This window comes from Astatotilapia calliptera, chromosome 13 (assembly GCF_900246225.1).
Source record: "Astatotilapia calliptera chromosome 13, fAstCal1.2, whole genome shotgun sequence".
Lineage (NCBI taxonomy): Eukaryota > Metazoa > Chordata > Actinopteri > Cichliformes > Cichlidae > Astatotilapia > Astatotilapia calliptera.
The window spans coordinates 18,395,574-18,467,662 of record NC_039314.1 but is presented as its reverse complement, the minus strand read 5'-3'; the positions used below and the strand labels follow the sequence as shown (position 1 = coordinate 18,467,662).

General features: G+C 38.8%; 3 protein-coding genes across 3 annotated transcripts; 1 reads left to right on the top strand and 2 right to left on the bottom strand.

Annotated features, from left to right (window-relative positions):
- The first annotated feature begins 12,722 nt into the window (after positions 1-12,722).
- On the top strand, positions 12,723-18,178 carry LOC113035306 (G-protein coupled receptor 26-like). Its single transcript, XM_026190792.1, has 4 exons — positions 12,723-12,775; positions 14,679-16,256; positions 16,791-16,904; positions 17,570-18,178. Exons 2-4 carry the CDS (start codon positions 15,583-15,585, stop codon positions 17,844-17,846), a joined length of 1,065 nt encoding a protein of 354 aa, XP_026046577.1. The 5' UTR covers positions 12,723-12,775; positions 14,679-15,582; the 3' UTR covers positions 17,847-18,178.
- Positions 18,179-36,039: 17,861 nt separating this feature from the next.
- Positions 36,040-53,084, bottom strand: LOC113035226 (carbohydrate sulfotransferase 15-like). The gene is made up of 8 exons (XM_026190634.1): positions 52,824-53,084; positions 42,075-42,697; positions 41,094-41,433; positions 39,257-39,400; positions 38,377-38,530; positions 38,005-38,161; positions 36,448-36,595; positions 36,040-36,337 (listed from the first exon to the last, which is right to left on the bottom strand). The coding sequence occupies exons 2-8, from the start codon at positions 42,537-42,539 to the stop codon at positions 36,147-36,149; spliced, it is 1,599 nt and encodes a 532-aa protein (XP_026046419.1). The 5' UTR covers positions 42,540-42,697; positions 52,824-53,084; the 3' UTR covers positions 36,040-36,146.
- Positions 53,085-67,886: 14,802 nt separating this feature from the next.
- Positions 67,887-70,474, bottom strand: nkx1.2la (NK1 transcription factor related 2-like,a). The gene is made up of 2 exons (XM_026190578.1): positions 70,098-70,474; positions 67,887-68,840 (listed from the first exon to the last, which is right to left on the bottom strand). The coding sequence occupies exons 1-2, from the start codon at positions 70,285-70,287 to the stop codon at positions 68,230-68,232; spliced, it is 801 nt and encodes a 266-aa protein (XP_026046363.1). The 5' UTR covers positions 70,288-70,474; the 3' UTR covers positions 67,887-68,229.
- Between the last annotated feature and the right edge of the window lie 1,615 nt (positions 70,475-72,089).

The window sequence follows — 72,089 nt, the reverse complement described above, 5'->3', positions numbered from 1 at the left end:
TAACTGTCTGCTGAAAAAAAAAAACTCACAACGTCTCATTTCCTTTAATAAGACGGCCTCTAAGGCATCCGGATGGCCCGACTAAATGCAGATTAACCCCTCAGAATCATCAGCAACCACTCAATCAACGTGACTAACTCAGTCATGGGTGTGTGCAAGCATACCGAAAACCATAACGCACACTTCAAAAGTCTTTATAGTTATCAGCAGTAATAAATAAGGATCATTTAAGGATTAGACTGGGCTAAGACAAAGAAAACACATGCCTTTGTTCATTCCAAAGCAACAACGAACTCCAGCTGGAAGCTGAAACAAACTTTATGCAAAAAATAATTTAAAAGGAACATAATTCTTTCATTTTAAATTTAAATTTCATATTTCACACTAACGTAAAATAAATCCAAACTGCATTTACTCAGTTTGTTTTTTTCTTACATCCAGAACAATAAAATTGCATCTTTATACAATCCCCACACATACAAAAAAATGAATATTACGGTTAATAAAATCATCAATGTCTGTCCAGATCTCCCACACAAACGCCAGACACATTGCATACTCATCCAGTCCACATGATTACCTTTTGCCTATAAAGAAAACACAACTTCATCTTGCTCTAAACATAATATTGCCAAATACAGATAAAATTGAGGATATTATTTAGCTGCAATAAAACTTAGAATTGTCAGCACCTTGATATCTGGATAAATACTACTGTGAAAAACTCTTGACCCAACTTTATTTATTTTTCTAGGAAAATGTTAAATGGATGCAGTGATTCATTGAAACATGTGCAAGCATAAATAGAAAAGCAAAAACAAAATTTGTAAGATTCAAACAAGTTTTAAATTCAACATTAGTCTTCATCATCACCTGATCTCTCTTAAGTAGGTCCTCTTGTAATTTCTTTAAGTCGTCTTCAGAAACAGCTGAAGGTCATTCCAAAGCTGTTCTATGATTACTATTTAATCAATATGGTCAGGTGCAAGGATTGGACTGAAAAGGAATGAAAAGCAGCCAATGTCAAAAGGAAAACCTTAAAATCCTGGAAAACTATTGCTCAAGAAAAAAATGACAAGAAAATTCCTCTCAAAATATAAAGAAATGAGGGGTAGCTCGAGACTTTTGCACATTAATGTTTCAAATTTCAGATTTCTCTAAGTCAAGTTTCTTGTTTTTGACCTTATTAGAAGATATCTGAGTTGTACATTGAGTGAGAAAAGTAACTGCATGCTCCCACAGCTTTGGGCTATAATAAGCTTCAATGCAGCTTGGCTACAACCTTTAAACCAATCTGTAGTTCCTGGCCAACTGTTCTGGCATGTGAGTTTGCTGTGTGCTTCGTCTAGTTTTACAAAGAGGGTTTTAAGTGCAATTCAATTCACAATTTCCTCTCTAACATAAGATATACTCTCCGAAATGTAGCCCCTCTAACCAACACCAACTTCCTGCTCAAAGACACAAGTGTACACTAAGGAAGCAGTCAAGAATACAGTTAAGTGCAGCATTAAACCCAATTTCAGATTGACTCCCTTTCCATTTGCTTAATCTGCTTTAATCGGTGAAAGGATATTCAGAGAAAGGATAGACATGTCCATCGGCAGGTTGGAGAAGGTACACAGAGCAGTAAGTAAACTTGGGAGAGAAAGGAAAGCTGTAAGATCAAAATAAAGTAAAAATATGACAGGAATCAAAAGGAAAGTAAAGAAAAAAAATGGGAACAGGCAGTGAGAGAGACAGGAAACGAGAGCTTTATCAAAGCGCTGAGGAAAAGATACACTGTCAGAAATACTAGGATAATCCTCTTGGTTTAATGGTTTTGAAATGCTATGAAAGATTAGGTAAACAGTCCATTTAATTAACGGGGAAAGAAGTCAATTGGGCATGGAGCGTGAAGCAGCTCACAATGCTTCTTTCATATCCTGGTGCTACTGAGAGCAGAGATGGTCACAGGGATGTGTTGGCACAGAATATATTTTGCGCATACCTCCCCTGGAGAGGGTGCAATCTCACACTTTCTGAAGATTTGGAAACTTGAGTTGACATGACAAAGTACTCTGTGACACCATGTACAAGGAAGATAAATTAAGTAATACTGTAAGTAAAGTAAATCAGAAACTGGATGGAGAGTTTTGATGACAGGATTTCATGCCAAGCTAAATACTTCACTTACTCATCCCTGTAATTTTGAAATGCACGATCTGACAAACCAGATCTCTGCAGGCTCTCCCTTCTGATCCCTCTCCATATCCTTTCTCCCAGATAAAGGTCAGCTAGCCCAGGTGCTTGCCCTCCACTTGACTCCTTTCCAACGGACTTTGACTAAAGCAGATTCTGCAGTGACCCAATTTAACTCATCTATGCATGATCAAATACCCCAAATACAGCTTAGCTGGGCCAAGTCAAGGTCTAGGACATTAGTCATATTGCAGTGAAAATGTTGGAGGTGGGGGTGGCCTGAGTAGACTTGCTCATTTAGCAATCGCCCAGCCCCACCCACATCCCACATGTAAGGTCCTAAGGAGCAACTTGAAATGGTTTCTTGAAAATTGGTGTACTTTTACATAATATTCTCGATATACAGCCATAGAGCACCTTAACAGATACACCTGTGCAGTTCAATACAACAACACTTTATAAAGGATTCTTTTACCAAACCTCTACATTCTCAAAAATTGTTGGTAAAAGAGTTAGAAAACTCTCCAGCTTAAGTTTGTTTTGTTTTTTTGTTTTTAAATCAGGTCATATTGCATATAATATAATCCAGAACATTACATTTTACTCCCTCATTTATGTCAGTGTGGCAAAAAAGACGACAAACACTGTCATTTCACTGTCATTTCTCCTCAATCTTCCTTTAAATAAGAAAAGAAAAATGCCAGGATAAGGTTAGCAACAGTTTCAACCACTTGATGCATAAAAACCTTGAAGTGTGAAAGAACAGAAAACTTGTCTTCCATACGAAAATCAGACACACACACACACACACACACACACAAACACATCTATGACTCCCATCTATCCTTGTTATACACGAAGGACACTGAAATTGAACATTGACGTGTAACAAGCTGCAAAATGGCCAGATATCGTCATTATTCTGAAAATATCACCAGCCACACAGAAATAGAAATAGAATAAAGGATATGCATCAAGGAGCACTACCATTTTAGAATCAGTGTCTCCTTTCAAGCCCAGTCGCATAAACAAATATGTTCTGCTACATTCGATGGACAGTATGAATACTTTTAATTGCTCCCTCACTCGCACATTTGTCAACTTCATAATTCACCTCCTTAACGTCGCCATTAAACGTCGCTCTGCCTGTTTAAGAATGCATTTAAGTAGAAATGAGGTTGAACACAGTAAATGGGTGATTTGTTTGGTTTACTGGGACTCTTGACCTTTGATCTAGGGCACATTCTTTACTGACTCCACTGGATTGGAAAGAACAGATAACCACAAATGCAGAATTAACCACTTACTGACCATGGCGACTAATACCTTGCATTTCCCCAAAGTGCTATACAATGAGGTTTAACAAGATGATAAAAAAAACATATTCTTCAATGCATATGTGGAAAAGGAAGATTTATTTTCCAACAGATACTCTTTGTATGCAAAGAAATAAAAAATTAAGCAGGTCTGATTTAACATGCTTAAAGATACCAGAGAATCCAGAATGGCAGCTAATCCCCCCATCTATAGCCAGAGGCTGCACAAGGCAGCATAAGCTCTCCTGTCCTCCCTGCTATCACCTGCCTATTTACTGCCATGCCATCCCTACGGCACTTTCAGCCACTCTCCCTCCCTTTCTCTTTTCCTCTCTCTCCATCCGCTAATCCTCTTTAAGGACATTACCTGCTAATATATCCAGTCAGAAGGTATAAAAGCCCAGCTATCTCTTTACTGCCATAGGCAGTACGCTAAATAGGCCATTAATGGAGGAAGGCAAATGGGGGAAATCGTGGTTTTGACCCCAAATACCATTCAGATCTTGGTCTATCCGAGTGGCTGTTTGAGGTGTAGCATGTGTTGGGTAACAAGGAGCCAATGGAGAGGAAGGGGATTGTGTTAAAAGAGCTAAAGTGTGGCTGGCCTTTATTAAGGCATTTCAAAAGATCAAATGTCTTTGCTGTAATTTGCTAGCAGATCGTTAAAAGCACACACATTGCCAAGTTTCAAAGTCGGGAAATTAGGATCAGATGAACATTTTTAAGTTATTTTACATCATATTTTAAAAAATATGTGTATATATATATATATATATATATATATATATATATATATATATATACACACACACACACTTTTCAAATATGATGTAAAATAACTTAAAAATGTTCATCTGATCCTGGTTTTTATATTTATTTATATATATATATATATATATATATATATATGTGTTTATATATATATATATATATATATAAACACATATATATATATATATAAACAACACCCAGCACGCCCCTGCGGGCGGTTTATCCTTCAAGCTCGGGTCCTCTACCAGAGGCCTGGGAGCTTGAGGGTCCTGCGCAGTATCTTAGCTGTTCCCAGGACTGCGCTCTTCTGGACAGAGATCTCCGATGTTGTTCCCGGGATCTGCTGGAGCCACTCGCCTAGCTTGGGAGTCACCGCACCTAGTGCTCCGATTACCACGGGGACCACCGTTACCTTCACCCTCCACATCCTCTCGAGCTCTTCTCTGAGCCCTTGGTATTTCTCCAGCTTCTCGTGTTCCTTCTTCCTGATATTGCTGTCATTCGGAACCGCTACATCGATCACTACGGCCATCTTCTTCTGTTTGTCTACCACCACTATGTCCGGTTGGTTAGCCACCACCATTTTGTCCGTCTGTATCTGAAAGTCCCACAGGATCTTAGCTCGGTCATTCTCCACCACCCTTGGGGGCATCTCCCATTTTGACCTCGGGACTTCCAGGTTATACTCGGCACAGATGTTCCTGTACACTATGCCGGCCACTTGGTTATGGCGTTCCATGTATGCCTTGCCTGCTAGCATCTTGCACCCTGCTGTTATGTGCTGGATTGTCTCTGGGGCATCTTTACACAGCCTGCACCTGGGGTCTTGCCTGGTGTGATAGACCCCAGCCTCTATGGATCTTGTGCTCAGAGCTTGTTCTTGTGCTGCCATGATTAGTGCCTCTGTGCTGTCTTTCAGTCCAGCTTTGTCCAGCCACTGGTAGGATTTCTGGATATCAGCCACCTCCTCTATCTGCCGGTGGTACATACCGTGCAGGGGCCTGTCCTTCCATGATGGTTCCTCGTCTCCCTCCTCTTTCTTGGGTTTCTGCTGCCTGAGGTATTCACTGAGCACTCGGTCAGTTGGGGCCATCTTCCTAATGTATTCTTGGATGTTCGTTGTCTCATCCTGGACTGTGGTGCTTACACTCACCAGTCCCCGGCCCCCTTCCTTCCGCTTAGCGTACAGCCTCAGGGTGCTGGATTTGGGGTGAAACCCTCCATGCATGGTAAGGAGCTTTCTTGTCTTTATGTCAGTGGCTTCTATCTCCTCCTTTGGCCAGCCTATTACCCCAGCAGGGTACCTGATCACGGGCAGGGCGTACGTGTTGATGGCCCGGATCTTGTTCTTACCATTCAGCTGACTCCTCAGGACTTGCCTGACCCTCTGCAGGTACTTGGTGGTTGCAGCTTTTCTAGCGGCCTCTTCATGGTTCCCATTCGCCTGTGGGATCCCCAAGTACTTGTAACTGTCCTCTATGTCTGCAATGTTGCCTTCTGGTAGTTCAATCCCCTCAGTTCTGACTACCTTCCCTCTCTTTGTTACCATCCGACTACACTTCTCCAGTCCGAATGACATTCCAATGTCATTGCTGTATAGCCTGGTAGTGTGGATCAGTGAATCGATGTCTCGTTCACTCTTGGCATACAGCTTGATGTCATCCATGTACAGGAGGTGGCTGACAACTGCTCCGTTCTGTAGTCGGTATCCGTAGCCAGTCTTGTTAATGATCTCACTGAGGGGGTTCAGGCCTATGCAGAACAGCAGTGGGGACAGAGCATCTCCTTGGTAGATCCCGCACTTGATGGTGACTTGTGCTATGGGCTTGGAGTTGGCTTCTAGTGTTGTCTGCCACATCCCCATTGAGTTCCTGATGAAGGCTCTTAGGGTCCCATTGATCTTGTACAATTCTAGGCATTCCAGTATCCAGCTGTGGGGCATTGAGTCATAGGCCTTCTTGTAATCAATCCAGGCAGTGCACAGGTTGGTCAGTCTGGTCTTGCAGTCTCGGCTGATTGTTCTGTCTACCAGTAGCTGGTGTTTTGCGCCTCTGGTATTCTTGCCAATTCCTTTCTGTGTCCCGCTCATGTATTGATCCATGTGCCTGTTCATCTTAGCCGATATGATGCCTGACAGGAGCTTCCATGTAGTACTGAGGCAGGTTATTGGTCGGTAGTCGGAGGGGACCGGTCCCTTCTTGGGGTCCTTGGGGATCAGGACCGTCCGGCCTTCAGTTAGCCAATCCGGGTGTCTCTCGTTAACTAGCAGCTGGTTCATTTGTGCTGCCAGACGCTCGTGGAGTGCAGTCAGCTTCTTCAGCCAGTAGGCGTGAACCATGTCGGGCCCTGGTGCTGTCCAACTCTTCATACTGGAGACCCTTTCTTGGATATCTGCCACTGTGATGGTTACTGGACCCTGTTCAGGGAGGTCGCTGTGGTCAGCCCTCAGATCCTCTAGCCACTGAGCATTGCCGTTATGGGTTGCGTCCTTCTCCCATATGCTCTTCCAGTATTGCTCCGTCTCCAGCCTTGGTGGTGCTGTTCTCTTATTGTTCCCTTGCCACTGAGAGTACACCTTTGCTGGTTCTGTGGAGAACAGCTGATTTATTCTCCTGCCTTCTATCTCTCTGGTGTACCTCCTCAAGCGGCTGGCCAAGGCTGTGAGTCTTTGCTTGGCAGTTTCCAAGGCCTCAGGTATGGACAGCTTGCTGTATTTCTTAGGCACCTTATTTGTCGCACCTTTCTGCAACTCCGTTAGTTGGCTAACCTCCCTCCGTGCTACTTTGATCTTGCCCTCTAGCCTCCTTCTCCATGGAGGGTACTGCCCCTTGTCGATGTGTATATATATATATATATATATATATATATATATATATATACTGAAAGGCTGCAGGGGCCTGGCTTTAACTACCGTGGGTCATACCCCCCTCACTCTCTCCCTTTCTGTTTATGCTCTACTCTCCTATCAATTAGAAAGGGTAAAAATGCACCCACCCCCAAAAAATGCTCTCCACTGTTCTCTGTTTCACTATTATGGATGTAGTCTCCACTGTGGTAGAGGACATTAAACATTAAATGTGTAAAAATGTGTTTAAAAAAAAAATGTGGGCTAAGTAAAACGAAGAACATTGAAACTTGAATTACAAACCTACTGTCATTACTAGGAAGACATAAAAACATGGCAAAATCTCTGAGCTGCTGCAACTCCATGAATGGGCTACAACAGTAATGAGACAAGTATCATCATTTTAATAAACATTTTTAACTGACAACTGACAGAAAACAAATCACACATATATTGATGTCTCATGAATAAATAGTATATTAATGCCCCAAAATCTAATGTTTACACAGTCATTACATCAAAGTGAAGGGGTAACTTCACCCTCTGGTGTCACAACATGAAATTTTTAAACACATTGATGTATAAAAAGTTCTGAGTCAGTTGCCTGTGGTCTTCTATGATCGACACAATTATTAAATCATAAAATTAACAAAATACTCAAGAGATAATTAATCTCTGGACCCCATTTCCCCATTCAATTGTTTATTTTATCAATTCAAAATGATGAAGACGGTGTGTTCAAAACCAAACAAGGCTGTACAAAGCAGAAAAACAGAGTATTAAAAACACCAATTTAAAAAAAAAGGATATTAAGCGACGAGAGCAATACGAATTAAACAGCAACAAAAACAAAAGCTATATTCACACAGTGTTAAAACTGTATAAATAAAGATGTATCTTAAAAGTGGAATACCTTTTTTTAAAAAGGGCAGTGGAGAAGTGAGTCTAATATGCAGAGGAAAGCTTACTGGAGAGCTTTTAGGGCCACAACAGCAAAGGTACAATTTCCCGTGTCTCTCAGTCTTGATCCTATGGCCAGATTCCCCATGTCTTACTGAGATCTCTAAATTTTATATCATCATGTTTTGTTATTGACCTGTCTGCAGAAAAACAGACACCTACAATGTTTCTGTGTTAAACAAGCCATGACTGCAAATGCATCTCCAAAATCTGCATACATCCTGCAAAATTTCAAATATCAGTGACTACCTAAATTTTGAGCTATCCCTGATCCTATTCTGAAACCATATTCTACAATTTGACCTAAAAACAGCTTTGCAGACTCATTTAAAAACCAAAACAAATAACAGTTTGTTCTCTCCTCCTACTTAAAAGGAGGTTGACCTGCAGGCTGCACGGACTCACAAAGTTCACTTGTTGACTTGGCCTGAAGGCAGGGCAGCTGTTCATTTTACTGCTAATGGAGTGCCACTGACATTACTTTAATGAGACAGCACTAATGAGTGTTGACAGCTCAGACAGCACCCACTGCATTAGCTCACCTCCACCAGGTTCAGCCTTTAGAGCGTCAACAGAGCCGAGAGCGCCCTCCTCTGGACAAAAAAGGACATCACCAGAAGACTCAAAGGTGCTCCAGGGAAACGATTCCCCCTCTCCCTTCCTGTATCTGCCCCCATTAATATAAAAAGGTAAAACTGAGTAATCTTCTCATAATTGTATGCAATGTAATTTAATAACTAAAACTATTAAGAAAATGTACCAATAGTCACATTAATATAATTTTAAAAAAGTTTTAATGAATTATTCAGAATTGACAATGTAAATTTTATTTGTAGCAAGAATATTGTCACACGGTTACTCTTGTATTTGAATAACAGTCATTCCCTTCTTACCATTTCTTAATCAGTAGAGGGAAGCACTGCACCAGAAAGCAGATTAACAGAATCTCTACCATGCTTTAGGTGAAAAGATGTCCAGTGTTAATGTTACAATGAATTCCTAGCAAATATTCCAGCAACATAAGCTTGAGCCTGTGCAAGTGTTGCTTTTGTAACTACAGCAATCTTAACTGTCAGGGAGGAGCAGGTGACTGACAGATCAGCACATCCATCCACCCACATCAGGTTGGGCGTGATGCTACTGCTGTATGACAACAGTAGCTTCTTATCACATGGAGGAGATGGCAACAATCCTACTTTCCTCTTTTACCACAAGGGGACGCATCCTCCACATACAATGCTGTAGGTTTAAACAAAGGTGAAGTACAGCCTCTGACAAAACAAATATGAAATCAACACACCTGGAGGACGTTCATTCAGCTGATATGACACAAATGTATTTTTGTTTATTTTGGTTGAAAATTCAGATTTATGTCATTAATGCTACATTTTTTCCAGATCAAGTAGAGGATGAAATTATGAAATCATTTGATGTTGATGAAAAACAACACTAAAAAGCCTGCATTTCTAAGACAAATACCTGCACAAATCTAAATATCCAAACAGTCTGCAGCTAAAAACAGAGCAGTTTGCAGTCCTTATTAAACAGGACCTGGCTGATTGAAGGGAACTGTGGTCTCAACAAGAGATATACGAGTTGACACAATGGAAAGGATTTTACATCTTGTTTAAAAGTGAAATCCATCACAGGTGGGACAAAAGATATTGATTAGTTAAACAGGAAATACAAAAAAAGAAAGGTTATAAAAGGAAAATGTATGGAAAGAAAGCAAAGCATAAGGACAGAAAAAATTAAACATGATTCCCTGAAAATAGGAAATGAGCAAAAAAGGAAAACAAAAGAGAAGAAACAGAGACAGCACTCAATTTCTGTCAAAGCATTGTCGGAAATCTTGTAGAGCTAAAGAGAAGCAATTGTGTACTGTGGATGATCTGGAATGGGCGCAGAGATGACAATGGAACAAATCCAACACTTTTGTCTGATGCCGTCCCAATGAAACAAAGATGAGCATCTAATGAAAGCAAACAAATGTATCCACAGTCATTTATCATACTGTGGTGCTTACGATATGAAAGGACCAGTAGAGCAGCCTTAATGGTAAATGAAAAGGTGTGCACTCCTATCATGGACACTTCTCTCGCTCTACCCATAGAAGTAGATATAGTGACATCGCAATGACAAACAATCAATCCAAATGAAAATTTAGGTTGAAAACTGAAAAATGTTTTCCTCCGACATATTGCGGTGGAAGAAGTTTTTGCTGAACATGCTCCTGTTGTTGTTCAGCACAAAATGGAGAGGATGTGAAGGATTGTCCAATTCTGACCATAACTTCGACAGTATCCTCCTTTCTGAAACCTCTGTCAGAAAGCCAGGCTCCACACCCACAGCATTACTGACCTTGTGAATCCGTTTATTGAGTCTGTTGTAATCCGCTGCGCTCAGTCTGCTGCCGTAGCACATCACTACATAGAGGATGGCGCTGGCAACCACAACCTCATAAAACATCCCGAGCAAACAGATGTTAAAGCACCTCAGTCGTCTCAGAAAACAGAGGTGGCTTTTGTTTTAAACAAACCCCACTTTACTGTTAATGTGAACGCCGACATTTCCAATCCTCCACATCATTATTTAAAATAATTGAGTTTAATATGTTTCAGGAACCACATTGTTCAGCTATTAAACAAAAATAGCTTTTATGGTCAGAGAGGCAAACAAAGAAAATGAGTTTACATTAACTGTCTGAGCATCCTGAACTGAAACATTCTCAAGGTTATATTCATTTTTATATGTTTTCTGTTGCAGCTTTCTGCAGCTAAAAAAAGAGAAAAACATATCCCCACTTTAACACTTTACTTCTATTGCTATGTGAATTATCAAGTCAGAATATTGAACTTATAGTATTGAACTTAAGACATCACCTATAGATATTAAAATGCAGAAATGTAATTGTGCACTTCTCTGTCAAAAGGATGAACCATGACATTGTCTAGCAGTTTGGCAATTTATGTGGAAATGAAACTGTGCTTAAAAAATGTGATATGGCTCCAAACAGAGAAGAAGAACAAAAGACAGCCTGAAAATACAAAAGAGCCAGTTCGGGCTGCAGTCAGGCATTTTTTTCTGGCAATTTTTAATTGCCATAAGAACTGAAGGTTAGGTTAGGAGCAAACACACACACACACACACACACACACACACACACACACACAGTTGTAGGTGCTAGGAGAGACCAGAAGGATAAAGCAAAGCCTCATATGTCCAGATTATGAAGGTCCTGACATGTACCATCGTGACATCTCATTAAAACTTACCCAGCACTCCATTTAAAAAGGCTAGTGGAAGCTGCTTACTGTCGCGGCTGTGTACAGCGATGTTACACTCATTACCAGAGAAAGGACATCAAAGCAGATGGGCGATGGGTATGATTAACGGAGCCTGGAATGGCTGCAACAATTTATGTACAGCCAAGAAACAACCAGCCATTTGAGGTTTAGCCAATATTAAAACCAGAGCTTTGCATGAAGTGTAAATTCAACATGAAAGCAATCCAACATCTGAAGAAGGCAGCACACTGAGAGGGAGCACAGGTGTACTGAGTAACTGACCTAAAAATATACAGAGATGGGAAATGTTATGATTCTCCTTTAAAGGTCATCAAGTTTTTTTTTCCTTTAGCCAGTAGCATGTTCGGTGTGACGAAGCAGTAACTGTGCAGATGGACACAGGAGATGTCCAGCTAAGCAGACAAACCAATGGCACAGTCAGTTTTAATTAGTCGATTCATATAACTACACGAAAACAAACAAGGCCGCCTGCAGAGAACGTAAATTGATGAGAACAGGCTTAAATCACGGTGTCCCATGTGGCATTAAGCTTGCTGTCGCTGGATACTGACCTTATTCAAATTCAAAATTAATATTCTACACTGTGATGCATCCAACCTATGTGGATGAACTCCAGACTGTGATTTGAATGCCAGCAAGCCCCTCTCATCCGAGATGGAACTCAATAATACTGGGTGAGAAGGCATACATGTCCAAAATACTAATGTAAGTTCATGAGAGCGACACATTCAGAACCAAACACGGTATTTGCAACCAGGCCTCATCCTTATATTAATCTCTAAAAACAGTAATATTATATAAATCTAGCGATCAAGCAGGATGCAAAAGCCAATATTTAAAAGAAGATAACAATTGAGAATTGACCACTGTGGATAGCAACAATCACACAGTTTGAATGCGCACACAACAACTGAACAGGCACCACATCGCCTGAAAACATAGCAAAGCCATTAACCAATCACAAACTGCATCTAAACAGCAACAGACACTTAAACGACTCATTTCAAAAGACCTTAGAGACAGATATCGGCAGCAAACACGAGAAAACTTCTGGTGTGCGTTAGCATATTACTCAATGATTAACCAAGCCTTCCGAAACCAGGGGCATTATTATTATCAGGTCAAATGCGACCTTAGCATGAATGAAGACACCTGCATTAATGCGGCTGAACACGCCAGCAAGGAAGAGCCAAACATTGTGAAGCACTTTGTCAACACAAGAGCGACTTTTGTTTCAGTTGTGCTGCTTTAATGTTTGTTTGTGTATTACAGCAGATTTAAAATGATTTAACACACACAGCCATCTACCTGTTGCTTGAAGCACGCTCATCTTGTGTTCACGCTGTCTGGTCGTGGTGTCTTTTTCTATTCCTACCATTGGATGGCGCCAGAGAAAGGTATTTTCAAACAGAAACAAAATGAAAGCATGGATTTAATCCTTTGTGTTTTTTTGGTCAGTCTGAACACAAATGAAGAAAATTGAACTAAATCAAAGGTTTTAGAAATTACTTCTGACTTCTAGTGTCTGCAGAGACCATTGGGTGATTCTTTGTGTGGCCATTTGGAGCTGTAACCTCTCACCTCATTAACTCAGTCTGTGTAAGAAAATGAAGTTGGACTTTATCTTGGCTTTGGGAGCACCAGGGAGAATTGATGTTCTTTGTGGACTTACCATCTGCTCCTGTATGAAAAAGTTAAAAATTTCTCTCTCTGTGGTATTAATTAAAAAATCAGTGCCCTGCTAGATATTTGTCATTACCTTTAATTTATAAGATGGCTAGACAGCTGCACATGTGACCACTGTTCTAGCAAATAGACTGGCTTCTCACCTTGTAGCTGGACAGTGGGGAAATCTTTTTCAATTAAACACCATACATCAAATCCAAGCTTTTAATTTTGGCCCTGAAGCTAATCTGAGTTAAATGATTTTTGTGGAAATTAGTAATTTTAATTTGCACCTTTACTGTGCCGGTCTCACTGAACAGGTTAATTGAAATGTTCAAAGAGCTCACATGTGTGGTGGATGGCGACAGTGGTTAATGACTCTATACTGTGTATTTAAAGGATATGTGAAAATAGAAACTGCTATATGACTAATATTGATGCGATGGTCACAAATTACATTTGTCACATGAACAGTCTACAGGTTTGTAGTGTGAGATTGGGTTTTTTTTTTTTCAGATTGTAACAGCAATTTAATACAACACAGTAACTGCAGCATGACAAAGATGTTAATGTTCTCGTTGTCTGACCTCCCTGATTCACCCTTGACATAAGATTTAGCATGTATCAAAACACATACAACATATAATCACTGCAACTCATTATTCACCACTTTCATTAGTCTGATCTAGTTACACTTAGTGATTTGTAAAGAATACACCATATTTTCCCTTTCAGTGCTCTGCACAGTTGTCAGCCTTGTACCATATTATTCAGTGTGAACATTTTCACATAATAGGGTAAATCTGTAGAGCCATTAACTTTGTGCTTCACTGCAAAGACTGCTGTAGCCTAAACGTGTCATTATCTTTTCTTTTTTTTTCGTTTGGCTGTTAACTGAAATGAAAAGAGGACACTGCATGAATATTTAATTCTTTGTTGTATGTCTGAAGCTGAACTTTCTGCATTCAAAAGTAGGCATCATGTTGCATTTGAACTACTTTGGATAGATAGAAAAGAACTATCACACATATATTAGTGATAGTGAGGGACAGCGATAAAGTAAAATAATATTTCAAATGTATGGGTAGTGAAGGATATCTGTACAGACCTATAGTGCACTGTTATCAGCATAATATAGGTACTAAGCGGAACTCTACTGTGCACTTTTTCACATTTCCTTTGTATTTTTTTGAAACCTCTAAATCTTCACTGAAATCAATTTGATCTACCTTTATGTAAAAATGTTGCCATTATTTACAACCATTGATAAACAAGAAAGCATTTATGTGGGTCATCTTTTCTATATTTTAATACCTATGTGCTTTTCTGAACTCAAACAAGACTATTTTTTAATTCACAAAGATGGCAAATGATGTATACAGTACATCATAAATTCACTATTCCCTTACTTCCAAATCACCATTTTAAATGCTGAACTTCAGATATAATCTAAACGCATTTCTAATTGTAAAGCTTAAATATACCTTGAACAATCTTGTAAAGAAGACAGGAAGGAACCGAAATGTCTTCTAATTCAAGATCTTTAACCACACACTACACACACACACACACACACACACACACTGCTGATCTATTGAAAACACAGTATCTCTAACAGTGTGCCTTCCTTTGCAGGGCTGGGGGATGCACGCGGTTCTGTTTTGTGCCAGAGGCGGTGGTACTGCTGCACTATGGACTAATACCCTGGATGTAATCCAGCTGCACTGCGTCCAATTAAAGCACCACGTAAAGCTTTGAACACTGGGCTGTTACTGCTCCGGTAACTCAGTTCTCGCAACGATTTCTGAGCTCTGGGCAAAAGTGTATCTGCTGTGAAATGTTAATAAAGTGATGATAGTGTTGCCATTTAATCTCGTCACACTGACTTGCAAAACATTCAATTAGCTATTTAAATATTTTAAAGCTTCTATTTTTTCCCCAAACCCCACAAAAACATTTCATTACCAAACTCCAGATTTCAACGTGACGCTTATGACATCAGCATTACCACCAGCCACGTAATCGTGCGTCGCACTTCTATTTTTACACTAAAAAGCTATTTTTGAACGAGTGCACCAGCGTGCTTCAGACGCTGGCAGTAAAAGACAATAGACTGTAAGTGCTCAAACACAGCGACTGCTTTAAGCACTTTTTGTCCTTAAAAAAAGCCGTCCATCATGTCAGTGCGCAATTGCGCAGCAGGAACCCCCGATGTGTGAGACCAGTGACATGACCACTGAAAAAACTACCGCAGCGCCGCAAGAGAACCAGCCTCCTACTGTGACCCCATTCCAGTAAAGAAGACTTCTAAATTCCCCCACAGTAACAAGGTGAGCGGTCTCTGTGCGAATTTCCCACAACCCCATCTTCGACGCTGCTGGAAGAGTAGCTTCGTGTAATGAAGACGTTCGTATACCGGTGAGGGTAAGCAGCATGTTCATCTGTTGGACTCATATACGTTGTGTCCACAACTCACGATGACAGCTCGCATCAGGACTATGGATGCACTTTTCAAAAGTCTGGGTTTCTGAGAGGAAGCATGATGGACGCAGCGGACATAGTTGCCTCTGTGCTGGTTTTGGGGATTATTGTCGTGTCGCTGCTGTCCAACGTTGTGGTGCTGATCTGCTTTATGTACAATCCGGAGATCCGCAAACAGGTACCCGGCCTTTTTATTCTCAATTTGACGTTTTGCAACCTGTTGCTGAGCGTGTCCAACATGCCACTAACTCTGATCGGGCTCATCACCACGGGCCACCCCGGGGGCAGCGGTTTCTGTCAAATTGTGGGTTTCCTCGACACTTTTCTCACCACAAACTCCATGTTGACCATGGCAGCTCTTAGCATCGATAGATGGGTGGCGGTGGTTTTCCCGCTGAGCTACCACTCAAGAATACGGCACCGGGATGCAGTGATAGTTCTAGGATACACGTGGATACATTCACTTTGCTTCTCCACGGTGGCTACCTGCCGTTCCTGGGTCGGCTACAACCACCTTTACGCATCGTGCACGCTGTGCAGTGTGAGAGCGAAGGGAGCCGGGACGCAGTTCATCATTTTCACCGTGGTTTTGCACTCTCTCACTTTCCTTCTCACGCTGATCGTGCTGTGTGTAACGTATCTCAAAGTTCTCAAAGTTGCGAGGTTTCACTGTAAACGCATCGACGTCATCACTATGCAGACACTGGTGCTGCTTGTGGATATCCACCCCAGGTAAACAAGCATTAGAGATGCATTCGCTCTAATCCACCTGTCCTTTTAATACATGTGTCTTTTAATAAAACATTTCCACCCATTGTTATTTATGTTATCCAGTGTGTCAAACAATCATTTGGATACTTTGGAGGTTAAATCATTTTGTCAGCAAATTGTGATTATATAAGAAAACCTTTATTTAGTGCATTTATTTAAATCAAACAGAATCTTTACAGATTCACTAGCTGTTATAAAGCTGTCCATCATATTGATAATGTCTATCAAAATTTGTAATCAAATGTTGGACATTTGATTGAATAAAATAACCACATTTGATTCCTAGTAACAGAATTGAAATGCTCTCTCTTTGTATATTTTCTTTTTATCTCTGTAGTGTGAGAATCTCTGATGTAATTGTCTTAGATAACAGTGCACAGTGTACTGTTCTCTTCAAGTCTGCCTCATATGTCTTCTCTTTTGACTGCTTAATTATGTTTGCATGTCTCTGGTAATGCATACAAGGGAGATAATCTTACCTGTGTGCTTTGACAGTGTACGCCAGAAATGCTTGGATGAACAGAAGCGGAGGAGGCAGAGGGCCACCAAAAAAATCAGTACATTCATCGGCACATTTATGGTGTGCTTCACGCCTTATGTCATTACAAGGTGACGAGCGATGTATAATGCTGCATGGTTTGTGGATGTGTATGTGTGTGTGGGTGGGTGGGAGCAGAATCCATGTTTGTGAGAGATATTTACCACCATACTGTCACCAGAAGATGTGAAGGTTTCGTACATTTTTCTTCATTTTGAATCAAAAGATTAAAAATACATTTTTAACAACTGGCATCAAGGAGATATTGGACTACAGCTAATGATCAAAAGCTTATCAAGTACAGCAATACAGATGGTGGTAACTACTGTATGTGTACGATAATATTTTAAATATTTAAGCTACTACATCTTTACTTAATTCTTTACAGTATAACGTGCACTCACTGTTTGCACTTGCTGTTAATAACAAGTGCAAAAAAAAATGCTCTTGCTGGTTTGTCCAGCCTTTATTTTGATGTAATAGGAATTTAAAAAGAAATCATCATTTGCAAGAACTTGAGAATCCACAAAAGCCACAGCCATCTGTTCAGATTCCCGAACATAGTGATGACATTTCAGTGAAGTGAAATGAAGTGATGACATTTTCACAGTACTGAGGCACTGGTGGAGATTCATTAAGTGTTGTAGATTTCTTCCATTTCACTCATGTAAGAAGCTGCACTTTGTCCATCAATTGTATGTGACTTTTCTTCCCATGTTTTCTCTGTTTGAGGTAGAATTGTAGAGCTTTTCATCCCAGGACCCATAAACTCTCACTGGGGTGTGCTGTCCAAATGCTTGGCCTACACCAAGGCAGCAAGCGACCCATTTGTCTACTCACTGTTGCGTCACCAGTACAGGAAGACCTGCAGCCTTCTGGCAAACAAAGTCCTCAAGAGGAGCACGTTCAACTCCTCCTCACTCAGGATAGAGAACAATGCAAGGAGAAGTGACAACTCCTCCAATGCAACCAACAATGTCCAACCACCGACCGAAAAACCCCTCGGCCAGTGAACGTCAACACAGTGACAGGTGAAGTGTTGATCTTGGATGCTGACATTTTCTTCTGAGTTTGAGATAACATAAAAAGTGATATTATAATATCAAACGTTTCTCATGTAATTACTTGTTAAGGGACAAGATATTTTGTACTTTTTATTGTGAACAAATTCAATGAAAAGACCAAAACCAGCAATGTGTTACTCCGCATCTCCATACTTTATTAATTTGCCACCGTTTCTGACTTAGATAGCTAAATGCTCAGATTGTGCTGCTTTTTTCGCATCTGTATTCCTGAATGCAAAAATGCATTGACCGTTATTGACAGTGACATCTCTTTATTTACAGCAGATACCCATGTTCGTGATTACAAGAAGCATGTCACACAGTGCTACTTACTGTAGATGTGTTTTTCAATTATTATTTGTTAACTCTCAATAGAGTAGGTTTATTGTGGGGAGGGGGGGGGGGGGGGGGATGTAGGCCAGCTACGTTTGTAGACTTTAATGGCATTGAGGATTTAATACAAGTGTACATCTTTTTCTGCAAAGGTCTTGGACCTGTTTTTCGTGATATAGCTTTGTAGCATTCTGGTAAATTTGTGTGAAATACCTAGACTGCTGTGGCATGGTAATCTAGTGACTGTTTCAAAGGCACAAACTGCAGCGCACGTGAACAGCGCCCCATCTCCAAAATGCAGAACGAAGGAACAGAAGTATCTGATTACCTCAAATCGATGTATTTATAAGTTATATTGTTTGGAAAAAGATGCTCAAAGTGTTGTGTTCCACCTAAAGCGAATGGCTGCATGTCTTGACTGAAATTCAAGCATAACCTCTGACCTCACTCATGATGAAGAAAGCTGGATTAAATACTTCATGTGTTCATGGAATCATTTAAAGCAGATGATATTTTAAAGTTGTGTTGCACCACACTGATAGTTTTATTGAAAATACTGTACAGTATAACTGTGAGGCCTGACTTCTAAAGTGCCTATGAAGTCTCTGATTGAATCACAACTCAACAGAGGGAACACTTTTCTCAATGGTTGTGTTATGGTAAAGTGTGTGATTTTAATCCTGTTAAGTAGTCCGTTTTGTAAGTAACGTTTATTTTGTAATACAACCTCGTTATTTGGTTGCGTAAGGCAGCACAAGGTGAAATGTTATTGAATGTGGTAGCAGCTATTCAGTAATGTGTAATTAACATTTGAGCTCATGTCATATGAGTGGCTGTGCGATATCTGTGTTGTAAGACAACACTGACTAATCAGGATGTTGTGTTTTTACTTTACTGTGACAATATGAAGCCTTTAAAAGGCAAAAAAAAAAACTATTTATTTTTGTCAAAACTGTGTCTGAATTTTGCTAATACGTTTGTGATGATATTACAATAAATGCTGTGCATTTTGACATTTGAAACTGTGCCAAGCTGTCTTCTTAAACATTTATCATCTGTATTTTTATTGAGATGATGCATAGAGAATTCAGCAAATCTGATCTTGAACAATGCTTTACTATAGCACCAATCTTCCAACACCTTTATTCTCCCACGATGATTAAGTCATGGAGAAATAATAATTAACCCGAAAAATCATTTAAGGGTCCCTCCCACTACTGCTGCTGTTGATGTGGCAGCAGAACAAAGACTTTATACAAAAGCATCAGGATTGAAAGTTAAAGGCTTTCTTAATTGCAGAGCTTCTAGAAGGAGTGGGAAAAGAATAAAAGAAGCCACGAAAAAGGATGGAGGTAGGCATTATCTCGCCAAATGCTGTGGCAGTTTTCAAAGGTCCCTTCCATCTGTGTCATCTATCCTACTTAAATCCAATGCAAAACAAATTGAATCAAAAAATTTGAAACAATCATGTCTTGTCATAAGACAAAACTGCCCCCAGTAAATTGAATTATTCACCAAAAGGGCAAAAGATGAGCTGACCATATCACTGTGAAGCACACCAAGCGAGGGCAATTAGCTGAAAGTATTCAGTGAGTTTGGAAGGAGCCCCAGTCTGGAGGTGTGTGCATACCACATCTCCCTGGGAGATTTAGTGAGTGGGTAGTGTAGTGGTAGACACAAACCTGCCATACACGAAATGCTGTGTACAGACCTAGCGATTAAGTCACTGTGCGTGGGAAGGACAAGAAAGCAGAGGAGGAAGAAGAAGAACATGAGTTTGCTGGATGACTTCATGCGACCCGAGTGTCAGGGCACGACGAAGGAGTGGCGCTCGCTACAGTTCTCCCACTCCGACAAAGTAAAAGTTGTTTGTGTAAAAAAAAACATTTACGACCATGTGAGGTAAAAATTCAGTTCAGTATCAAAGGATTTATGGTTTTATGTGAGCTTTAAACGCTGTACAAATTTGACTTCCTGATCAGATTATGTCAGGTCTCTTAAACTGATCAAGCTCAATTTAAAATGTCAGTGCAGTCACCGTCTTTACAGTGTTGTCTGAGTTTATTGAACAAGCTATAACAGGTCATCATACCACAATAGTAAAGTAGAAGTAGATTGCAGGAGATTACACAGAATACAGTATGTGTGTGCAAATTTATCATAAAGGACAAAGCTCATAAACAAAATATTAATAACTCATAAAAGCATGCAAACATGCCAGACCTCTAAATTCCTGAAAATATGCAGTGATGAAGTTTTAGAGCTAAAGAGCCACTACAATCTAAATGTGGCATTTCACACGGGTGTTTTAAAAGACTGTAGCAAAATAAATTGGCTGTCAAATTTGTGCAAGACTGCCACAGTAGCTGGAGTCACCCGTGTGCTGCAACCTCTTTTAATCAGCAGCAGCTACAGCGAGCTGAATAAGAAAAGAATCACCGTGCACACACTGAGAAAATGTAACTGACTCATCTTTTTAATTTCTGTTAGACAATCTTTCACCGTGAGCTCCCTCTGATCTGCTCATTAATTGCAGAAGCACATAGAAGGGTTTACATACAGTATCCGTAGATGTTTAAACATGACATATCCGAGGAAAACAGCAGATAATGATGATAATGAAGGCATGACTTTCTATTATGTCCCCTTGTCTCACTAGGCCTCTATTCTCTAGTTTTCTTTGTCTTTAATCTCCAAGTATTCCTTATATAGCAGTTTATCCTAATCTCTTCCAGTAAATCTACCAGACAAACCACATAATGTGAATCATGGGAATGTTGGTCTTAAATGTCAAAGTTTTCCCCATGCCCTTAAGCAAACAGCCTGCCCTGCTCATAGATGTAATAAAAAGACCATCTATTTTTGTCCAGGAATGCCGCATTTGTTTTGTTTTTTTCCCCTGGGTTTTTTTATTTATTTATTTATTTATATTTTTTGTCCCCCAAACCACTACAGAAACGTTTAAAGAGTATCACTGCCTTCAAGCGAAAACCTCATGCTACTGTTTTCAGTATCTTCAAGGACTTCATGGTTAATTTTAACATTCCACAAATTTATAAAGGCAATAATTCAAAATTTAAAAATAAAAAAAAAATCTGATTTGAAAGCTTTTCACATGATAAAATTAATGAGCAGCAAGAGTTATTTGTTTTGATACCATGGATAACTCACCATAAGGACAAAGTCCACACTGCGTGTTCACGTCTGCAGCAAAAATGTCAAGCAAATATTAAATTAATAGCATTACAAGTCTGTTATGCTCCAGCCATCTGTTCAGCATGTAAACATTGATTCTACTGCTTATGGACATGCCAATATCTGTTTATGTATCTGCATATTTTGAGCATTAACTGAATACTGATGCCCACTTGCTTTTCCAAAGTGAGACAAATTTAAACTATAAAAAAATGATTTAAGATGAGTGATCAAGGAGCTCACTTTCACAAACTGGCTCAAGCTGCAATCATGTGAAAAAGAAAGTTTTATTCGTAGTCCCATGAAAAATAAAGAGCATCATTACTGAGCAGTAACTGAGGGTCAGTAGCAGCTAGGTCCTGCTAATTAAATGCACTTAATTAACTGATTATCAGTAAGTGTGACCACTAGTTTTGGCATTTTGTTAGTGTGGAGCATCTTGGTGTGTGTTAACACAGTACTACAATTTTCCCAGGAGTGGACATCCCAGCAGACTAGCCCAAAGGTCAGACAATACTCAGAGAAACTACAAAAAACCCACGTCTACATTTGGGTCAGATCTTAGTTTGCAGGTTAAATTTAATGACAGTATAACAGAAAAAGGCTGAACTAGCAAGGCTTGTTTGGAAGGGCTGGAGAAAATCTCATCTCTCCTAAAAGAACATGCCAGCGTTGCTTAGCTTTTCAAAGTTGCATCTGAACAAAAGACATAATTTCTGGGACAATGTTGCTTAATGCACAGCACTGTGTCAGCAAATCAGCACAAACACTTCCTACCAACTGTCAGGCAGTGGTGGAGGGGTGATGTTTGGGGTATGACCTGACAACCCAGTATCACAGCAAAACGTGTTATAGACATGCCCGTTCCTCGTGTCTATTTCACACTTTGCCTCTCCAAAACATGAAATGGAGACGCATCTAGAAGAGACCAGCAGACAGAGGTAATATATTTAAAGCCAAGACGTCGGTAGTGAGCAAAAAACATAAAAAGTGCATCCCAGAGTCCTTAAAAAGCAGAAACGATTAAGCTAGTAAAGGGTGAATTGAATGAGGTGGACCAGCGTGTCTATGACATGTTTTGCCATGAGTAGCAAAATATGCTGGAGTCAAATGTGAGGCCATCTGTCCAACACCTAAAGCTTAGCTGAAACTGTGTCATGTAATGGGACAATGATCCCAAACACACAGAATAGCTGAAGGAGAAAAGACTCAATGTGCTGCAGTGGCACAATCAAAGTGAAGACTTCAGCTGATTGAAATGCCAGGACTTTCAGAAAGCTGTTCATAAACAAATGCCTGCAAACCTCCATGAACTGAAGTAATGTTGTAAAGAAAAAACTCCTCTACGACAATACGACAGACTGATAAAGTAACGCAGTGGCTTCAAGTTATTGCTACAAGTGGTTCTACATGTTATTGTATTATGTGGAGTACTTAGTTTTTCACAGGATTCCAAAGTCCTGTGAACTCTTGTGTGAAAAGAAACAAATCCACACAAGATGTTATTTTTCATTAAAAGATAATTTATCAAACATAAACCACCACAAACACCAAAAAGGTTGAGTGAACTAGACAGACAGCAATTCATCTAGGCCAGCTTTTACAACCTGGAAGCCCCAGGATAACTGCAGTGGCTTATAACCCTCCCTTGTCAACCAGTCATCATCAAGAGTAGGCCAGGACCACCTCGGAGACAGTGGGAGGGGTGACATAGTCACCAAATCCAACAGAGACCATATCTGTCCACCTTAAATTGAATTGTAATCCATCCAATAGAGACCAAAATAGACATTTCATTCTGAAGCACAAATGTCAACTCAGACTAGTGATTGTGCTGTATAACCACAGGAGTCAGTGGCATTCATCCTCTCGAGACCAGTCACCCTGTGTAATACATTGGCAAGCCATCAAATAGTTCAATTTTCAATGATCATAAACACAAAAGGATCAAGTTTTATTTATTTATTTGTTTAAATAAAAGTCATCATGATGATATCGGAAAATTGGTCAATTAATTTTACTGGAAAAACACATTAATTTAGGGTAATTTTATTCACTCAGATTTCCCGTTGTTCTGGAATGGTTCTACATCACTAAATCATATCACTCCATCTATCCATCCATCCATCTCCTCTCTTAGTCACTTATCCAGTTTTAGGCTTATGGTCTCCTGAGAAACAGTGTTCATAAAAACATGCAATATTTTAAATGTTTTTGTTTAGAAAAAAGTTTAAATAAAAAAGTTTTTTGTTTGTTTTGTTGCGTTTGTTGAAAAGAATGATATCAAAAAACAAATTTTCCATGACTTCAGACAAAAACATCTGCTAATGCAATCCCCACAAAAGTGTTATTGTAGCTATAAGATATTGTTATTAAGACTTCTTTCAAAGGGCATTTGTGGTATGATTTTCATGTGCTACACACAAGCTCTAATTAAGAAGTACAGACATTATCTTGCTAGCACATGGTACAACGTGAGAACCACATTGTTCCAGAGTCAAAGCAATAAAAGCACTAATGAACCTACTGTAACCCCATTTGGTCTTTATGCAAACCTTGACTGTTGTCCAGCTTTGAGAAGTACACTACCGGCACCGTCCTCAGAATAATCAAAGAGTTTCACGGTGCATTCACTGTGCAATCAATTAAACATGCATGTTTTGAAGAGATATATGCTTCTTTCAGATCTGTGCATTTCTAAATTTTGACAGGAAAAGACAGGAGGGAACAAAAGACTCATGCACATGTATGATAAAGGAAACATGAGACCTCACTTCAAGTACTTCCTCTTTCTCCTGCAGCTTCTTCTTGTCTGAGTCACACACACAGCTGAGTAATGTTGCCCTGAATCAAACAGAAAGCTCCAGAGGTGGGAATTCTTCTACACTTCTTAAAAATAGATCAGAGGGTAAAAGATGCTCCACATTTTTTATTCCTCATCAAAATTCAAGACAAGGCAGCAGAAAGGTTAAGGTGTAACCACAAAGCTTTTATTTGCAAGTGAATAATAAAGCTAATCTATTTAAATACAAATGCTTGCTCCAGGTGTTTATCACTGCTTCTTAAAGAGTACTCCACAGTACTCTGTGATTTCCTGCTTGGCCACTTTTAAGGCATCATGTGGATATGGTAATGTTTTGGTGACTTTAACTGTGCCAGCTGCTCTGAGAGCATCAATGCTGACAGTTAATGAGAGGATGATGTATGTGGCTTCAGTGTTCAGACTGAGTCATTTCTAACCATCTGCTTCATGATCACGAGATACAATAACGGGAGAAAGTTGGGGTGAATTTGCGATTTTTGTGCATAACAGCTTTTTGTCAAATGATTGATTTCATTTTGATTTATTAGGATATTTTACATTAACAACAAAATATAACTCAGTATGAAATAATAGATTTCGTTATGAGGTGTAGCTTTGAAGCTCCGTGTTTGCGAGTCGGCTTTTGAAGGTATGAGTTGATAGCTGAAAGGTAAATACTGTAGCTTGCAGCATACAGATGGATGAATACATGAAATATAGACTGCCATTCGATGAGGAGGGTTATATCAGATGGTACTCTGCAGTAAAACAAATTCAGGTTGTCCTATTAACAATGTGTGCATGTAATATAAATTGATCGAGGTGTTACCTCAGCTATAACCCAACTGCACCTGCATCTGGAAACTTTGTGTCAGACAAGTTAAGTCTGGTTTTAACAAACTGCCGACAAGCTTACAGCAACAAATGCTGTCTGTGCTCCCCGAGTCTTTTTCTGACCTTCATGTTTCGAGTTAGCATGCAGCCCATGTTTACCCATCCTGCCAAGTATAAAAGGCACATATTCAGACAGCTGCCTCCTACTTCACTGATAGAACACTGCATCCAGACTCCCATCTTACTCAAATCCATTAATTTCACTCAATAGTGTCTCAATTTTAATTAAATCCATTTTTTTAATTTGTCACACGCTGTTATCAAGCTACAGTGGCACTCTACTGATGTAATTATGCAAGAAAAACTGTTGTTTTCAGTCACATACCCATTCAAAGCAGCGTACTTCTATAATATCTAATAAGCACACCAGTGCATCACTAGCTTCTGTCATTTTGATATAAATCCTTCAGATAAACTTTAGGCTATGAGCCAATGCCGTGAAATGCGCCTGACAGGTATTTCCACCTTTTTCATTACCTTGCTGTCAGCTGCAGTGAGGGTTGTGTGTGATAAAAATGTGCCAAAGACCCAGTGTGACATGTGGTACCATTAAAAATCCCATCAGACAATAATTGAGACCAAAGAGGGGCACATCTAAACTGACACAGGGAGGACGTTTATCCTTTATGAGGTGAGTGAAAGCTCGCAGAAGGTTAAAGCAAAAGCAGAAGTGAAGAAAACAACAATGGTTATATTATAACATACTGCATTGATAGATTCATGGTCCGAGAGGGAAAAATATGTCCACTAATGCTGAGTGGAGCAATATGAAGAATAGAAATAGAAGGGCATTTAAACGTAACAGGATGTGACTGTCGCTCACTGACCATATATGTCTTTTTCCAGCCTTGTTCCAGTCAGTCAATACCCTCAAATGCTGAGGAAATTTCCGGCAGAAATGTAAGGAGGCTGCCATTATAAGAGGCAGAAAAAACCCAAAGAGAGGGATTGTGAATCTATCAGTAGAACTGCGAACAAAAGTGATCCATGTAATTATTCTTTCAGACACCTAAGAGCCCACGGCTTAGGGAAAATCCATCAAGTCATTTCATTATCGGAGAGACGTCAGCATTGAAAAGAACTGGAGACAATGGAGCCACTTTCTGGAGAACTGTGGTTACACATGAATAAGCCTCTCTCACAGAGGTCAAATGAACATACAAGCTGCGAAAAGGAGAATCACTATCGAGTGAAAATACTTGAGAACAATGGTTGAGAGGCACCTACAATTGCTGATGACCTTCTTGTATATTTCCCATTGTGAAAACATAAGTGCATCCAGGAACAAAAATGTAGTGATCTGAGAAGAATTTGAAAAGCATTCCAGTTCCGTGCTCAGTACTTAACCACATCTTGAAAGGACACTCCTTTAGATCCTTTTCATTGCACGGTGTTATCAGTAAAGGACACAAATCAGTTATGTCTATTTACATCAGCTTGAGTACAAGTGCAAAGAACAAGTTCAAAGCTTTGTTGAACCAAGTGAAACTATGCTCACAGCACAGTTAAAAAATTTTTTAAAAACTCCTGGTTTCTTCCACTGGACAGCGTCTGCATGGGTTTTGTCTCAATACTCAATTTTCCTCAAATTTTGAACACTACACTCATCAAATGAAGTGGAAAACTATAGGTGTGAATTTGTGAAAACCTTTTGAAGGACTCTAAACGTGCCAGCACGTGGAGTATATGCAGTGTATGTTAAATTTCCTTGCAAACACAGAACGTGCAACATGTTCCACAGCAGAAGCACCATCAACACCATCCGCCATCCATTAGCTGATATGTGTGATTGTATGAGCGAGTTTGGATGCACATGTAAAGAGAGGGATCTAAAAGGGAAAGCAAATAAAAGCTGGCATGACATTAACCTGAGAGAGAAAGGGAATCATCATGCAATCATCGCCTGCTGTGAACTATGAAAGCTTCTTATACATTTACCCTGGTCCAGTGGTCACACTTCTCACTAAAAGGCAAAAGAAAAATTTCCAGGCTGCTGATAGATTACCGGCAAGAAATGCTACCATAACGTGTGTTATGGTAGTATTGCAGGGGCCTTGCACTGAGTGCCGCCAGAAAAGCTTTAAATCTGCATATATTTGGCAATCTACTGAAAGGCTATAATATCTTTCTGTGAAAGGATTTTCTTTAATTTGGTACTTTGATGATGATGGTAAAAATCATTTCCACATGATTAAGGAACATGATAAAGAGATATTCATATTCCTCCTTTATTATCTAATAACTCACTTTTAATAACTGTGTTTATTAATAGCACCAACAACAAAGATTCTTGTTTCTCACAAATCTGAATCATCATTCAGCACATCATCACATTACAAAAGCAATTATCAATGCATTTTAAGTTTGGCATACTGTAATTATTTGTGACGAATGAGGAGGATGAGTCAGAGATAAAGCAGTGCAGCAGCACAGATGATAGTTGCACATTGACCTTGCTTGACTGAACAAAGAGTCTTGGTCGATGACTTTATAAATAGACATGTTCACTTTATGTGATTCAGAACGATATTTTTTGCATTCCCGTCACGTTTCCTGTCACACATGATACATCCAAATTAATTGAATCTTCTTTAATCACTCACACTTCTGTGTACTTGTCAACATCATAATATCACTTTGTATCAGTAGAGTAACATGTGTATTTCTTGCCTTACCAGGAAAGAATAGTAGTTTCACAACAGGAGACAGAAGTTCTGTAGTGGATCTTTGCGGGTTAAAATCCAGAGCAATTTCTAAGCCTCGATCAGTGTTGTGAGAGCCGATGTAGCCATTTATGTTTCACACATGAAAAACTGGGCTAAAGTACTGAAGACTGCGATTTGTGTCCTGTTTTAATCCAAAAGTCAACGATGTTTTGTATTTAAGCATGACTACAATTATCTTATAAATATAATAGAGTAATGTGCAAAAAACTAAGTCACCTTTAATTCTTCAATATGTTTTGTTAGGAAAATGAGAAATTGGTGAAGAGATTTATGGAAATATCTGCAAACATACATATTTAGGGAAAAATAGGGTTTATGCACTTTCGTTCCATTCCTTATGTAGCCTTCAGGAAAACTTCTCCAGGTTTCTGGAAGGACATTCAAAGCTTTCCTTTGCCTTTTGTTCTCATTCTCTATCAAGATGAGCCCGCACCACTTTAATAATGTTGAGGTCTGTGCTCTGTGGAGGCCAATCCATGACTGATAGTGTTTCACTGTATGCTTTTCTATACAGGTATGCTTTTACTGTACTAGCAGTGTGTGGAAGATCATTGTCATGAAGTCATTGTCCATCAGACTGTTTTCAGGTATTACATTATTTATCAAAGATGTACTTTTCTGCTTTAATATTCCATCAGTTTTGATAAGATCCCCACTGGCTGAAATCCAGCCCTGAGTCATGAAAGAGCCTCCACCATGTTTACCAGATGGCTGTAGACACTCACTGTTATACCTCTCATTTGACCTCCTCCATATATATTGATGATAATGAGTATATATGATGATGTGAAGCAAAAGTTTGGATTCATCAAGTTTTGGATTCATCACTCCATAACCTACATACAACCTGTTGTTGTTGTAGTTTTTTGACAGGCTAGAAATAAAATGCCTAAAGATAAGTTGTCACTTATGTGAAGACACAACAGCGGTTCATCCAATGAGTGAAAAAGCAGCCAATATTCAAAAAACATTTGAAAGACCTGTAGGAAGAAAACCAAAATTCCTCCCTAACTATAGATAAATACCCAGATAATGTTGTTTTTTTTTTTAGCATTCTGATAATTAAAAAAGAAAAAGAAAAAAAAACAGCTTTGGCAAAGTATTGATTTATTGGGGGGGGGGGGGGGGGGGGGGGGGGGGGGGGGCATTATAGACTGTCAAGTACACAATTCTGCAAATGCTAAATGTTAGATGAAGATGAGGCTTTATAAATATTTGTTACTAACACACTAGCTTTGAAAATCTACGCACTAACTACAAACTCTATGCCAAATGAGCCAAAAATAAAAACACCTTTTCAAAGGCAAACAATCCTTAAAAAACTCAATCATTAAATGAAAAAAGATCATCTGATTAGCATGCAAAGCACCAGATCTATTGCAAATATACCACACTATCTAGACAAATAACAGGGAAAAAGTACTTCTTTTTCTTTCATTTTTTAACCCCTTTATCAAACAACAAGAACACGCAAGAAAAACAATGCAATAGAGAACACAACACTAATTAAGCTGCATGTGAAGGAGTAGGTTTTGCTTACTGGAGGACCCAAATATTAACACAAAGGAGGTAGAAGGAGCAAAATCCAAATCCTCACAAAGGTCAGACACAGGCAAACAAGTCCAGTAAGGGGCAGATAAAAGACCAGCTCAAAAAAATCAGACAAAAGGTCACATGTGGGATAAAAACCGCAAACATAGTGGAACACAAAAATATACGAGAACCACGGGAAATGCTTGTCAGCTCGAGTCTGACAAGTGAGAGGTAAACAACTAGAAGTTTAATTATGGAAGAGGGTGATAAGCTTATTGGAAACTGGTGTGACTTATACAACACAGGTGAAACTACAGGGCAGGCCAGATGATTACAAAGGCAGCATTACAACCCGACTCAAAAGCCTCAACATAACCATAGAGACTGACACCAGATGTTTTTTTAAAGAATAGTTTTTATATTAAATTACATAATAAGTTATATATATATTGAACATAAGCAGACTTGTATGAGTATGTGTCCCTGTGCACATTGTCATTCAACATGAGTGTGTGTCTTTCAAACACTGAAAAGGAAAAAAAAATCATTGACAAAAATGTTGCATTTCTCTATTTCAACAGAATGACAAAAACAGAGTCCCAGCTGAGGGCAACTCTATTGTGCAATCAAATGAGATAGCAGGATGAGTTTCCTCACACCGAAATTGAAGTCATAGAACAGTTCAACCATGACTGATTGCCTCTGCTCAGGACTCATAGTACACAGAGATTTATCTCTATCATTCTTTTACCCCTAGTCCCTGCAAAGAAGAAAATGAGAAACTGTTGTTTAGAGACCAATATACACACCATGAGGACTCCTCAACACATGGATGGTCCAATAGCACCATTTTTGATCTGTTCAGTGTAAATAAAAGATGAAAATAACACAGCAATACACAGGTTTGCTGCTGTGGTGTTTAAACAATGCTGTATACTAAGTATACTAAGAATCCCTTAGTATTACTTAGACCCAAAGTGAGCCAAAAATACCTCACACAGCACTACACCACCACCACTAGCCTGAACCGGTAATACAAGACAGCATGGATCCATGCCTTCATGTTGTTTATGCCAAATTTTGACCCCAGGCAACATTTTTCTAGTTTTCTATTGTCCAATTTGATGACTGCTTTCAAATTGTAGCCTCAGTTTCAAGTTTTTAAGTGACAGGAGTCCCACCTGCTGTGGTCTTCAGCTGCATTAGCGCATCTGCTTCAGAATTTATCTCTAAACATGTTTTGTGTTTAGAGATGCTTTTTACATTTAAGTTTATCTTGCTTTCCTATCAGCTTTAAGTAGTCTCATCATCCTCTTAAGACCTCTGGCATTAACAAGGCATTTTTTTGTCCAGAGAACTGCAGCTTCCTGGATATTTTCTCTTTTCCTGACCATTCACTTCTTGAGACGCGTCAGTGGGAAAATCCCAGTAGATAAGAGATTTCTGAAGTACTCAGACCAGCCCACGTAACCATAACATTCACAGCCACTTAAAATCGCATTTCTGCCCCATTCTGATGCTTCATTTAAACTTTAACATCACATACTGACCATGTCTATTTACTTAAATGTATTCAGTTACTGCCATGTGAGTAGCTAATTTGATATTTGTGTTAACAGGCACACGAGTAGCAGTTTAAACTTATGAAGTGCCTCACGGAATGTTCATTAACTTTTTCTACAAGCTGAATTTTACGTTAAATATACATCGTTCTCCATGGACAGTTAAGAGAGAGACAAGTTTTGCACTGACAAAACATGATTTCACTTTGTTTGACTGTCTGAAATGGTTTGATCCAGTTTCAGTTGAACTCATGTTTACACTGATTTTTCCAAATTAATACTCCATATTTTACTCAAAGTGAAATTGTTTTGTATTTTGTGCAAAAAATATAAATCAATCTCACAAATCGAAGCCAATATTCAATTTTTATTTTAAAACTTCTTATATTAAGTAATTAATTAGATTAATTCTGACACTTATGTTGTTCGACTACACACCGTTATCGGCATCATTCATTTGCAATGCATGGCAGGTGGTTGCTTACCGAGTACCTTTATAAACCGCTTGAGTCAGTCATAAAGATGCAGGCTCAGCAGGGGTTAAAGTGGGCCAACCCAGAATGTTGATCCGACACCTCCTCTTAATGAGTAATTAAATCTGATTGGCAGTAAAATATTGTCAAATGTTTTCAGTTTTCTATGCAGTCTGGCATCATTTTAGGTGATGCGACAGACATAGTTAAGTTGCCACATGATCCAGGGTGCACAAATGCTTTTGTCGTCTCATCCCTGTGATGCGTTCAGGGGTAAGATAAAAAAAGTTATGTTCATGTACGGAAAGCCATTAGTACCAAATCATGCCACTTTTACAACTGGTCTTTCCGTATTCAGCAACTAGCTAGCTCTACAGACATTTAATGGGCATCATCGGGGTAAGTTTTAGAAATTCTTTTTCCAAAATGCGCTTAAACTGACGCATAAACTGAGAGAGAGTGACATGCCACCTTTGAAATGAAAGGTAAGTTAGATATTGAGTCAAAATAATTGTAAATACAAGTGCACAGATGCTTTACAATATTGTTGCTGAGTAACAGGACTTGCTTCTAGTAGATGTCATCAGTTTCAGTTTGACATTATGCTGTTGCCAAATTCCAGCTTTATACTGGCTATGGATTACAGATGCTTTTTACATTTAAAGCAGCCATAATGGCAAGTGTAACATGACCATACGCTGCTCCACTACACCTGAACTTTTGGTTCACCCACCTGCCAAATTCCACTTTAACCCCGAGTGTCTGCAGAGAAACACATTAAAAGATAAAAACCCGAGGACATCCATGTAAGTGTTGATGCTCCAATATTTACATATTTGGTGTTTTCATAGATACTGGTTGTTGTTGTCTGCTTCTCTATGCCTTGGAGTCATTTTTCTTTTCCCAGTGTCTGCTAGTTTTTACTCAACTCTTCTTTTTTTGTATTTTTTTAAGGAGTAGCAGAAATAGTTCTGGTTTGTAATTCCTTGCTGCCAAGAATCTGGCTAATCATTGCACATCAACAACTGCCAGCACATTCTCATAATCGGGGTATAGATGAACAGTGATTAACTGGGTTGAATTAATTAGAGTGCTAGACATTGGCACTTCACTATGTTCAGCACAGATGTGGATGTCACAACAAAATTGTAGACCCTGGATACAGGACATCCAAGCGTCTGCATCAAGCTACGTGCTAATGTTTTGCATTTGTTTTTTTGTTTTGTTTTTGTTTAGTCATCATTATCAAGAGGCTCATTGTTCTCATTCTGACCTCACGTATTTTTAAGAAGCTTTACTAGATAAAACCTGAATGCATTACTGGTAAATAGAAATGGCAATGGCCTTTTAAGTCAGTTACCTACATATCAAAGAAGAGCAGAGAATACAGAAACAAACAAAATAAGATTTTTAAAAATTAACAAAAGTTAAGTGGACAACAATATAGTTTCTTATTTCCACTTGCTATCTGTCAGACTTTTTCAGACAAATAGAGAATTTTAGGTTTTTCAGATCAAATATATGGATAAGCGAGGTTTCTTTTTCCTGCCAGTCAGTCTTTATTAACGCAAAACGCAAAAAAGAGAGCACAACAGAAAAACGGGGTTTAAGAGAAATCAGTCGATTCTCTTTAACTGCAACATTGAATCAACAGTGTATGTACTGTACCAAAATGTACTGTATTCACAATTTAAACAAACAACAACTTTACTTCAATTGTGAACAGGTAGCTTAACTAATAACTACTAAAAATATCCTAGACCTTCTCTTTTCCCTCTTCCCATTATGTCTCTGTCTCCTTTGAGCCTTTCATGTTTGAGGTCTAGACTAATGATCATTATTCAATGCATTCTCAATTGATCCACTCATTAGAGAGCTGAGGATGCGTCAAGGAGTTGATTGCCTTTTTCTTCCACATGAAAGCTTTCTAATTTAACGAAGGTCATCATGAGCCAAGAGTGGAAAACAAAAACGAGAATTTTTTAAGAAAAATTTATAAAACAAATGTCATCTTTTATTGTCTACATTTATTTTTACACCAGCACTTTGCTCACTGTGACATGTGAGTCTCAAGTGAAAAGAAATGTGTTTTTTACTGTAGTTTACTAATCGGGTGATTGTTACATTTTCAGCTTTTTCCACTAGACTTTACTGATAAAATGAAATGTTAATGTATTTATGTCCAGGGATCATTGTGCAACAGCGCGTATTCCACACAGAAGTGAGGAAAAACAGAAGCCTTACTCTGTGCAACCAAACTCAACGTGCTCATGAGCAAGGCACTGGATATTATGCTTCTATAGCAAAACTGCTCAGTCGTGATGATGGTAATGATTATGGCTTCTCTTGACAGCTCTCAGGTGTGAATGAGTTGAAACTGTGAAAACGGGTGTGAAGAGGAATGATGCAACAAAAAAAGGCACTTGACTCTAACAACATCTTAACACCTTAAATACACACAGACATACACACACACACTACTCTCTACACTCAGATGTCTCACGGCTTTGATAAAGTGTCATTTAAAATTCTTCCATTTTATCAGGCTCTTGTGCTTTCCAAATTACTGGAGAGAATTGCCATCAACATCATGCTTAGAGGCCATTCCTGAAATGCTTGAACTACTTTTCTCTTATTTTAACATAAATAGAAACACACCTTGAAAGACTGCTGGCTTCTGTGAGACAAGTGACAATCATAATCAAAATGCTAAACACACACACACACCCTCTATCCTTGTCTTTATGATGTTGTAGGGACACATGACCAGAACATGCATTGTGGGAACCACCCTTTCTGGTGGTTTTACAGCACTGAAAAATCGGGCGGTATCTCAGAAAGGACCTAAACCAAGTTTTCACTCCATGGATCAATCAGACAAAGTAGAGTTCCCACACCAGACACACACACACACACACACACACACACACACACACACACACACACACACACACACACACACACACACACACACACACACACACACACAGTCCTTTCTCAGTCATTGACCTTTGATTTTTCTCTCACCAATTACATGGGAAACAGCTGAAGAGTTAAAATGTCACAGTTAATAGTTGTAATTTCCGCAAATAACAGTTGAGCATGACTATAGAAAAGTGTTTGCATGAGTAACTCATCTGCGTAAAACAGCAGTTCATGTGAGCAAAACTTTGATGGCACTTTAATTCACTCCATGCAACATCATGAGGCAGTAGTTTATTTTGAGCTGAAAGCCAATTAGTCCTTAAAGACAAGGAATGTGAAGGCAGGTCATTATATAAGATAAAGTGTAATTTTCAGTGACACAAACCAAAACACTGGTGATCACAGAAAAGGAGACTCTTCTGCTAAACTAAAGTGCTGGTTATTTAAAAATTCCTAATTTCACGAGAACATCTTTTTGTACTTGAATAAGTGTCTTGGAATTTCAATGTTTTCTTGCTTGAAAAGTGTCCACACACCTAATATTAATAAATTGGAATATTAATAACATATTACATTATGAAATTGTTATCAATGTGACATTGTAGTATAATACCTATAATACTTTGAGATGTCTCAGTGTCTAGTTGCATGGTGTTAAAGTGTTGAATTATAGTGTGTTTTAGTGCCCTCTTGTGATTAATGCCTTAACTTCAGCATGATGTATTATTTGTCTCACTCAGACGTCACTCCATCTCTCACGTATCATATATTTAATTACTTACCATCCACATTTGCCCTTTTATTTCCCCCAAAGTTGGTTTGACTCTGTCTGAATCTATGTGTATATATTTACACCGACAAAAATTTTTCAAACCCAAGAGTCATGTTTGTAGGTAAGCGTTTGGTGAGATTTTGTGGCCACATGGAATGACAGGATGTGTAGTTATTTGCAGCACTGTTTTGTTGCTTTAATAAATTATCCCACATAGCTGGCATCTATTTTATACTGATAATGTTTAGTTCTACAGTTAGGTCCATAAATTGTTGGACGAAGACAAATTATTGTAGTTTTGTCTCTGTATACCACCACAATGGATTTAAATGAAATAATCAAGATTGTTTAGTCTTATAAACTGTCCCCCATTTTCAGAGGCTCAAAAGTAATTAGACAAATGACTGGCAACAGTTTAATAGCCAGGTGAGGCCTCTTCCCTTTTTATTTCATGAAAAATGAAGCAGAAATATCTGAAGTTAATTCAAAGTGTTATATTTGTAATTCTAATTTGAATTTGCATTTTTATCAGGGCTTACGGTTTAAGAGATTCACTTTCAAGTAATGAAATATCAAGCCTGACTTTCTCCAGACCTGCTGGACCTTCTGACCAGCACAGACCAGTGCTATCAAAGTACACAATAGTCTTTATAATTATAAACATCCATTTCATTTGAGGATTATTCATAAATTGTATTGTTACAGGGGTAAATTATTTTCCATTAATCTTTGCAAACAATATTTGAAAGAGAAAACTCAATACTAGGACAGGTAATGTTTCTTTATACTGTATAAAATAGTACCATGATCCTATGATATTCAATAAAAGCATTTTAAGGCCTAAAAGAAGAGAAAGCTAAATTCAGTGTAGATTAATGCATTGGTTATTATTGTAACAGTGCATCAAAGCCACAATTTAAAAAATCAAAAAACAAATTCAATTATTTTTATTGTTATCTTATATCGAAGGCTCACAATATTCCAAAAGCAAATAAATATCTCAAACAAGAATTTTATCAGTGCTTGTGCTCCTTCAGGAGTTATTCCAGAGAAAGGCCTTGTTGTCCAGCAGACTGGCCAGTTTATGGTTGAAAGGCTGGTGAAAATTCCTGAGGATGTTCCTGGTAGCCGGAAGCATAGGACCAAGACTCCGGTCTTCCTCCCGCCGAGTGTTAGACATAGGCTGTTTGGTCAGTGCTGCCTCCACCTGCTGTGACAGAGGACCTACAAGAAAAGTAAAACAATGCATAATCAACCCGTGAAAATGGATTTTATTTCACTTACAAAGACAAAGTCACTCTGACTGATGTTTTTGTAGCTTTTTGGACACTTACCTACACTCAGAAAATCAAAAACTTTTTGGATTGTCTCTTTAAGGTTTGCTGCATAGTCCTCCAGTCGAAGAACAAGGATTTGTTCCTTACTGAAAACACTCAGCCAGTCCAGTAAGAAGACGATGTACATCCCCAGATTTAATCTCACCTGTGGGACAAAGGTGAGAAACAACAACAACAAATCAACATGACAAATCTGCTGTGGTGAGCCAGCTGCTGTTACAAAGGCCAAAAATAAAATCTGAATATGACCTGTTGATCTAAAGTCATTGAAATTAAAGGGGCACAGCTGCTCTTGCTTTTTTTTTTTTTTTTTCCTTATTATCAACTAATTAATTGAAAGTTTTAAGTCAAAATTTGGGTCCTCCTGTAGATATCTAAAAAAAGACAAAAAAAACAAAAACAAAACACCAAATACATTATTTAAAAAACAGTTGAGCTTTTTATAGGATAAAAGTATTTTATTTCTAACTGTTTAAATCATCAGTTAAAATTATGATGCTTAAGTGAAGAAATGCACACAGCGTAAATACTGATTTTTGGTTTTGTCCTTTGTCATGGGATTTACTAATATACTACATTATTGACATAGTAGTAGTATATCAAGCACTGATCTTAAATTCTTGACCACTTTAAAGTGCTCATTTTAGTCTATTACATACGGTTTGATACCTTTACGGTATGATTTCTATGTTTATACCAAATTTTGACATATAGATCTCTTAGAATGTGTAAGTAGTGTATTTTACATTAATAAACAGATGATTAATCATTAACTACTGTTTCGGAGAGCTCTTAAGAATGTCTCCTTCTTTCACAGAAATGTTGCATGGAAATGTGTTTGATTTTATACAGATCTGGCAAAGTGCATCAAAAGTCTCAATATTTCTCAAAACCATAACAACTGTTGTCAAACACAGATGAACTATGGAAAAAGCCAACAAGACCTTTTCTGGATAAATTAGATATTAACAGCAAGTAAACTAATGTGACCCACATGCATGGATTCGGTTATAGTGATTATTTAGTATAATTTTCTTCTTGAACCTAAATAATAACACGAAGCAAGACAGTATATTATTTAATCTAAATGCACAGACACTTTGAGTCCTCCAGAGGGCGCCACTATACAACATCACCTATTGTAGCTGTGATACTGGTCAAATCGAGTGCCACAAACCCTAGTCATCTTCTCTTTCGTAAGAGAAGAGTCATGTAAATAAAGGATTAAGTTTGTTTTTCTGAACTTGCTGTTAGATCAGAGACACATTCTTTGGCTCACAGTGTTTTCAGGATGAACTGGCTTTTACTGTATTAAATCTTTCAAGATAACAGTGTTGTCATCTGTATGTTATCATAAAAAATGACCAACTGCCAGAGCTCATAACTCAGCTTATTCCCAAGAGAGTGCTGCATGATAGTTGTTTGCTTCACTTCAGCACAGCAACATCCATTTACAGTGTCAGGTGGATTCTCAAAGTACAAATGTTTCATCATTGAAAATGCTTATAAAAGGCTCCTAATATTCTTAAAAATGAGAAAATCATTTTAGCTCACTGGCATGTCGTTGAAGAGGCTGGTGTTGTAGGCGCAGGAACGCAGTGACCATTCAGAGACACAGGACTGAAACAACTGCACAGACTCTATGACCTTCTGATGAAAGTCCTCTGCAGACTTGTTGGCCGTCTTAAAATACAAGTAGTCAGAATAGAGCCTGGCAACAAAGTGAAATAAATCAACTGGAAGCAGGAAAGCACATTTTTGCACAATTTGTGCAGTGGAAATTTTGATTGAAAACAAATATGTTCTGCAACAATGAAAAACATAAGGGAGTCCCATAGAAGCAATCAGAAGTGTTAGAAATTGTTTATCTACAGAAATTCAAGTCTGTGTCTACACAGATGGATGTGGGTAAGAAATTCTTTCTACCTCTCTACTGGATCTCTGAGCATTATGATAATTTTGGCATCGGGTTGGACTGCATGGATAAAGTCCTGGGCCAGGAAGGGGGGCTCTGTCTCCTTGTCTGCATGAAGATAGCTCCAGGCTTGGTTGTCCCACATAGTGGATGCACTGGCTTCACCTGACAAGACAGTGACAGTCTCAGTATCATTCTGGGTAACAACAGTTGATTTAATACAGTTGTGCAGTCCTTTGGGTAAACTATAGCATAGAGAAGATTCCTATTAAGCAAAGCTGTGAAAAAGATTTTGCGTTCACTAGTTAACTGGGAACAGCAGCCTGATACAGTAAATGCATATGCTTGAGCTGCTTTGCAAGGGTACAGTTTTGTCTTTTTACATGTAAAAATGTGGAAATGCATGTGACTAAAACAGATGCTGGTAGTCCTGCTGTCTCTCACTACCAGGTTTGAAACCAGTTCCATTTTGAATCTCAACGTGCAACAGAATGACCTGCAAGAAATGTTCTCGTGACAGAGCCCCAAGTCATTTGGCTTTCTGTGTACACTTATAAATACACTGAGCTATCTGTTCTACATCGCAAAAAATATATATATCATGAATAATGCCGACATTGTGTCCTTCCAGCTCTTCTCTTGAGCACTGTAGTGCTTCTGAGACGAGAGCCATTTGCTGAAAATGATCATGGCCTGACGCTAAAGAAAAAGAAGAGAGAGAAAAAAACTCAATTGAATTATGGTCAGGATACAGTTGTTTGGCTGCTGAAAGCCCCTCAGAAGATACAAAATGAGAAATAAAAAGCCAAGACATTCTTCCATTTGATGCACAGTGACACTAACAATAGATCATAACCACTTGCACACACAAACACTTTCACATGTGTTCACCTGTTATGAGCTGGAGTGCACGGTGGTGTCCAGATGAATTTCCAGTGATTCCTTCTTGGATGCTGTGGGCTGCCAAGTCAAACAGATCCAGGTAATCTTCCACACGAAAACTTTCCTGGAAGCCATCTTTGAAACGGATATAACCTGCAACCCCATTTACACCAAAACATCACTTATGATGTATTTCTTTTTAGACTGCTTTGTAATCAAATTAAGAGAATGAAGTGTGTACACTTTAACCCTGGCAGGACAAACAAACTCCGGACTCTGAAACAGTACTGTTTTTCTTCTGTTTATGAATAAGCAATAATTTGACTCCATTTTGCACACTAGCTACATTTACATGACATACAATCAGCAAATAATGGTGACTTTATACAGATACACACTACAAGATTATTTTCCTAAAAACATTTAAAAGCTCCATTTTATTTATTATGTATTTAACTGTATAGAAGAAGAAAAAATCAAATTGATACTCTCCCCTTCAATTGCATGTCTCATTGAAAAAGCAGCCAAACACTGACAACAAAATCACTGCATACTGCAACTAATTCAGTAAGACTAACAAGATTTTTATTTGTAGACTCAAAAAGTACTTTTAGTGATGAAGATTATACAAACACTCTAAAAAATGTGTACTTTTTTAATGCTGGAAGAATGGGAATGAGCACAAGTTCAATCAGGTGAAAACAGACAGCGTAGGAAGCATAAATGGTAAAGTGAACACAGCAAACAGATCACCCATTTTTCATTTTCCTTAAAGCTGCTCTTCATACTTGTAAAGTCACTATTTGTTTGTTTAATCATGGACGATTGTGTAAAATGTGGACAGTGGATGCGGTTGCTGGAACATGTGTCGTGACCATGACTTCCTGTGGTCTCCACTGGTTACCTTTCTAACCTCGCAGTGACCTCATAGCTTCAGGAAGTTACTTTCTGCAGTTAAGAGTTGTGTAACTTTCCATGCTGTACATTCAGTAAACAGTACACCGTGCTCTCTGTTCAGGGGAAAGGACTTCCCTAAATAAAATTCTTCCATGCAGAGCACACTACAGCCTCACCGAAGCAGACATCACTTCTTCCATCCATTAATATAGCTGTTAGTGCTACTGGGGAAAATGATGTAACTAAAACAAACTACTGAATATTATTATTTTTATGTAACATTAGCTACAGCAACATTTTTTATGGTTTGTAAACTCTTTTTCGAGCCTGACATTTTTTTCTGAGCTTCCAGTGAAGGTCAGTGATGAATGTGTCATCTTGTTTGTCATGTTGCAGGTAAGTGATGAACTCATGTTTAGTTGTTGCACAAACTAAACTTGTTTTGCTCGCTAAAGTTTGGAATTTTAAGATGACGCACACAAGGATCTGCACAACCACTATGAAAACTCTGCACACTCATTTTTGGGTTATACATAAGGAACAGAAGAAGTGAAAAATGGTAAATGCCCCTGAATGAGTTGCCCTCAAATGCAGCACAGAATGTGAGGTTGTATGTGTCAGACTAGTTATAGCCAGAGGAAATATTCTAGTTTTGGATGAAGAAATGTTTCTGCCTGGGTAGCGTGTGCAGCAGACGGGATAAATGGCATCTACCCTCCCATGGGAATAATCTGACACTTTGTGGACATTTTATTTCCAGGTCAGTTTTTCACATAAACTCTCACTGAGGCTTCACTTCTTAGTCACTTTAAACCAGTTGATTTAGTACCATCTGCTCGTGCTTTATCTACATTAAAGTATCTGTCATAATGATCGATTAAAGTATTACTTAAACTTGTGAGATTTACAAAAACAAGTCCAAAATGACATCCATTTCCTGATGACTTACCAAACCGTTTCCTGGTCCACCAGTGTGGCTCTTTCATTATGTTGAATTTGACTTCTGGATGAAGTAGCATTCTGTGAAACAAGTCAGTCGTGCCACACTTTGGTTGACCAATAATGTAGAAGTATGGCAGGCACCGCAGACGAAAGTCCTTCCCATCTTTGTGGTATAAATGCTTGTGGAAATTGGCCCTCAGGCGGTCACACACAGTCTTGAAGGACTTTGAGCGCAGTGTGAAGAGGTTCTTCCTGTACAGGTCATTGCCAGGTTTACTGGAGAACTCCTCGTACCAGCAAGGGCTCTTGATACCAGGCAAGAAACGGTGAGGAATCACTGAAAAAAGCTGGAGAGGAAGAGATACTCATCTGTCATTTTTGTATGATGCTGTTTTTGTAAAATCCTGTCCTCTGTATAGTTCGGTATCTGCATCTGTCAGTTATGTCATATATTTTGCACACCAGTGTTTACAAGTTGTTAATAGCCAGTAAAGAATATATGGCCGCGTGGAAAAATTCAGTTGTGTTTCCAAATGTTTGACACAAACTTCCCACTAACTGTTGCTCCTAATGACTCACTTGTAATGGTAGTAATAACTGTACATCTCAACAGCAACAACTGATGATGCTCTCTGCATAAATAGTGCAAAATTACGCACTGTAATGTGGAAATGTATGATGACACGCTAAACACAGGACATCTGCAAAAGCACGTAGTAAAAGTAGTCCATAGGCCCTTAGCAATGCTTTGTGAAACCATTCTTAGCAAACACCTGTCATTATGAGCTTCACCAAATAGGTATTTAATGCAGGGTTGACTGTAAGGTGCTTGTAAATTAACTGACACCTATAATTCATTTTTGCCAACAAATAAAAAAACACTTAAAAAATAAATTCAGTTATCACTTCTATGTTGTCTCTGTTTGTGACAATAGTCTGGAGCATTTACAGTGAAAGCTCTTGTTGTAAAATTCTGCAGCAAACTTACATGAGAGTCTGTGGCAATGACATCCTTCTCATCAGGCACTTTCCTGGGTGTGTACTCCTGTTTGATGAGCTTTACAAGCACTTTCACGTTTACTGGGTTCTTTTTAGAAGAAGCTCTTGTTGCTGTTGTGCTGGTCGGGATGGCTGCAGGTCTGAGCTGATATGGTGATGGAGTGAACAAAGGTCCTTTCTTATCCCACATTAGGACGTAAGAAGCCATAATGAAAAATGTCAACGTCAAGCCCAGGAGGAAGCTAACCACTTTGATTTTCGAGATGCGCTGTAGGTTCTTGAAAAACAGCATAGGAACATGTTTGATGTCCAGATTTTCAGCCACATTTGTGTCCCTGAAGTCCAAAAACGTCCGGACGGGCCGTTTTGCATAGTTTTCAGCAATGTGCAAGCTGTGAAGGTGGTTGTGGAGCCTTGGAGTGTTGCTCCCATTTTTGCAGTCTGATAGTGACATAGTGACCGAGAATCACAGCAGGCATGTAGAAATAGAAGCAAGGAAATTACTCTCTAAAAAAAGCTTTGTTTCACCCATAAGAATTTAGTGAAATTAAGCTGCAGGTCATCGCTTGTCTTCTTTTTTCCTACATGTGTCTGAGTCTTCAATGTGGCCTCCTGTAAAGCAGAAACAGTTGTTAAAACACAACACATGTCTTTTCAATCAAAGTGCAGCAGTGTGCTTTCCTTTGAAGTTATAGAGTGTCACCCAAACTAAGTGAACATTTTTAGCACTACGGGTCATTGTCACTCTCACACACCAGTATGTGAAATTCATCCTATTCTCCATTCTATAATAGGAGTCACCTCTAAAATGTTTGAGGTTAGCTGCTGCATGTGTGTGGTCTGCTATATGGAGATCTCCGGCTTGATGATTTGGGGTATAAAGCACATGCAAAGGCAAGCTCTTCTAGAAAATTTTCAAGGTCAGAATAATGGTAGCTCTGTAATTCAAAACTAAAAACACACGATTACTCTCTTCGAGCTAAAAGCCCACTCTGAGCTTTATTTCTTTAACCTATGAATGTTATTTTCAAGATTAACTTATTTTTACAGGGAAACCACATTAGGTATTGATACAGGTGGCCAAACAGTGCACACACTGTTTTCTTTTCCCACCACATGAATAATAAGAAAGTAAATTAGTAGATTATTTCAAGAATGTCGTACTGAAAAAAAATCCCAGCACTAAAGTGTAAAACATTATTAAAAGACTTTTTACTCTGACATGTCCTCAGCCAGTTACAGTTATTTTTCTTTTGTTGTTGACTTAAAAATCCCAGTAGAGCAAGGAATGAAATCCTGCACCAGTTCTAATGGATACAACTTCTTTTTTCCTTACTATGGAAAAGGGTCTGTTAAAATGCAACCACGCTAGCGATGCTATCTCAACCCGTTCACAAAATCCGTTATAGTGAAACGTGATTATGCGTCAGTGCTTCAGTGCTTCAACCAAACAAGCAGTTCCAGTAATTAGATGACTTCAAGTGAAAGAGAAAGTCCCACCTGCTCATGACCGTTTACTTATTGTGCACTAACAAGTTACTGGAAGTCTGTCATATTATCTTGAGAGCAGGTTTCTCCTGTAACCTATTTCGTCTGTTACTGACGTCAGATTAACCCTTTATTTCCCGTGGGCCTGCTGGCGGGCCTATTTTAAAAGCACTAAATGACTATAACTCCATTACAGTTTGTGCTAGAGAAAAAATTCAAGCAGTTTTGGAAAGAAGAGAAGACGAGGGTTATAAGGTGTTCACAAGGTACTGCTGTCTGACAGAAAAAATCTGCTCTGTTTTGAGGCGAGCAACATGGCATAGATGAGATGGGTACATTGTGGTCATAAATCGATGTACATGGTCATGAACAATACTCAGGGTAGGCTGTGGTGTTTAAAAAATGTGCAGTTGGTACAATAATCCCCATAGTTTGCCAAGAAAATATGCTCCCCACAATTAAAACACCACCACCACCAGAAGCCTGAACACTTAATATGTTGACCAAATTTTGACTTCCATCCAAATGTCACAGAGGAAATCAAAACTCATCAGACCAAGCAACATTTTTTCAGACTTTTACTGTCCAGTTTTGGTGAGTCTGGGTGAATTATAGCCTCAGTTTTCTAAGTGGCATCCAGTGTGCTAAATACACTGAGTTGTTGACATCTGATTAGCTGATAAGAATGCGTAACAAGCAGTTGAGCAGTTCTAACAAAGTGGACTGTGTGCGTACCGGCATACCCCAAATGCGAGTCAATTTATTCATTTCACTAGGATGATTTTATACTCATGCCTTTGGGATTACCTCAAACAATTTTTAATTGAAGCCTGGATTATAAACATGGCTGCACTCCTTTCAAAACCAGAGAGTCTAACGAATGATCATATCAAGTTACATTACGTAAAACCTAGAATTTACTCTTTCTGTAGCTTAACATCAAGGAATTTTCTGAAAATCATACTGCGATTCAGTGTTACCGCAATAGATGCACATCTGTTTAATGTTTATAGCCTTTCACTTGTCACTCTGCAACACTGATATAAATTGTGTAGTACTCACGTAAGGTCTGCAGCATGTTTGATAAATATGTGCACATGGAGCTTCAAAAATCCTAAACAATTCCCACAGACTTGCAGATTTCATAATGGGACCAACCTGATCCCTTGCAGACTTATCAGGAATGCATGTCGATATTTGTAAGCCTGCGTGGGCAGCTGCAGAGACTGAACTTATTTTTGATCCAACTAGAGTTGTGAGGGATAATTTAGTGAAATATCGGTGGATAAAGAAGGTATAATATCCATCATAATTAACAGTTCATGTTCTGAGTAAACATGGCTGTGTGTGATACTAATCTTTATTTCCTATATGCCATATATTCACATATATACAAGCTTTTTCATTCTTTTTAATGATCCATAATCATATTAATAAATTATTCCATTCCCCTATTTCTGTTTCTTCATGTTTTATTTCTACAAACCCAGGTAATTGTGATCTTTTCTGTTCTCTGCATCTATTTATCTATTTATCACCATTAAAGATTTATGTCTGGTTGGGCAAATTTCAAATTGTGGGAGAAGAGAGGGATTTGGAAATGTGACAGAGCATAAAGAGGACAGTGAAAGTCAAGGGTAAAGCACAGAGTGGAGGACGGAAGCAGCAGAGATGAGAAAAACAGCATGAGAACGTGCAGGAAAGACGGGTTTTAGATTCTTTGGTCTCAAAATCAATCAACGACGGGAAGCAATAAACACCACATGGGATTGACTGAGGTGAAACCCTACCATAAAAATCCTGAGAAACCAAAATAAAAACCTGCATTTATCATTGAGTTAGAAGCATTTGCTGTCCTAAGCATACAAAATGTTAAGATGGCTGTGCAAGAATATCAAAGTCAGAATGATTACTGCAACAGATTTTATTTTCTTTCTGTGGGTCTACATTTTTCAGGTCCTTTTGTGCCTATGTGGCTTTAAGCAACTCCCTGATGTTGATGAACAGAAAGTTGGATGAAATCTCTTCACCACTCACTGACATGGTTGAACTTCTAGCCTCTAGAATTAAGAGTCTCATCATTTTAATTTCGAGAGGGTTATTAAAAAGACTCTGGCTTGCAAACACAAGGGAAGCTCCATCATACAACTTAAATGAAATCTAAAGACAAACGGTTTGAATCTACACATTAAATTGGAAACCATAAGGGCCTTTCATTAACACAGATTCAACCCATGACTCTGGCACCGTAGCACCTTAGCTCACCCACTCAGGCAAAAGTCACAAAGTAAACACAAGAGGAAGTTTAAGTAGGAGTAGCTAAGCTTATGGCTCGTGCAGTCATATGCTGCCCATTCTCCTTTGGACAACACACAGCGGATATACAAATAAACCAGAAAGAGTTTTTATCAAACACACAACTATTGTTTAGAACTTTTAAACTGAAAGACAATTTAGCAAAAGTCAGACACAGATCAGATAGTGATGACAATTCAGATGCTGTTTTATGCTGCTTTCAGTCTGCTTTTCAATTTTTGTGAGAGAAGGGAAGAAGTTTCTGTCACGCTAGTCGAAGTATTTCATAATTCATGACTGAGGATAAAACTATAAATTTTAATGACGAACACTCGTTTTCGGTCTGGCTTTTTAGTGCCTATACTGTGTAGTGTGAACGTGGCTTAAAGCAACGGGTTTTTAACATCTCTTAAATACTAAGGCTTAGTTTCCCAGACGTGGATTAAGCCTTGTCTTAGACTAAAAACCTTTTTCAGTGGCGATCTTCATTTGATTTTTCTTTTGGTCTGTGACTAGGCTTAAATGTTCAGAACTGTTTAAGATTTTCCGACATGGGGAAAAGACCCTGAACCCGGAGATTAAGAGTAGAATCCTCTACCACGTGAGCTATACAGCTAAAATTATGTCCAACAGGTTGACTTCATAAAACCTGTTTCTCATATAAACTAAATATAGATGGAACCCTCTGGCCAATAAATCTATCTGGATTCATGAATCCAAATAGAATTTGCATGCAGTTGTAAACTATATAACCTCTGTTTTAAGCTAGAGTGCATACATGAGACTGCCAGGATGCACCTGTACTTAAAAATTTTACCATTAAAAGCAGAACATAAAATACATGTTACAACATATCAGCCGTGGGAAGAGGAACTTGATCCTGCATTTCTGCTCGGACATCCTAGGGTTCTTTGCTCAGGAAGGAGTCAATCATCAAGAGTGGCTCCTTAGAATACTTGGCCATGCTAACTGGTAGAAAAGAGGGCTGATCCAGGATCATCTTTCATGAGATGCAGATGTTCAGTCCATCGCACATTTTGGACCAAATAAACATATTGCAACACGTACATGTGAGTTTTCTTACAGTGCACATTCCTTGACCCTGAAAGATTAATGGTAATGTTTTTAGTGAGTTCCTATTGGCCAATGGCAAACACAAGGAGTCATGTTGAAATGACTTAAGGAAAGGAAGTGCCACCGTTAAAACACACGCACACATAACCAAATACTCACAGAGAAAACTTCTTCCATTTTTAACACCTGTTATTCCTCTGACCCCATCTTCGGGTCAATATTGTCCTTGAGCTAATGTGGAAACTTCCATAAAATCTTCTGGGATTTCTTGAGCCTGATCATGTGAAAAGCATTTAATTTTTTTAATTTTTTTTATTTCTTTTATTTTTTTTCCTTTAATGCCAAAGATTAGGTCAAACATGTTGCAGTTAAACATATTTTTCTTGCAAATTACACACGACATTTCTGCTTATACAATCAAAGTTAGCACAGTTTTGTGAAACTAAATCTTATGTTACCCATTTCAATTAAAATGAAAAAAAAAATCCACCTTATGGTGGGGCTATAGTAAATCATCCCAGTCCATGTAGTCAATATGGTTTCTTCCTTTTCCGTCTGTCTGGAGTCTACTCACAAGTGTTACAGTGAAAATAAAATGTCCTCTGATTCTTAATGGCAATATGTTCAGTGGTGGCTTAGCCTATCAAGAGCTTGTGGCTGTAAAACGGACAAACAACGAGAGCTCATTATTTTTAATCAGCCCCAGCGGCACAGATTTAACAGATGTGTGTCAGATCTGGAATTTAACCTACTCCACTGATAAATATGAACAATGTCTACTGTCAAACAACAGGCCTACTCCACATATGTTATTTGTGTTCCCTCTGTTCTTTGGATCGAAGAAAAAAAAAGTCATAGGCGGTGTCAAAGGTGGTGCACTCAAGCTTGATTGCATTTATGATATTTGGTGGTTCGTCATGCATCTGTTTGATTTGCTAACTGAAAATCTTGCTTGAGATGTTAAATTTATACATGGGAGCATGAGCCCTGCACACATACACGTTTGCAGTATGCATACTTCCTGCTTTTATGCTTACACAAAGGCACGCTCATTAGAACCTTCCTCAATGCCTTACACTCTTAATTTCTCTTTATCTCTAGTGTTCATGATAAAACGATAGGAATTAGACACAGTGATTACAAGCATCTCCGCAGAGTTCATCCAGTGAACAAAATGCTTTATGCTATGCAACTGTGGCACAGCTCTGTATAGCATTTCACATGACGAGTCTATGAAACGTGACTTCTGAAAACACCTTTGAGTGAATGCACTGTAACCAGAACATTATTCAGAGAGGGGACTTCCAAGAGTAAGTACTCAGTATACACGTACATTATCGCTTCTCCTGAAACATGTTTTAATCATGTCTTAATGTTTATAACTGTGTAAACACATCCTGATGTGATCCAGGGCATTCTGTGAGTGGGATTTGGCAGAATGCCAGCGCTAGGAAAAGGGAGGCACAAGGAAAACCTGATGCCACAAAAGGAAATAAGAAAGTCTCCCTGTTGATGGGGAAGTCAAACAAAGACAGATTGGATTCCAAACGGAGGTAATAATAAAACTTTCTCAATGTGGGTGAAAAAGAAATCAAAAAGTTAAAGCAATTTAAAGGAAAGAAAACAACAAATACTTATTTTCTGGGAGGTACTCATGTATCTATGTTTTTTTTCTCCTTTCAGAGGCCCTCGCAGTGAGATTACAAATAAAATCAGCAGGAAAAAGCACCCCGAGAGCGCAAATATCTCAGGAAACAGGCTTAATCTACTTCATAGAGCTGGACTAAGCCTCCCTTTCCTTTTTACTTCCCACTAAAAAAAACAACAACAACAACAACATTTTGTCTCTACAGGAATCTGACTCATAAGCCACACCCACTAGTACGGTCAAAAAGAAACCGTAACTAGAAAACAAGAATATGCTTATATAGACATTCTTGACATCTGGAGTCCAGATCTCAAGAGGGTCAGTGGATACATGCCACTATGTACATCTGCATGCATATGAATTTATAGTATCAACATATGATTTGCTTCAGTAAGACTTTAAAACCAATGTCATATCAATAGAAAACAGAGAACATCTGCATCACTACTGTTTAATAAATGGAAGGGAAACATCTGAGGACCTGGGGTCAGCATGGGTGAGCTGTGACGCTGTAAGAAGCAGCAGTGATCACATGTGAAATCCTCCCTTTGCCTTTGCAAAGAAAGCCTGCAGGAAGTACAATAGATCAAAAAAGAACAAGTGAGGGTATAAGAGAACTAAAAAGCAAAAGGCTCAAGATTGTGGTGTGTTGAGGGACCCACTGAGTATTCACACTCTGCCACTGTGCTCGATCCATCATCCCAGTGACTGTTCTCTCATTTTTTTTAAAAACAGTGCCTTTTGTGCCACTGTGTTTGCTCGAGTGGCAAAGTTGTTGCAGTAATTATGACAAAGGCCATAGTTGGACCAATAAAACAGGGAACCTTAACGCAGGAAACTCTCATGTGCATTTCCTGTTTTAAAGTGATAATCTGCGCTGTTTCTTTTAAATCTTCCATAACATTAACCGCGAGTTAATTGCTGTAATTCACTCAGAATCACTGCAGCGGAAAGAAGATTGTTATTTCCACCTGCTGTAATTTATATTGTGCCATATGCCTCTGTTCTGAGTTACACATCCCCACCCTTCCATATGCACACATGGAAACTCCAGAGGTGGGAAGACCCACCACACACAATAAGAGTGGGCATCGGTGACAAAACGTTCAAAATCACTTAAATCGCTTTTCTTTCCCATTGTGATGCTTGATTTCAAGCTTCAGCAGGTTGACTTGACATATCTGCATCCCTAAATGCATTTATTTGCTGACATTTGATTGACTGATTAGGCCTAACCTTGGTTTTTATCATATATACATCAGATCATCTTACTGCCACACCCACTTTTTTCCAGTAGTTTCTCCATAGTAAACTTGTGCAATAACTTACAAGTAAGAATAACCACAGTATAACCAGACAGTTAAATCTGTGTTGAAGTATTCTTCCCATTGAATATTACTGCTGTTGCACAGCTTGCTCTATCAGTGGAGAGAAGAGACAGAAATTCTGTTCATTTCTCTGTTTGGTTATTGTCTTCTCCTTGAACCTGGCATGTCTCTTCTTGAGCGACTTCACCTTCAGCTGCCCACTACACTAATACTGAAAACAGTTAAAGAAAGAACTTGTCAGCAATGTTTGATAAGTTCTTTTATCAACTGAACTATTTTTGACTGGTTATGAAAACATCCATGCAAATCCCATTTGCACACAAATGGTGTGGATACAAGACATGCAGCAGCTTGACTGACCTAACCTGATTTCTATGAAAGATTTTTAGCCAACAGCTGTCCACATACTTGCTTGACTTAATATCTTTAAAGTTTGAACTCATCATTAACCCGTAAATCTGTCTCTTTTGATTTTAATTCATGTTTATAATGTCAGTAATAATAATTATATATTTAGAATAACTAATCACTTATTTGTCTGCTTCACTTGGAACACTGCCTAATATCACATTATAATGTTGTCATATGTTACAGAAAATATTTGTCTTGCCTAGTGACTCAGACTTGACTCAGGGCTACAGACAGTATGTGGATAATTAAATTTCCATTTTGTTTCCAAGCTGTTAATGGGTAAATCATAAAGCATGCAACTTTAACATAAAACTAAGAAGGAAATGTTGGAAATATTAGTTAATGTGTCTCAATTTACTTTAAAACAAACGTTATTTCAACAATTACAGTATATACTCTGGCTACTGTGTTCCTTAAACGCACTAGAATTCATTCAGTGTGTAAAACTTAAATTGATGAATTTTACCCGCTTTAAAATTGTGCTTCAATTGTCAAAAAAAAAAAAAAACCCTTTTAAAAAAACAACTCAAACACAGAGGGAAAAAATCAACTCCACCCAGGTGTAAATCTGTTTGCCACATCTGTATAAAGTATGATGTTCGCATAACAGATAATCAAACTAGAAAGACCAACAAATGGAAAAGAAAATATTAGAGTGAAAAACATCATCCATCAGGAAATTTACTCAACGCCAAGAGAGTGACAGGTGCAGATAAAGGTTTGACTACACTAAAGCATCCGTTCAAAACCAGCTTTCATGCTTGAAATAATAAAGTCAATCTTGGATTACTGAGGCTTGTTGTCATGACAGGTTAAAACAGCCAACTCTTGAAATAGAAGCTCTGAGATACCAAGATGCCAAAACACTTTAGTATCACGCAGTCCTCCCACATTCCCAATGTTCTGTTACAGAATCATTTTCTTCCATTTGAAGTGGACCCCTAGAGTCCAGTCTAAACAATCTGATATGGTACAGCTCGCTCGCTCGCTTTTCCTCTCCCCTCTCATACTTCTAGCATGACCTAAGCCTTCTACCGCTGGCCAAAAGAAGCATGGCATTGACATCCTAGCAGCTCTAGAAATTTGTTCCACAACTTCAGGGGGGCAACCTAAAACCTTCCTTCCTAGCAGACCATACAGAGTGCAGAGATAGGTGCAGCAGCCATAATGTGGTTTAGTTTGGGTGTGTGCAGTGTAATGAGGTGTAGAGATGTGCTACCTTTTACAAAAAAAACACTAAATCTACATTCCCCTTCACTCACTTTCAGATTCAACTCTTTGTCCTTCCAATTAACAAAAAAAAAATACAACTTTGGGTATTCCGACACTGCACAGAGAGCCCAGAGAGGCAGGTTTGTCCAAAGGTCACCTGCCTGTCAGGGCCTCTGCTATGCACCCCATGCATAGACTGTAACTGAGAGAAAAGACATAATGTCAAACAGCTACAGGGAGTGCACAAACATCTCACACAACATGAGCTCTCCAAACAAAAACACATTGTACAATTAACTTTGCATCATTTGCTGGATACATGAGATAAAGACTTATAATGAAAGGAATTTGCCAGGGGAACTCTCAGATAGTCCGATGTTGACGTAGAACCTTCTGGTTTTGCTTTGTAACAATAAACTGAATAATAATTACAAGACAAGGACATTAAGAGCATGTACACAGTTTATGTTAACCCTATCACACAGCCCAGTTTGTGATTCAGTCGGTGAATCACAAACTGGGCTAAAAGTCTTTTACCCCCAGAGACATGACACTGTGATGTTCTGCAGCTGTTCAGTGATGGAGATAAGGGGTTAGTAAGTTTTAAACATTGCAAAGGCAAAATTCCAGCAATTTCGGGGGAGGGGGGTTAAAGAAAGCATATGCAGTGCTCTTATGGCATATATCTTTTTTAACCTCCTAGGACCTGGCATCCACATATTTGGACATCACATTTTGGGTTATTTAGACCAAAATACTCAATCTTGCTCTCCAAGGGCCTGATATCCACTTACGAGGACATTATACTGCAACTGTTCTGTCGAAATTTTAAACGAATATCTCATATGTGGCTCTCATTTTTCTTAGAAACAAAAATTAGGTAAAACAAATATCAGGTAGTTCTTTGTTTTTACATTCATCAGGTCCCAATATGCCCAAATATCACAGAGAAATTAAAAATGCATGCCAAGGAAGAATTCCGGTCTTAGGAGGTTAAGGTTACACTTCAGCACAGTAGACTATGGGGGGTACTGCACAGAGGAGGTGTCTATTAGAAGCTGTCAAGTTTTCGGACCATATTGTCTATCGTTTACTTGCATATATATCAAAAGGATTAATTAGATAAAGTACGCAATTATGCTTCAGTATAAGAAAAATAAACTTTTTAAAAATCTATAAATCAGCTTGGGAACCTTCTTAAATCATAGCAACAATATGACCAAATCCTTTTCCCGTCACTTTTCCTGTTATTGTGATTATCCCGCTGAATAAAGATACTCACGCTGGAGTTGAGTCGGTTTTATTCCAAGAGTCTCTTGTGCAGCCGCTTAAGAGCCACTGAGACCGCCACTTAAGGTAATCAAAGCGACTTGATGGGTATTTGTATTAAGCGTCAGGCGGGGTGGAGAACAGCACAGCAGATGAACCTAGGTATGAACGATGTCTTCATTTATAACAAACGCCGGCTCGGTTTCGTCGAAGAACCGCGGAAGTCTGGAGTCTCCATCCAACTGAGCTCTCCTGCGCGTATCACAGAAGAAGGGGTGGAAGAGAAAGGGGAGGTGCACGCAAGTAGCAGGAAACACCACCTCCAACACCAGCAGCAGATTCAGTCTTATCTGCGTTTCAACTTCTTCGAAGTGCTGTTGTGCTGCTGAGTGATATGACCGATAGGATATCAGCTAAAATAGATTGGCGTTTTCCTGCTGGTCGATTGGGGAGAAGGGGATTTTTTTTTTAAAGTAGAAGATAGTTCAGCTGTGAGTTAAAAGGGTGACCACTATGGATGCAGCGATTTTATCTATCTGTCTAATGGTTTAATTATAAAAGCTAGAGTTTAATCAAATAAGACTTAAGGAACTGCTCTCACTTAATACATTCACGGTCATTTTAAACGACCTTTTAATTCAGGCTGCAAATCTTTTGCGTGAATACCTTTGTTTCTGGCATTTGACAAGATATTACTAAGGTATTCATTCTTTATTGATAATCACGTTTATAATTTTGGTTGTTTTGTGTGTTTGTTTGTTTTTTTTACTCTTTACCTGTATTTAACCCGTGTACGGATTCTGACGTGTATCTGCTATTAATTTGTGCAGCTTATGATCGTACTGCTGTCCTTCTTGGCCGGGACGCTCTTGTAAAAGAGATTTTTCATCTCAAGTGTTGTTTTTTTCCTGGTTAACTAAAGGTTTAAAAAAACTAAACTTTATAAATAAAGAGGGGGAAAAAATCTATAGTGTTTGGCACCAGTTAATTTTTACTAAATTATATATTTCAGTGTGAATATTTCACACTGCTCAAGTGTCCTCAAGAAACTCCTCAGAGTTCAATAACATGAAATTTCCATAACATATACAGCATTTACTCTAAATGCTCCATTTAATCTAGATTGGCTGCGTCCCTGGGATTTTACTTTCATGAACAGGCCAGACTCTTTGAATACATAGTAGCACTCCAGCCTTGATATAAAGCGTATTACTATTTAATCTCTACTGGGCGCTTACCCCTTTGAAACAAAGATGAAAAGATGGTGATGCAGAACACAAAGTGGAGGTGAGCTTCAAAAGTCCAACATTCACAAGCTTTTGTTGAATGTTTTTGCTAACTTTTTAGAAGCTGTTCTCATAGTTGCTGTGAACAGAGTTATGCAATCAGGGGTTTTTCAGGGTTGTGAAATATCTAGGATATATTTATATCTGGGACATTTATCACCAGAAAAACTGTCGTGCGCATGAAAGGTCACCGCTGCTAATCTTTAAATGATGTTCTTTTAAATAAATGGGATTTTTTTCCCTTCATTAGCTGTCATGACTCATTCTGTATGAGTAGGAGTCAGTGGGCCTAATGACAAAAACACAAGCTGCTGAAGCTGAAGTGAACTCCAAGTGCACACAAATGTGTGATGGTGGTATTCATCATTTTGTTTACAGAGTACAGGACACATATTTATACAAATTACCACTTATATAATTTACACTTTGCCATCTCTTGATGCTGTGTGAAAAAAATCCACAGGCATTTCAGTGATTATCGCACAGTCTCTTTATCTCACGGAGAAGTGTTTTCCATTTTTTACAATTCTGAGAACAGGCACGAGTGTGTAAGCTGAGCACCTGTGCCAATGCGCTGCCAGCTCAGAGACACATTTTTATCTTGTTTGTTACTAATAACACATCGTGGTATATGTTTTCTTACTTTTTTAGCATGATGCGTGTTTGTGTGTGTCAGTGTTGTTACATAACGACTGGTTAAGAAGCAAGCACTTGTTCTCTCATTACACAAAAAGCCCAAAAGTGTTATTTAACTGCACTCTAACAGGGCTGTCATTTACATTACATCCATGTCCAGACACATACATCTACACAATTAGATCCAACCATGATTTTGGACACTGACACAACTTTTGCTGTTTAGTCGTGTTTCAAAACACATTTAACTCTTTGGTATGTGAATAACGGGAGTTTAAAGTGGAGACTTCCAGCTTGAATTTAAGGGCCTGAAAAAATGTGGCATCAGCCTGGGAGGACTTGAAGCTGCATATGACATTCTTATTAGGTGCTCGTTGCTAGTACTGAGTTGGACCTGCTTTTGCATTAAGAACTGGCTTTATTCTTAATTGCAAAGATTCAAAAAGGTGCTGGAAACATTCCTCAAAGATTTTTGTCCATAGTGACACGATAGCATCTTACAGTTGCAAACTCTGTAAACTTTAGAGATGGTTGTGCTGAAAAATCCCAGCAGATCGGCAGTTTCTGAAACACTCAGACCCGCACATCTTTCACCAACAGCCATGCAACATTCGAAGTCAAATAAGTCACCTTTCTTCCCCATTCTGTATCTCAGTTTGAGCTTCAGATAGTCATCTTCACCATGACTATATTCATAAAAATAGATATAGATATATTTATTTATTTATCTAACACTGGGGAAATTTACTTGTTACATCAGGATCAGAAAGAAAAAGTGAATGAGAGATATATTAGAAAAACATAAAAATAGAAAATACATAATTTTTTAAAAGTACAACAAAAGATGATAATTCTGCTAAATGCAGCAATAATAAAAACAATAAAGAGAAATGTGTACATTGCACTATATACACTAAAAGACATGTAACAAAGATACAGTGGGAATCAAAACATATACTCGAGTATTTTTAGTAGGCATCTATCCTGTATCCTGTGCGTATTTTACAGTCTGACTGCTGCTGGGGTGAAGGTACTGTAATAGTTCTCCATAATGTAGCAGTCTGCTGCTGAAGGCACTGCTCAGGGACTCCACAGTCTCATGGTCAGTGTGAGAGGCATTGAGTGAGGGACCAGGACAGAGCCGGCCCTCTTCACCAGTCTAATATGCAGCTACAAGTGGCACATGTTGAGTGTATCTGGACCAAACTGTCAAATCACTTTATAAATTACACCATAATCAGTGCAAGATTTTATTTATTTATTTAAAAGTAAAATAAAAGTGTGTTTTGTGAGGCTACGGTGAGCTTGACCTATGACCTTTGTTCAACAAAATCTTAAATCTCAGGTGAAGCTTTGTGCTAAATTTAAAACAACTCTCTGGAAGCGCTTAAAAAGGAAACAACCTGAAAACCTAGTTACTCTGGCCACAGCTGTCACCACAGAGCCCTGAATACACCACTTAACAACAATCAGCCCAATATTCAAACTCCCCTCTTTGGTTTTATTAGTACACGTGGTTTAACAGAGTAGGGGGACTATTGATTAAGGAATCATTTCATTCTATTGTAAATCAGACAAAATAGGAATTGCTGAAGTCATTGACACATTTCCTCTTCTTTAGAGGAAGGAAACTAACTCTTTGTCATGAGCCAACTCCCTCAACATCTTTCATGACATCTGTTTCTTGCAGGGAATAAACAGGGAGAAAAATACCGAGAGGGATGAAATGAAATGTTGAGGGCTGCCATGATGTTCATCTTTGGAACTCCCACCGCTTGCAACTTTAAAGAGGTAAAATAATTAATTTCTGACAAGTGCAAGAGGCTGCCCTAGGAGACTGACGCTGCTATATGAAGATAATGTCTCATTTGAATAAACTGCCTCCTCTTTCAAATGTATCCATATGCATGAGACGGCGAGTCTAATTGCTGTTAATTCCTATTAAATTGATTGTGATTTATTCACATCTCATCGAGATGCACAAGCTGTGTGTATGAATGGAGTCAAGAAGTTTAATTTCCTGCAGTTAATGAATCCGTTTTGATCAGTTTGAATGGATCGGATGAGCTCGTTGTTGATTTTTGTATTCAAACACAAATTTAAAATGGTTATCCATCTTCACAAATACAGTTAATCTCAAGAATTTATAGCCAAACTAAGAGGGAGGCACTATATTAGGGCCAGACTAGAATATTTGGCTGTTTAGTAGATTGCCATAGAAATGTAGAAACTATGATTTATGGATATTTTTGAGCTTTGTGTACTTTTGTAGCTCACTCCCATAGCAGCTTTTTAAACCACAACAGGCGACTTATTATTATCATAAAACTACCAAAACCAAAATCTGCTTTCCACTACTTACACTACAGTTTCATACCCATAGGGCCCAGCCTTACTTTTAAAAAGACAGAAGTTTATATGTCTCCTAAAATGTTACCCAAAGTCAATTTATTGGTTTTTAACCCATTTGTTTGTCTTTCCACCAAAACCCACTGTGAAACCTCCAAGTCCACATCTGGATGAGACACAGAGTGCTTCATTTCTAAAGACACAACTGGAAACATTGGAAATGATAAATGCAATATTCAAAATGAAACATCAAACCAACTGAACACCAGCAACCGCACAGTAAAACCACATATAATGATATTTAAAAAAACAAAACAGGGAGCACTCTGAGAGCATGGTCCTCCGCCAAGGCAGCTCACTCTCTGGGCAGTATTTACTTTTAATAAGGGAACAGTTTAGTATGTGGTTTGTATTTGTTCTGTTTTCTTTGTCCTTTTTAAACATACTTAGTAATAGTACAGCAAGAATCAGATAAGGAAAGCTTGACAAATGTTTCCTTTACACAAACATTAGTGTTGGAGTAGGTAATGGATAATAGGCTGTCACGGTACAAAGTACAAAATACAAACAAGGCCAGGCTGGAGCCAGAAGTGCAAAACTTTGAGACAAGATGGAAAACACACACACCATGAGAGAGAAAACACAAAGGACCTGAGGAAAACTAAAGGCTCAAATACACACATGAACTAATTAGGGAGAGAGGACACAGCTGGGGAAAATAAAACACGGGTGGACAAAATCTAGCAAAACTGAACATAAAGCACACAAGAGGAGGGACGGGGGATAAAATAAAGCAGGAAGTAAGCAAAACATGAGAACACCTACACCAAGGGAGACTTAACAACTGGATACAGGAAACACAGAGAAGGCTAGGAAAAAATAAACCACATGCTAGTTGAAAATGACATAAACTGAAACTCAGGAACTAAATTATAACCATGAAACTCCAGCACATAATGCAAAAAATAATTACAAGAACTTTCCTGGTCCCCCAGTCCTCCTTGGCTGTCTGCTGCAGGTGTTGTTTTCTTTCTGTCTCTCCCTTGTTTTTCTCTCTGTCTCGTCTCTCTGTGCTTGTTTGCTTGTATCTGATTTCATGGGTAGGATTCATCACGAGTTCCCGCCTGTGACCAAACACACCTGTGCGAATCACAGGCTCGTGAAGAAGCCACTACTTAAGGTAGTGGCCGAGGATCGTTCTTTGCTACTCAGTTAGCTGAAACCCTAGCACTTGCGACTTTGTGTGATCTTGCACTGCTTCTAATGTCAATAACTTGAGCTTACTATATTACACTACGCTATATTTCTAAGAAGCTCATTCTCTTTCTGCTGACAATACTTTCTTTAAAGTTGTTACGCATAAACTTGAAAGAAAGGCAGGAGTGAAATGTAAAAGTTTTAAGTTTAATTTTGAAGATAAAAGGCATTTCATTAAAGTTTGACCTTATTTAACCTTGAAGAAGATCTCAGAGAGTAACATGATATTTAGAATCCTCATATATCATTCCCTATATGTCTATATGTTATCAAAAGAAACAATGGCAGTAAGAAACATACTTTTAAATAGCTCCGTATAGCATTAATAGCATCTATTGAAGAGGTAAGAGGTCAATATTACATGAAAGTTTAAATATTTATACAGTACTTTCTATATGTTGAAAATACTCACCACACTTGTAACAATCATAATTTCTAAGATTTAAGGCTTATGTCAATTTTTTTGATTAATAAACAGCGGCCCTTGAAGATCTCCATCCAACCCTTGGCACCTCAGGGTGGGATGAAAAAAAACTAACTCAAAATCAAGATCAAAATATAACATTTATATAAAAAATTATGTATCAAAAATAAATTAACAAAAATAAATAAACAGAAAAACAGTCATGTCATGTGAAGTAAGTTAAGATAACAAGCGATGCACCAAACTGGAAACCACCATCATGATAACGCTTTGAACAAACTGATAAACAAGATTTGAATTATCAATGCCACATGCTCTGACTGCATCTTCTCATTGGTGGTGCCGTGGACTTACTGGTTTTTACCACTAAGATAACAGGAAATGGTATTTAGAGGTTTTTATCAACATGCTTTGCAGATACACAGTATCAGCTTATCCTTCGGTTATCGTACACCAAGCAAGAGCTTTTTCACAGAGATGGTATTTTCACGGCCTTTGCATCCGCAACTCTGGCAACTCTTCATTTGTAATTTCACATTATTATTGATACGTAAAGTACTTTATAATTATATTCACTTTCTTCTCTATTACTATTTAAAAACACTCATCAACAGTAAATTGAGTTCTTTTTTAAACATGCATACATTATTAAATCCACCAAGTTACACCACAAGCACACAGCACAGATCTGCAAGCTTTCTCTGTCTCTGGGAAGTTTATATGTTCTTCAAAGGGCTGCAGTCTTTTTACAAGGTACGGAAGTTATTTTATACTGCTATTGCGGACCCTAGAAGGGAAGCAATGCTCATTAAAAGCCGAAAGCTTCTCTGCACATTGCATACTTTGCTCCCATCCAGTATTCTAATTCTGTATCAAATATTTGGATGTCAGTCACCTTGAAGTTTTTATTTTCCAGCACAGGGTTTCATCAGTAAACACACGATACAGATTGGAAATTGTGCTTTGCAGAATCTGAAGGTAAGAAGCGACTTTTGCATATTTATTCCAAATCTAACAACAGGGACAGATTTCAGGAGAACGCCAGAACATCACCCAGCAGCGACTGGGAGATAATATCCTTTAATGATGGCATTGGAGCGTATTGGAGTGAGAACAAATGCACGAGGGAGGACAAGCTCTCTTCCTCCATTGTGGTCGTAGACTTTGAGACAGACTGTAATTAACAGCACTCTGTCCTCCTCCGTGTTATTAGCTCAGCTGACCTTTGAATGCATCAGATCAGTGAAACAACACATCTGGTAACGCTTCTCTGTTCGGGAAAAGCAGAGGTGAAGAGAATATTAAACAGAGACTGTCAGTGAGTTATTGAGTGACAGTTGTTGCTGTTTCTTTGACATCAATACACAGATTTGGTTTGAACATGCATTCTCTTTTGATTTATTATTCATCCTCCCTTTAAACCACTGTATAAGGTTTCAGACAAAATGTTTTACAGATTCATCACCAAACACAGAAGCTTGCTTCCACCAGTGGAAAAAGAATAAAATCGGCATCCATAAGTCACATTTTTAGGTAATTATCTCAGATTTTCTATTTAATTATTCAAAGCGTCAGGATATTTTCTCAGTCTTCAGTTATTGTCTCATACGTTTGAGTTAGGGACTTAAAATATTGAGATAATAACCCAAAATTTAGACTAGAATGGATGGCAAAAAGGTTTTTTCATAACTAAAATCTTTAGCTAATGCTGCTGATAAGACAGTAGGATTATTTCCTTTAACCAACGTGTGTGTAATGAGAATATTTCCAGGCTTCTCAAAGCAGGATGATGGCAGGCACATAGAAACCCCCTTCATTTTACGTTTAACTGAATCTTAAACTTTTTCTTTGGAAAATCTCTTTTCATTCACTGCTCTTTTCCTGTGCCAGCGGTCTTGTAATCACATCAGCATGTCAGCGTTGGCCTATGTGCAAAGTTTAAAATGCATGCAGTTAAAAAAGGGAAAAGATGGACCAGACAAGCTTAAACAGCATTGCCTGCAGGAGATTTATTGAAGAAATCCCTCACACACTGGCATGCCGTTTCAGAACTGTCTTGAGGAAAACCCCAGCTGGGAAATTGTCCAAATACTTCCACTGAACTTAGATTAGTCCTGAAGTCTCAGTCTAAATCACAATAGCATTTCCTGTAGCTCACTTGGGCTCTTTTAATTGTTTTGCCACTTTGAATTTTCTGACCCTCACAGAAAAAGTTTTTTTCCCACTTCTTTGTAGAAATTGCTTTATCAAAACCACGCTGTTCATCACAGAGGAAGAAATCAATAAGGCAGGGCAATGCCAGACTGAATGAGACAAAATATTGACTTTCACACACACACGCTTTTCTCCCTCAGGCAAATCCAAACACAAAATACAGTAGAAAACAGAATCTGTTACACTAAATGGAAACTCTGGTTTAATTATGAATACAGAAGAGAGGATGCTTACTTATACTTGGAGATTTCTTTTCATTACATTTTTTCCTAACGACTGGTAACAGCTGGAGAAGACAGCTAAAATGATGATAGACTGCGGGCGAGCAGAATGGAGCATTTGGTTTGTCAAGCATTTGGCATTCATCTACTTTTCAAGCAAAACTGTCAAACTTGGTGCAATTTGTGTTTTAGCTTCAAGGATTTTAACAGCTGGTGTCACATTCACAATGTAAATATTCTTTATGCTACGTCGAAATATCTTCAGACTTGTTCAGCAGGTCTCCACAGTGGTACTAATTAAGTTTTTATGACTTCCACGGTTTGTCATTGAACTGACCCAGAGCTGAAGTGCTACAGTGAAGCCCACGTCTGACAGTTAAGCCCTTAACCTCAGAGGCTCAGTCAACCTGACTTTTATTTTCCACAGCTGATTAAAAGACATTTACAGCTCGGCTCCTTTTGCCAGCTGACTGCAGCTTGGTACTGGAGAAATTTGTTTTATCTCCTCCTGTCTCAGCTGGGGCCCCTGCTGTGCTGGTGAATGCAGCTGAAATACAAAGCATCTAAGAGAGATGTCAAGCAAAACTCTGGCAGTTCAAGCAAAAGCAGGATCCTTGCATGCAAACTCTCTTCAACCATCCTTTTCCTGACCCATCATTTTACTCACAGCACGACAGATTTACAGACAGATTAGAAAATCATGTGATTCTACTGTTGGCAGGAACACACATCTGTATTATGTGAAGTTGGTAAAATATCATAATGTGGATGCGGTTAAGCTGTAATTGTAAAACCCCAGGCTGCTGTACAATGATTTGTGAAAGTTTAATCTTTAAGTAGACCCGCTGATCAGATATTAAAGCTAAAGAGCTTGGAGTGATATTTTCATGTGCAAATCTTGTGTGGCATTGCCTTATCCACAGTATTCTGGAGCATGTAGAAGAATTAAATCATCCCCTTCTAAAAACTCTCCAAAGTAGGACTGCACAACCCACATACTGCGCTTAGAGCAAAACAAAAAGGAAGCAAAAAGAGGAGGAAGACACTGAGTTTTTAATATACTGCAGAAGCTCGGTGTATGGAGGTGCAGATATCAGAGCTGTTGCCACTTTGGGTTCTACACCAACTTGCTGCTATTCTTACACATAGTAGAAAGTAGAAACCTGGACGGTTAGGTTGTTTTACTAATTACTGAAAATCACAATTTAAAGATCGGTTTTAAGGTTTTTATTGTGTTTTCATTTATTAAACTTATCCTAAAGTCCACCTACGAGCTATCGCAGTTTTGCTTGTTGGCATATAGCGTTTGCTCAGTTGTTATTGTCAAGGTCGTGATGACAAAAGAGCTGTTTCCATGACAACCAAGTGAAATCCATCTGTTGAGGAAGACTTAGATTTGCGGTTTAAAAATCCCTGGATAAAGCCACAAAGTGGAAAGTATGTCAAAGTGTGTCAGATTTTGGACCCTGCTTCCAAAATCGAGGAAAAGATTTTCGCCTTTGATGTAAAGGTACTTACACCCTCTGTTCCGTGACTTAAAGGATGTGCCGTGCATGATGTTGCATTACCATCTAAAGTTCTTTGAGGACCTTTGTGCTTACAAGTAATATTTTTATGTTAAAAATGGATCCCATCACAGACTGGCAGTGAAAAAGGAAACTCTCAGTGAGAAGCCTCTCTAGCTACAAGCATATTCAGCAGGAAGCTTTCCAGTTCAAAAAAAATCAATACTTAATATGGCAAAGTTAGTGACTATAATGAATATTGTAGAGCCTTTAAAAAGACATGGTAAGTTAATAATGTAACCATGTTATAACTGGTTTAAATTTTTTAGTTATTTACTCATCTTTTCCAGGATGCATTTTCTTGTAGCTGAGTCAAGGAGTAACTGTTAAATAATTGACATTATAACTGTGTAAGCATGAATCAAATATAAAGATAAATATTTAAATGTGTGGTTATTTTGTAAATTATTAGAACCAATCAGCGTGGTTATATCCTCAGGAATCACTCTCGTAATCTTCTTCCCGTGTCTTTATTTCTTTCTATATCTCCTCTCACTCTCCCGACCCCACCATTCATCCTATCTGACCTGTGAACCTCTGTGGAAAGGATGTCACTCCCAGTGGGCTGACACAGCTGAAGATAGCACACGCACAAACACCAGGAAATCCTCAGCTCTGTTTTATTTATTCAAGCCTCCCACTCATTCCTCTGCAAAAGATAAGTGCAGGGAATGAGGGATTGAAGATGAAATTTTCCCCCCATAGCATTACACACATCAAAGCTTAAAAACACAATTACCATTAACATCTGACCTTGCACATTCCCCAACATGAATTTTAAACAAGCTTCCTCTTTACCCAGGCCTAAATAACCCCTAAATACCTTGCAAAATTATTCATCACGGTGTCATATAGCAGTTGCCTCAAGCTTAAATATAGGATTGTCATGAACCGAAGTTCAGTACGCAAGCTGGACCCAGAAGCAGAGACAACACGCACAGGAGTACGAAAAATAAACTTTATTTTAACTAAAGGTGTCCCGGAAGGGTCAAAGGAAAACACGCGAGAAACTAGAAAAACCAAGGGACCGGGGGATGAGTTACGCAGGAACGCAGTAATCGGGACTGTGGGAGGCTGCAACAGAAAAAGGGAGAGAGTTACTGGGGAGCCGGGAAATAGCATACGTGGGGGGAGAGTATGAGTCTTACAGTCAAAGCGGGGCCGTGGGAGCCGGAGGGAGGGGTGAGGGTCCGCGGGGGAGCTCCAGGAAAGTAGAGGTGATCGGTACCGGAGGCGATCCAAACTCCAGACGGGCAGGTGGACAGGCAGGTGGCTCAAAAACACGCTGAGCTGTTACCTGAGCGCAAAAGAAAAGATTAGCGTTTGTTCAGGTAAATGAGGGTTTTCACAACCGCCTTCCCGTGGGTGTACGTTACCGCTGTGAGACGACTAACAGACTGGCGTGGAGCAGCTGGCTGGGCTGGATCAAATAGTCCACCTGATAATCGCCTGAGATGGGATGCAGGTGTGGAGTTAACAGCCACACCCGTGGGCGTGGGCATCCCATCAGCTCCTTGGACACCGGGCTGCGGACCATGACAAGGATGGGTTCCTTGTGCTGATTTTGTCAGAATATTCATCATAACTGTCGAATTCTTCAGCTGCGTGTCAGGCAGAATCAAATGAGGGGGGCATTCATATCGACCAGTCAGAACAGAAAAAATAGTTTAAAGAATACCTTATTTGTATTAATATTCATGTGTCTGTGAGGATATTTTCCTGGTGTGGGATTAAGGCTTAAGAAATACCAATAACAGTAGATAAAATAAGTGCATCCACACCAATACCAGCACCTTGGCGACAGGTTGACATTTTCCATGTTTTGACAGAAAGAAGCAAATCCCATCTAACTGAGGGATGCTTGTCAGCCCTCTAACCATCAAACCGATGTCAGGAAAAAATTGCGCACCAGCCATAGTCTGCTCTTCCTCCAGTAGCACAAGCACATCTGCAGATATAAGCACAAGCCATTTACTCAGCTTGTGTATTGTAGATCAAAAAAGCAAACGCACAATGCACGGTTGAAAGATGTCAACTAATGACAACAGCTCAACAGTGGATTTGAAGCTCCCAGACCTTTGCTAAAAGACTAAATTGATGATCCTGGCTACCTAGAGCTGTAGTCTTCTGCTGGCTGGCTTCTCTCAGCTTAGTGGATGATACATTAGATCAGTCAAGCATGCATGCATGGAGAAAGAAATAGATGAAGAGAAGGTGACGAGAACGGTATATCCTCAACCAGTTATACTAAAAGGATGCTGAATCAGCAGGGGGTCCATACTTACATCTGGTTGAACTGTTTTACTGTTTTCTGATTTCAAATAGCATGCACAGGAATGGATTATTCCCTACTCCCCTTCATATCTTTTATTTCCAAAGCAATGAAAGCATCACATATCACTTTATTTTCCCAGGAAAGGGGCTTACAAGGATTAAAAAGGCATAAAGCAAGGCTGGTTAAAAAAAACACTGCAGAAATACATATGGGTTTAAAGGAGATGCACAATATACTAAAATGAAAATAATCTCTAATTTATTAGGATTTCTTGTATCCAGAAAAAAAATCCAGTAAATAAACTCATATTATGTCAAAAGAAATGAAACAGTGACACTGTGTGGTTGTAAAGAGGAACTACTACTGGAAGAAAGTAATTCACTCAGTTATAAATCACATCTTTTAATTTACTTGAGATAAACTGAAAAAGTATTATCCTCATAGTAAAGTCAGTCATTAGTCATTTTTGCATATGCATAAAGTGATAAGGTAAGGTGTAAACTGGAATTAACTGCTTTATTGGTGGCCAAGTAGGGATATGCTGAATGTGAAATTCTGGGGCCCTATTAGTGTTTTCTTCTGTATTTAGTTTTGTCTTGTATAAATATTGTTTAAATTGAAATCTTTTATCACCTAAAACCGGTGCTCTTTCAATATAGTCGTGAGTTTCTAGCTGAGAAAATGTTCTCTGATGTTTTGTAAATATGGATAACAAACAACCGGGCATGAAAATAACTAATAGGTCATGTGCCTAAACTGATTAGTCTTAATAACAATAATAATTTATGAGTCATTGCTAACAAATTTAGAATAACAACAATATTTAACAATATTTAGAATAATCAGTAATATCAATAACAGGGGCGTAATCTCCAGGGGGGGGGTTGACCCCCCCAATAATCAGACCCAACCAATATTACCCCCTCCACAATAAAATTATGAATTATCTTACATAAATAAGATGGTGATTTTGATTTTCTTTACTCATTTCAGGTAGGGGAGACCGGGGATAGTTGTAACGTGGGTCAGTTGTAACACTGCCAATTTCTCCAATCAGGGCTAAGTTTCAAATGATGTGACTCATCCTGTACATGCCCAATTCAGTTCTGCTATCACATGTGAAAAATCAGCACATTTTGTCAAACACAGACAATTTAAAATGAAAAAAAGTAATTTGTATGCCAAAAAGTAAGTTTTTCTACTTTATTTCAATTTCTAATAGCATTATCTGCTTTGCAGTTAAACTCATCAAACTTAAATTATGTTATTTGTATGTCTATGGGGATATATTCTGTGTAGGTCTTTAGTGCTAATGTTTTAGCCGTTGGCTGTAATGCTAGCTAGTTCATGGCTATAGGAGTCTGGGTCAGTTGTAACAGCAACAGTCTGGGTTAGTTGTAACAATAATGCAGATGTTAAAACTTACCACACTATTACTTTAACTTATATTAAACAATTTGGGGCAACGACATCAGCAGAGAGAGATTCACTGGTCACCTTTGTATATGTGGTTAATGCCATTGGCAACACAATTCCTCCACTGTTTGTGTTCCCACACATACATTATGCAGACCACTGTGTCAGAGATGGACCAGTAGGAAGTACTGGTAGTGGAAATAAGTCAGGATGGGTGCAAGAAACAGATTTCCTCATCTTTCTGAAGCACTTTGCAAACCACACCAAGGTAAGCCATGATAAAAAGTAATTCAATTGCGATGCTGGTGAACAACTACATTTTTTCAGCTTCATTGTTATGTTCAAAATTGGTGCAAGAGTTGTAGGTTATAATGCCCACTGAGCCAATGAGGCCAAACTCAAGGAAGACCAACCAAAATTAATGAAATATTCAGTTGCAGAAAATTCCAGAATTTGTCTTTTTTGGGGGGTTGGAATATGTTCAAAAGTTAGATTTCTGCATTCTGTCACACACACACACACACACACACACACACACACACACACACACACACACACACACACACACACACACACACACACACACACACACACACACACAGGAAATGGCTCTAAGTGCATTCATGTGTTGAATAAACAAAGATTACATGTTAATATTTTGTTAGTACCCTTATTTCATTGTGTTACATTTCACCCCGGGATATGTTACAACTAACCCAGACTATGGGGTTAATTGTAACATTTCACTCTTTGTGTTTGAGACCATACCATGCAATGGGTAATTGTGCTGCAGAGAAAATAGCTGCACTATTTAATAGCAGAGACATGTAAATACTTTGCATTACATTTTGAATCCACTACCTTAAAAGAGCTCCAATTTACAGACAGAAATGTCAAAAATGTTACAACTATCCCCGGTCTCCCCTATTACCAAATTACCAAATTACCAAATAGTTGCATGTTTAATCATCTGGGAATTTACCCAGATTTATTTATTTATTTATTTAGACATCTTGATTGCCCCCCCACACACACACACACACACACACACACACACAATGTTCAGCAAAAAGGCACGTCGATGATCAATAACAATCAATAATATCTGGAGACATTGTTAGTATGTGTATCTTGCCTGATCCTGGTGAGATTCCTAGTGATTTTTTTAACATAGGACAGCCCGTTTTTTAGGTGCATGTAGTTCATATTTAAATCATTAGTCATTTATTAATGAACTCTTAGTACAATCACTGTTTTGACTCATCAGGCGCTTAAAATTGGAAAGGTCTTAGTGAATATTCTGCAAATGTACTCTCATTTTAATGCTGATACAAGATACACACATACACGTTTCATGTTTTTTATTATTATAAGTTACACTGATAATTTTGTATAAATGGCAAGAGAAAAACATGTACATTCACTTGGGAGGTAGAAACAGTTTACCAATATGCCACAGGTTCAGGTGTAACACAATATGCTGATACAGAATATGAGCTGTCAAATCAACTGTTGAAGGGTGTGTCGGCAGATCCAGTCACAAGCTATTAGTGCAGAACTAAGAAACACTTAAATAATTGCTTAAATTATGGTTGAGCTCACAAGTTATGGGTCACTTATTTTGGAAATATGGCCTTTTATAGGGCATTGATAATTTTAAACTCTCATCGTGGTGAGTCAGTTTGACAACGTGAGCATTTATTTTGTCCCAAAGTGTTACAAAAATTCACTTTTCTCTGAGTATAACCAGCTTCAACATATCAGTCTTGGTTTGTTTTATAAATGTGGATTAAAGTAAGACGGCTGGACGAATCCGCTGGACATGAAGGGATGCAGGAGCCCTCCAGTGGTTGAAAGCGGAACACCACCCGCTGCGTGGAAGATCACATTTCCAGAGGTGAAGTTGGAGAAAGTTTGATGGAAGCTGGCAGAGCTCGACCCACACGTGGCTGGGTTCGGACTAACATTAATAAGGGAGTTAGAGCCGGGCTGCAAGGTGCTGTCCGCCCCGGGGTTCTGCTTTTTCCACTTGGTCCTCCGGTTCTGGAACCAGATTTTCACCTGGGTTTCGGTTAGACTTAGTGACAAGGCCAGGTTTAGTCTCTCGCACACAGACAAGTACCGAGTTGCGCGGAACTTGTTTTCCAGGGCCACAAGCTGTTCGTAAGTGAACGCTGTTCTGGCTCGCCGTGGTTTGGCACAGGCCTGGTCCGGGCGCCGGCGCTTGTGCGTTGACTGGTCCTGCAAGGTGACCGCTGACTCCCCGTCTCCACTGTCCTGTTGCCCGGTCAGACAGGGCTCCGTGTCCGCAGGTGGGGAGAGAAGATTGGGGTCTACAACAACTTCGGGGTGCCTGGAGAGTGCAGATTGTTCATCTCTTGCATCTTCTGTGGTAAAAAAAGAAAAAGAAAAGTCAGTTCTCATCCTGAAAGTCGCAGCAGCAAACCCAGTGGAGAATTGCCCAATTTAAATATTATTTATTTTCCTCTAAAATTGAGTTGAGCTGCAGTTGTGAGGTGTTAGTTGACAAAGTATGAGAAGAAACCGGAGTTTTCCTTGCTCGGGCAAAATTAGGTGACAAATTTTTGAGGTGATTCGCAAGACTGAGCTGTGTTTTTAAAGAGGTTCTTTATTTGATTTTAGAGGAAAACGGTGACATTTAAGTGAGTCTGTTATTTAAACAATTGGGACCAAACGCCAAGGAGTGAATTTAACTCCGTGGTGCTGAAGGACAGTTCCTGGCAGGACAGACATCACTTGTAACCTGATTAGGAAATGTGTGTTCCTTGTGGAGTGTTTTTCCTCTTTGTTCCGTGTGAACTGCAGTTTACCAAACATAGAAGGCCTAGGAGTTGACATCTGTAAAGCGTTTGATTAGGATCCTGGGGTCGCTGGAGCGGAACAAAGCATAGATTCTGAGGAGAGGAAGATTTGGTCACTAATCCTTAAATAATTTATAAACCACACAGAGCCTCAAATGTCATGTTGCGGAAAGAAATCCCGTCTAAATCCAGCTTCGCCACCTCAGCCATGACGTGCTAATGGAGTTTCATATTTGCGGGTGGATCGATAAATGTCATCTATTTAAAGGGAAGTTTTAATCGAACGATATTTAGGATCAGACATGGATGGGGTGTGAAGTTTGTACCTGCAAGGTGCTGGAGGGAGATATGCAGGATGCAGTAATGGGATATCGATCAAAGCGCGCAGAGGCATCCTCAATGGGACGATTTAAACAATTATCTAGCCTGCCTGTCCCAATGCCAATCACATACTGGGGCTCTGGGAGCAAGCCTTTGTGGCTTCCTTGAAAGGAAACGCAGCCTTGGAAATTAAGGGAAGGTCATACAGAGATGACAATAAATCTGAGAGATAGCGCCTCACTTTCTGCTATTTGGTCTCGGCTTGGAGAAAATAAAACTTTTCAAGTATTTCAAATATTTAACTTTTTTTATACGTCCTCATGTTACAGTGTTCAGACGTCTCATTTAGGCATTCAGTTATAAATATGCACAAGATATGCCTGTGTGTTTTTAAGGTAATTTACAGATCCAGGCACACAAACAATAATATATTTAATGAAAAGATTAGAGCCAAGCTATGAGGTGTGTTTTAAAATAATAAAATTGAGGCGTTTTCTCTACCTGCTTCTGTGCGCTCGAGTCTGGAGTCTCCACCTGCAGTGCTGTCCGACTCCAAAGTTGTTCTCTCCGCGTTTGGCGCAGGTAATAACTTCTCCTTGATGATGGAAAGTTCGTTTACCTTCTTACTGTTGAATTTGTTCGGATCCAATATGTCAACTATAGAAAAGGAAATCTTATGACTGGACGTCATTGTCACTTCTTCAGCTGAGGCATCCTTTACGCAGAAAGACTCTTGGAGATAGATGTGCTGATGTGCTCGATTACGCGCCCGGAGAGAAACTTCTCATAGCTTAGTCTGCTCCTTGTTTTCAAACTTCATCAGACCGGGTTCTGTGGCGGTGATCACCTCCTAGTGTTGTGTTCACTCCTCTGCTTCAGTCTGTCAGTCTCGCAGCGTGACCGGAGCGCAGTCTTTAAAGCGTCTATCCCCCCACCCGTCTCCAAACCAGACACGTGACACAAACACTATTAGCGTTTCACACGACCCCCTAATGGGCTCAAAGTATTCGCCGATAATCACCCATATCATTAAATTCCGCAATTCGCGACCTGAAAGTAAATTGTGCACAGATGGCAGTTGATCCATATCAGAGATCGCCCCGTCTCCCCAAATTGGACCCTCTCTCTCTCCCTTTTTTTGTAGACATCACTAGGACGGAGACTTTCGTATATCTTTTAGCAGAAATCAGGGGTTTTCAGAGTCTCCCTGTAAACAGATAGCTGTTTATTTGCTGCCACTGAAATTGTAGGCTTGTAAAGTAACCAGATTATATTTAGATGTTGACTAAATATTTAGGAGTACACTGATAATGATTATTTACAAGTATTATGACAATATTGTCACTTCTAACACATTAGATTTGGCTTAAAATATTGCAAAAAGAAAAAAGAAAAAAGCATCTCTGATGGCAGTTTAAACCCTTCCCTCCAGAATGTTTGCCTATTTATAATGGCAGCCTTCTGATATAACTCTTTTATCTTATCTATCACGAAATTAGTCTTAATAGCCTTAGTCTCAGTGTTTTTAAGAGCCATGGACTGCAAGAAATGTATACATTTTAAGGATAGAAGATAAAGCCTCAAATGACTAGGTCTGTTCTTTATTGATAATTGAAGATGTAAAATTTACACGCATACTAGAGGAAATTAAACAAAGACATGGGAATTCATGAGGATTCACTAATCTATATGCTACATTCAAAGCTAAATTGCAGGCACGGTATAAATGCAGCTGATTGTTTTCTCACCTCATGCAATCGATTTATATTCACAGTCAATCGGATCCATAGTGCTTGCAATTAGTATTCAATAAAAAGTGACATGAGATTGTTTGGAGCTTCATGCCTGCTGATGGCTAAAATGGTGAAACCAGCACTGGATCAATATTCTCAGCAGGTGTCCAATAGAGATAAAACCTGATGGGTAACAGGCAGTTATTTTGGATACTGGGAAGCTAAACTAGTAAGTGAAACTGCACAGATCGTCTTGCTACAAACTTCTTTTAATCTTAGAATGATCTAAATTATTCTTAATACTTTATTTTGAGTTAATCCCCGCTCTTTTTCATGTTTTACTAGAAATAGACTTAAGAGTCATTGCCAAAATGTACTTGTGTAATAAAATTGTAATGTAAATTTTACTATCTAAGCCTGTGAGGTCCTTATGTTGTGAGTATGACACAGAAGGCAGACAAGCAATATCTCTGTAATACAGGCTACCAGTGCTGTAATGATTGTTAATGTCTTTGTTCTTTATTCTTTTGCAAAGTACCTCTTAACATTGGTTTTGAAAGGTGCCATATAATTAAAAAAATTACTTACTTTCTTGCTCATGGGGGATCTACACGTGTTTGCACACTGTTAAAGGCCCCCCTACACAGTTTCCTGTGTTACTTACACAGGTCAAGATGATTACTGTGTTACATGGGAGTTTTATTACTTTCCAGTCATAGCCTTCTGGACTGGCACAGTCTGTAGTTACATAGTCAAACAT

Bases quoted from the DNA above. Each gene is read 5' to 3' on its own strand.
- LOC113035306 (XM_026190792.1), top strand. From the start codon at position 15,583: ATGATGGACGCAGCGGACATAGTTGCCTCTGTGCTGGTTTTGGGGATT. The intron at 16,257-16,790 runs GTAAACAAGCAT...GTGCTTTGACAG, and splicing joins CTTGTGGATATCCACCCCAG to TGTACGCCAGAAATGCTTGG. The intron at 16,905-17,569 runs GTGACGAGCGAT...TGTTTGAGGTAG, and splicing joins ACGCCTTATGTCATTACAAG to AATTGTAGAGCTTTTCATCC.
- LOC113035226 (XM_026190634.1), bottom strand. From the start codon at position 42,539: ATGTCACTATCAGACTGCAAAAATGGGAGCAACACTCCAAGGCTCCAC. The intron at 41,434-42,074 runs GTAAGTTTGCTG...CTTCCTCTCCAG, and splicing joins TCATTGCCACAGACTCTCAT to CTTTTTTCAGTGATTCCTCA. The intron at 36,338-36,447 runs GTAAGTGTCCAA...CTTTTCTTGTAG, and splicing joins TTTTGATTTTCTGAGTGTAG to GTCCTCTGTCACAGCAGGTG.
- nkx1.2la (XM_026190578.1), bottom strand. From the start codon at position 70,287: ATGACGTCCAGTCATAAGATTTCCTTTTCTATAGTTGACATATTGGAT. The intron at 68,841-70,097 runs GTAGAGAAAACG...TTTTTACCACAG, and splicing joins ACTCGAGCGCACAGAAGCAG to AAGATGCAAGAGATGAACAA.